General features: G+C 39.7%; 1 protein-coding gene across 1 annotated transcript; it reads left to right on the top strand.

Moving 5' to 3' along the window:
* Positions 1–17,312: 17,312 nt before the first annotated feature.
* WNT2 (Wnt family member 2) lies at positions 17,313–69,634 on the top strand. The gene is made up of 5 exons (XM_036247197.1): positions 17,313–17,395; positions 19,433–19,659; positions 25,047–25,324; positions 39,954–40,218; positions 69,405–69,634. The coding sequence occupies exons 1-5, from the start codon at positions 17,313–17,315 to the stop codon at positions 69,632–69,634; spliced, it is 1,083 nt and encodes a 360-aa protein (XP_036103090.1).
* The last annotated feature ends 616 nt before the right edge of the window (positions 69,635–70,250 follow it).

Raw genomic sequence — 70,250 nt, 5'->3', positions numbered from 1 at the left:
GCAACCTTTTCTCATCAGAGCAGCTTTAGCCTAGGGGGAAGCAACTGCCCCAACCTTTGGAATTTAACCATGCCCAGCTGGGAGAAGCTCAACCAGAGGCTCATGAACTATCAGAGACTATCAGCCAGCCAGTAGGCAGAGATGAGTCTCTGGGTGCTTTTGGCCTTGGGCCTGGCTCACGATCACTGGGTTTCATGGCTCTGGGGACTGAGCTCTGAAGGCTGAGGCCTGGTTTCCTGGGTTGAGACATTAATCCACACTAAAGAAACTGTTATTCTCAGGAAGAGCTCTCCCATCAAAGAAGCTATAGCCTGGGGTGAAGCAACCATTCCACCCATTGGAATTTAACCCCCATCATCTGGGAAGAGTCAGTGCCTAGCGCAGCACTGCAATTTAAAACTCATCAACTGTCAGAGACTATCAGCCAGCCAGTAGGCAGAGACAAGTCTCTGGGTGCTTTGAGCCTTGGACCCAGCTCCCAGTCATTGGGTTTCAAGGCTCTGCAGTGAGAGCTGTGAAGACAGCTGCATGGGCTCCTGTGCTGAGTCATTAACCCATGCTGCAGAAACCATTTTCTTCAGGCAGTTTGTCTCTCATAGCAGCTTTAGCCCAGAGTGGAGGTGGAGGATCAATTGCCTCACTCCCTGGAAATCCTCTTACCCTGACCACCTGGAAGAGCTTTAATTAAGCTGAGGGCTACAACCTGTTGCTCAATAACTGACTGAGACTAATAGTCAGCTTGTAGGCAGAGGCTCTGGGATACTTGAATTTTTGCCTGGGCTGCAACTCTACCTAGGAAAGTAAGACCAAATATTAGTGTTGAGCTTGGTCCCTTCTAAACCCAGCAAAGGAAGTCACAATCTGTGTAATATCCATACACACAGGGAGATTTTAGCAGGCTCCATACCTTTCTCAGACAGCCAAAATAGTGAAACAAAGAAGCAAATCCCAAATTAAACAAGAGAATTCTCTTGAAGAAGGGCTGAATGAAATGAAGATAAAAATTTATCAGATATAGAGTTCAGAGTAATGATTATGACACCATACAACAGCATGAAAAAAAGATGGAAACAATGAAAAACAACCAAGTGGAAATGAAGAGTGACAATGCAGAAATAAAGAATATTGTGGAAGGAATAACCAGCAGAATAGAGGAAGCTGAGGATTGGATCACAAAATTAGAAGACAGAGTAGAAAAAAATTATCTCAATCACAGAACCAAAAGGAAAAAATACAATAAAAAAACAGGAGGATAGTTTAAGAGAAGCATGGGATAACTTGAAATGTGACAATACCACATCATAGGAGTACCAGAAAAAGAAGGTGAGCAATATTTAGAGAAGCTATTTGAAGAAATAGTGGCAGAAAACTTTCCTAACTTGGTGAAGAAAAAAACAACATATAAATTCAGGAAGCATAGAGAGTCCCAAGCCAGAAGAACCTGGAGAGGCCCATACCAAGATACATCATAATTACAATGCTAAAAATTGAAGACAAAAAGGGAATCTTCAAGGCAGCAAGAAAAAAGCAACATGTTACTTACAAAGGAGCTCCCATAAGGCTGTCAGCTAATTTCACAACAGAAACACTTCAGGCCAGAAGGTAATGGCATGAAGTAATCAAGGTAATGAAAAACAAGGATCTGAATCCAGCAACTCTATTTATCAAGGCTGTCATTCAAAACAGAAGGTGAAATAAAGAGCTTCCCAGACCCCAAAAATAAGGTAAAGGAATATATCAGCACTGGACCAGCATTGCAAAAAATGTTAAAGGAACTGCTGTAAGAAGAAGAAGAAATAGAGAGAGAAACATAGAGATAATAAATAAAAATGGCAATAAATAAGTACATATTAATAATAACCTTAAATGTAAATGAATTAAATGCTCTAATCAAAAGACATAGAGTAGCTCAATGGATAAGGAAGTATGACCCATGTATATGTTGTCTACAAGAGGCACACCTCAAAACAAAAGACTTACATAGCTTGAAAGTGAAGGGATGGAAAGAATTTTTCCAAACAAATAGAAATTTTAAAAAGCTAGGCTAGCAATACTCATATCTGATAAAACAGATTTCAGAATGAAGGCCATAACAAGACACAAAGAAGGCCACTACATAATATTAAAAGGATTGACCCAACAAGAAGATATAACCACGGTAAACTATATGCACACAATATAGGAGCACCGAAATATACTTTAAAATCTTCTGGAGGACTTCAAGGGAAGAAATTGACAGCAATAGAATCATAGTAGGGAACTTCAATACCACATTGACATAACTGAACAGATCCTCTAGACAAAAAATTCACAAGGAACAGAGAACCTGAATAACACTCTAGATCAGAAGGATTTAGTAGATATTTTATTATACCCCAAAACTCCAGAATACACATCTTCTCAAGTGCACATGGATATTCTCAAAGATAGACTACATATTAGGACACAAACTAAGTCTCTACAAGTTCAAGAAGATTGAAATTATATAAGCATCTTCTCAGATCCCAATGGCATGAAACTAAAAATTAATTACAGTAAAGACACTCAAAAACATTCGAACACATGGCAGCTAAATAACATGTTATTAAACAATAAATGAGTTACCAAGGAGATCAAGGATAAAATTTAAAAACTTGCTGAAAATCAATGAAAATGAATACACAATAACACAAAATCTATGAGATGCAGCCAAAGCAGTCCAGAGAGAAAAGTCTATAGCACTGCAAGCCTACCTCAAGAAACAAGAAAAATGTCTAATAGACTATTTAACCCTATGAACTAAAGAACTAGAAAGTGAACAACGACAACAACAAAAACCCAGAGCAAGTAGAAGGAAAGAAATAATAAAGGTCATATCAGAAATAAACAACATAGAGACCAGAAAATAATTCAAAGTATCAATGGAATCAAGAGCTGGTTTTTTGAAAACATAAACAAGATTGATGAACCTTTAGTGAAACTCACTAACAAACAAAGAGGAACAAAATAAACAAAATCAGAAATGAAAGAGGAGAAGTAACAACTGACACCACAGAAATACATAGGATTGTTAGAAAATACTATAAACAATTACACACCAACAAATTGGACAATCTAGGTGAACTGGACCAATTCCTGGAATCACACAGTCTCCTAAAACTGAAGATTCAGAGAACCTGAACAGACCAATAACAACTAAGAAAATTGAAGTTGTAATCAATAAACTCCCAACAAACAAAAGCCTGAATCCAGACAGCATCACAGGGGAGTTTTACTGAACATTCAAAGAAGACCAATGCCTATTCTCCTCAAACTATTCCAAAAAATTTAAGAGGAAGAAATACTTCCAAACTCTTTTTATGAGGCCAGTATAATCCTAATTACAAAACCATGAAAAGACACTACATAGAAAGAAAACTGTAGGTCAATTTCCATGATGAACATAGATGCCAAAATCCTCAAAAAAATTAGCAAACCAAATCCAGAAATATATTTTTAAAACTGTTCATCACTACTAAGTAGGATTCATCCCAGGGATGCAAGTCTGGTATAATATTCATAAATCAATAAATGTGATACACCACATAAACAAAATGAAAGATTAAAAATTATATGAGCATATCAATAGATGCTGAAAAAGCATTTTACAAAATTTAGTACTCATTTCTGAAAAACACAGAATGTGGGCATAGAGGTATCTCAACATAATAATGAACCTATATGAAAAACTTTTAGCCAGCATAATACTCTGTGGGAAAAAACTAAAAGCATTTTCCTTAAACACAAGAACAAGACTGGGTTACCCACTTTTATACTCTTATTCATTATAGTACTGGAAGTTTAGCCACAGCAATTAGACAAGAAGAAAAAATAAAAGGCATCCACATTGGAAAGGAGGAAGGGGAACTGTCATTTGCCGATGACATGATACTGTACATAGAAAACCCTAAAAATCGTCAAAAATCTACTAGATTTAATAATGAATTCAGCAAAGTTGCAGAATACAAAGTTAACATCCAGAAATTGATGGCATTCTTATGCACCAAAATGAACATTCAGAAAGCAAAACTAAAAAGGGGTTCCTTTTAGCTAAGGAAGTAAAAGACTTGTTCTCAGAAAACTACAAGACATTGACAAAAGAAATAAAGGAAGATATTTTAAAAAGTAGAAGTATATACCATATTTATGGATTGGAAGAATCAACATCATTAAAATGTCCATATGACCCAAAGAAATCTACAGATACTATGAATCCCTATTAAAGTACCAGTGACATATTTCACACATCTAAACAAATACACCAAAAGTTTATATACCACAAAAGACCCCGAATAGCCACAGCAATCTTGAAAAAGATTGTATCTCTGAGGGATAACAATGCTGGATATCAAGTTATACCACAAAGCCATTCTATTCAAAACAACTGGGTACTGTCATAAAAACAGGCATATAGATCAACAGAACAGAACAGGGAACCAAGAAATTGACCCAAGACACTATGAGCAATTACTATTTGACAAAGGAGGCAAAAGCATACAATGGAGAAAGGGCAGACTCTTCAATAAATGGTGTTGGGAAAATTGGACAGCTATATGCAAAAAAAAAAAAAAAAATGAAACTAGACCACCAACTTACACCATACACAAGAATAAACTCAAAATGGATAAAAGATTTAAATGTGACTTGTGAAACCCTAAAAATCCTTGAAGAAATTATAGACAGAAAAAGCTCAGACATCACACATAGCAGAATTTTCACTGATATATTACCAAGGTAAGAGAAACAAAGGAAAAAATGAACACATGGGACTACCTCAAACTAAAAAGCTTCTGCACAGCAAGAGAAACCAGCATCAAAATGAAAAGAGAACCCACTCTCTGGGAGAACACATTTGTCAATGATACATATGTTAAGGGGTTAATATCCAAAATATATAGAGAGTACTCATACAACTCAACAAGAGGAAGACAAAGAATCCAATTTAAAAATGGGCAGACGACCTGAATAGACACTTTTCTAAACAGGACAAAGTACCAAGAGACATATGAAGAAATACTCAACGTCACTAGTCATCAGAGAGATGCAAATTAAAATGACTATGAGATATCACCTCACTATGCAGCTGTAAGAAAAAAAGATCTCTTACCCTTTGAGATGCCATGGAGGGACCTGGAGAGTATTATGCTAAGTGAAATAAGCCAGTCAGAGAAAGACAAATGTTACATGATCTCACTTATTTATGGAAGATAATGAACAAAATCAAAATAGATCCAGAGACATGGAAGTAGGGAACAGACTGACAAACCTTAGAGGGAAGGGGGGTGGGAGGAGCGAAGAGATAAACCAAAGAACTTATGTGCATATATGTATAACAAATGGACACAGACAATAGTTTGGGGAAAGCAGGAGGGGGCTGGGAATGGGGAGGAGGGGGGTCAATGGGGGAAGAAAGAGAGGACATCTGTAATACCTTCTACAATAAAGACAAAAAATAAAAATTAAGAAATAAGAGCATAACATGGGGGAAGGAGAAGGAAAATGTATGCTTTATGATGCTTTTGAACTTATCACCTTAAAAGAGACTGTAAAATATATAAGATGTTTTATATAAGCCTCATGGCAACCACAATGCAAAAACCTATAGTAGATACTCAAAAGGTAAAGAGAAAGGACTCTAAACATGCCATTACAGAAAATCATCAATTTACAAAGAAAGAGAGCAAGAGAAGAAGGGAGGACAAAGGGATTTAAAAACAGCCAGAAAACGATGAACAAATTGTCAGTTAGTACATACCTATCAATAATAACTTTTAATGTAAATGGACTAAATTCTCTAGCAAAAGAAACAAAGTGGCTGAATGAATTTTTTAAAAGACCCAATTTATGCTGCCTCCAAGAGTCTCACTTCAGCTTTAAGAACACACATAGACTGACAATGAAGGAATGTAAAAGAAATTCTCATCCTGGCCAGGTGGCTCTGTTGTTTGGAGCACTGTGCCATACACCAAAAAAGGTTGCAGGTTTGATTCCTGGTCAGGTCACATATCTAGGTTATGGGTTTGATCCCCAGCCCAAGTGTATACAAGAAGCAACCAATCAATGTTTTTTTCTCTCTCTCTTCCTTTCCCTAAAATCAATAAATATACTTAGGTGAGGATGAAAAAAAAAAGAAGAAATTCCATGCAAATGGGAACCAAATGAAAGCTGGGGTCACTATACATACATCAGACAAAATACTTTAAGACAAAGATTTAATAAGAGATAAAGAAGGTTATTGTATAATTGTAAATGGGTCAATCCAATAAGATATAACAGTTGTAAATATGTACTTACCCACAATATGATCATTTAAATAAAGAAAGAAAATATTCTCGAAAGGGAGAAATAGAAAATAGGCAGCAATACAAAAATAGTAGGGGACTTCAGTATCACATTTTCATCAGCTGACAGTTAATCCAGACAGAAAATTAACATGGAAACATTGGACTGAAATAACATGTTAGACAGATGGACTTAATAGATATTAAAGAACATTCCATCAAAAAGCAGGAGAATGCATATTCTTCTCCAGCACACATGGAAGATTCTCCAAGATAGATCATATATTAGGCCACAAAATTTAAGATTAAAATCATGGCAAGCATCTTTTCCAACCACAATGATAATAAATGTAAAAATCAATTACAATAAGAAAACTGGAAATCTTCAAATATGTTGATATTAAACATCATCATACTGAATAACTGATGGGCCAAAGAAGAAATATAAAAAAATATCTTGAGACAAATGAAAATGGAAATGCAACATAACAAAATATATGGAATATAGCAAATTCAGTTCTAAGAAGTTCATAATGATAAATGTCTACATTAAGAAACAAGAAATATCTCAAACTTTATATCTCAAGAAACTAGAAAAAAATTCTAACTTAGTAGAAGGAAGGAAATAAAAAAGATCGGAGTAGAAATAAGTGATACATGAAACAACAGAAAAAACCAATGAAACTAAGAGCTGGTTCTTTCAAAAAATAAACAAAATTGATAAACCTTTACCTAGACTCACCAAGAAAAAAAGAGGACTCAAAGTCAGAAATGAAAGAGATGTTGTAACTGACATCACAGAAATACAAAGGATTATAAGAGATGATAATGAATATATCCAATATCCCAACAAATATATAATATAATTGTAATTATACTATATAATTACATCCCAACAAATTGGGCAACCTATAAGGACTGGATAAAGTCATAGAAACATAACAACCTACCAAGACTGTATCATAAATAGAAAATCTGAACCAACCTATTACTAGGAAGGAGATTAAATCAGTAATCAAAACAAAGTCAGGACCAGATGGCTTCACTGGTGAATTTTACCAAACATTTAAAGAAGAGTTAATACCAATCCTTTCAAACTCTTCCAAAAAAACAGAAGAAGAGGGAATACTTCCAAACACATTTTATAAGGCCAGCATTATTCTCTTACCAAAATTAGACAAAGACAATACAAGAAAAAAATCACAGGGTAATATCTCTGATGAACGCAGATGCAAAAAACCTTCAACAAAATATTAGCTAATTGAATTCAACAATACATTAAAAGAACCTTACACCATGATCAAGTGGGATTTATTCCAAGGATGAAAAGATGGTTCAATGTGTGCAAATTACACAATGTGATACACTACATTATACAATAAAGGATAGAAATTATATAATCATTTTAATAAATGTAGAAAAAGAATTTAACAAAATTCAATACTACTACTGATAACAACTTTCAACAAAGTGGGTATAGAGGGAATGTACCTCAACACAATAAAGGCCATATATGACAAGCCCACAGCTAATATCATGCTCAGTGGCAAAAAGCTGAAAGCTTTTCCTCTAAGCTCAGGAACAAGAAGATGAATGGATAAAGAAATATCACACATAGGAATATTATTCAGCCAGAAAAAAGGAAATCCTGTGTTTGCAACAACATGGATGGACCTCGAGGGCATTATGCTAAGTGAAATAAGTGATGCAGAGAAAGACAAATACTGTATGATTATTATATGTGGGATCTTTAAAAAAAAACAAAAAACTCATAGATAAGGGGAACAAATTGGTGGTTGTCCATTGGTGGGGTTGAGGAGTGGGTGAAGGTAGTCAAAAGGTACAAACTTCCAGTTATAAAATAAGTAAGTCTTGAGGATATAATGTATAGCTTGACAACTATAGTTAACCATACCAAAGTATTGTATATTTTAAAATTATTGATATAGTAAATCTTAAACATTCTCATCACAGGAAAAAAATTATAACTATGTGTAGTGATGGATGTTAACTAAACTAATTGTGGTAATCATTTCACAATATATACATACATCAGATCATTACAGACATACTTCATTTTATTATTATTTGCTTTATTGCACTTCACAGATGTTCTGTTTTTACAAATTTAAAGTTTGTGGTAATACTGCATTGAGCAAATTAAAAACAGTTTGGAAAGGAGTCACCATTCTAGATGTTATTAAGAACATTTGTGATTCATGGGAAGAGGTCAAACTATCAACATTAGCAGGTGTTTGGAAGAAGTTAATTCCAACCTTCATGGATAATTTTAAGGGGTTTAAGAATTCAATGGAGAAAGTAACTGCAGGTATGATGTAAATAGCAGAACAAGAATTATAAGTGAGCCTGAAGATGTAACTGAATTGCTACAACTTCAGAATACAACTTGAACAGATGAGTTGTTTCTTACAGATGAGCAATCAAGGTGGTTTGTTGAGATAGAATCTACTATTGAAGATGCTGTGAAGATTGTTGAAATAACAACTACAAAATAGAATGTTACACTAACTTAATTAATAAAGCAATGGCATGGTTTGAGAGGATTGACTCCAATTTTGAAAGAAGTTCTGTGGGTAAAATGCTATCAAACAGCATTGGGTGGTACAGGGAAATCGTTCATAAAGGAAGAGTCAGTCAATGAGGCAAACTTCATTGTTGTCTTATTTTAAGAAATTGCCCAGCCACCCCAACCTTCAGCAGTCCCCACTCTGATCAGTCAGCAGCCATCAACAAAGAGGCAAGACTCTCGATCAGCAAAAGGATCATAATTCATTGATGGCTCAGATGATGGTTAGCATTTTTTAACAATAAAGTGTTTTTAATTAAGTTATGCACATTTTTTAGATGTAATGCTATTGGATACTTAATGACTACAGCAGAGTGTAACATAACTTTTGTATGCACTGGGAAACCAAAAAAATTCACAGGACTTGCTTTATTGTCATATTTGCTTTATAGCAGTGGTCTGGAACTAAACTCACAATGTCTCCAAGGTATGCCTGTATGTTGTATACCTAAAACAAATACAATGTTATGTGTCAGTTATATCTCAGTTTATAAAAAGCTGTTATTTGGGCATGGTTTGTTATGCAACAATAGATAATTGGAAAATTTATTTATTATATTATTTCTTTACTGATTAACCTAAAGATTATAATATGTATTCTTAGAGAATATATTAAATATGTTTTATAATAATGCATTTTATTCAGTTCAAAATATGTTCTCATAGCCCTTGAGACTTATTTGACACATATATTATTTAAAGGTATGTTGTATAATTCCCAAAAGTTGGGAGATTTTCTGGATTTCTCTTACTGATTTCCATTTAATTCCATTGTGATCAGGAAACATACTTTTTATTATTTCATTTCATTAATATACTAAGGTTTATTTTACTACCCAGAATATCAATCTTAGTAAATGTTTTATGTTCACTTGAAAAAAATGTATATTTACTGTTATAGAGTGACTTATTCTATAAATGTCAACTAAATCAGTTGGTGGATGTTGCTGTTGAATTCTATAGCTTGCTGTTTTTCTGTCTACTCATTCTGTCAGGTACTGAGAGTGGAGTGTTGACATGTCCAACTATAATTGTGGACTTCTCTGTTTTTCTTTCAGTTATGTCCATTTTGTCTATATATATTTTGGAAGTATATTGTTTGGTGCATACACATGTAGGACTATTTCTCTTGGGGACTTGACCCTTTTATCATTACATCTTGTCTCTAATTTCAGGTGAATGTTTATGCTCAGATACCTATTTTGTTATTGATATATCTACTTCAGCTTTTCAAAAATTGTTTGCATGATTCATCCTTCTTCTTTTTCCTATCTATATTAATATATTTGGAGTGAGTTTCTTGCAGATATCATATAGTTGGGTCTTATGTTTTTATTTATTCAGACAATCTTTGTTTTCAGTTTTTTTTGTTGGGATTATTTAACTACTGATATGTTTTTATTTATGCCTACTAGTTAATTATTTGTTTCCTGTTTATTCTGTCGTGCAGTCCTCTGGTATCCCCTTTCTTGTCTTCTTTTGGAGTATTTAAACATTTTTAAATTTTAATGTATTGTGTTTTTTCCTATATTTATTTGTATAGTTTTTTTAGTGGTTGGTATATGGATTATGTTATATACACATACATTTTTACAGTGTACTTAGAATCAACATTTTATAACTTTAAGTGGAATGTAGAAAGCTATCACCATATAAGTCCCTTTACACTTTCTATTTGATATAGTTTCTTATATATCATCTCTACATACAATGAAAACACTGTCAGACAGTGTTACTATTTTTGCTTTCAACCATCAGACATATTTTAAATAACTAGAGAGAAGTGGAAGTTTATAATATTTACCATTTATTTTATTTATTTATTGTATTTTTGTCTTTATTGATTTTAGAGAGAGAGAAGGGGAGAGGGAGAGATAGAAACATCAATGAGAGAAAACATTGATTGGTTGCCTCCTGCATGCCCCCCACTGGGGATTGGGCCCACACCCGGGCATGTGCCCTGACCTGGAATTAAAACCGGTGACCTCTTGGTCCATGGGTCAATGCTCAACCACTGAGCCATATTGGCCCAGCTAATATTTACCATTTCTTCTGCCTTTCCTTCATTCCAGATTTTCCAAGTGTCCTTCTTGTATTATTTCTCTTTTATTTTGAGAACTTCCTTTAGCCGTTTTTTTAGAACAGGTCTGCTGATGAGGAACTCTCTTTGTTTCCCTTCATCTGAGCATGTCTTTATTTCACTTTCATTAATGAAGAATATTTTCACTGGATATGGAATTCTGAGCTGAAGGTTCTTTTCTTTCGGAGCTTTAAAAAATACTGTTTCTTTTCCTTCTGCTTTCATAATTTCTGATGAGTAATCTACAGTCATTCAAATCATCATTCTCCTCTGTTCCCCATAAGTAATATAATCTGTCTCTATCAGCTTATAAGATTTTGTGTTTGCCTTTAGCTTTCAGCAGTTTTATTATGATGTATCTTGCTTGGATTTCTCCAGGTTTATTCTGTTAGGAGTTTGCTGGGCTTTTAGAGTATCTAAGTTTATACCTTTGATGAAATTTAGAAAGTTTTCAGCCATTATTTCCACAAATATTTTTTGTTGCAATGGACTGTTTGTTATATCTTTCTAGGATTCCATGAGACGATGTTATAACTTATAGAATTGTTCTAGATATCTCTAAAGCTTTGCTCATTTCCTTTTATTCTCCCCTGCCCCCTTCTCTTTATGACTGGATAATTGCTATGGATCTGTCCTCGAGTTCACTCACACTTTCCTCTTTCATCTTCATTTTGATGTTTGCCTTATCCAGTGAGATAGACATTTCACTATCTCACTGTGAAAGATAGTGAGTATGTTTTTCAGTTCCAAAACTTCTTTGTGGTTCCTTTTCCTATTTTATCTTTCTCTGCTGATATTTTCTATTATCCATTTGTTTCAAAAGTATTCACCCTTATTTCTTGGAGCATTTGCAAAATAGCTGCTTTGTCTGATCATTTCAACATCTGTGACATCTAGGAATTGGATGTCTATACATTCTATTTTCTATTTGAGTTAGACTTTTCTTGCTTCTTTGTATATCAAGTAATTTTGTTCTATCCTGGACATTTTGAACAGAATGTTAAGAAACTCTGGGTTTTGTTTAAACCCAATGGAGAATGTCGGTATTCTTATTTTAGCATATAATCAACCCAGTCAGGCCAAATAATTTGACCAGCTTTCTGTGGGTTCTTGTTCTTATGTTATTTTCATTTTCATACCCTTTGCAATGCTATTTATGCCCACCTCACATGTGTAACCCCAGTGATTTGTCTGGGACCAGGGAGGTGTTCTATCTCATAGTTCTGTTCTCAAAGTCCTTGGTATGATCTTTAGAGTCAAATCTACATGTGCACAGTGGGGGGGCGGGGCAGCGGTTCACATCTAACTTTATGGAATTACTTTCCCAAGCTTTTGATTTTTTTATCACTTCCAAGATAGCTTCTAGTTCTCAAGGACTCCCCTTTTTGGTCCTCTGACCAGACTCTGGCTTTAGTTAACTCACTCTGACACACTTTCTGTGACTACACCATGTCTGGAGCACATAGCAGCAGAGAAAAGGGGAAAGTAAGTAACAAAATTTTGTCCCACCTTTTTGGGACCTCAGTTCCTGTGTTTAGAGAGGAATTTTTCCATCTTCTGAAGTTTTAGGCACATGTGAGCTCTCACTGCTGCCACTGTCACCACTGCCAACATCCACACAGGAATTCCCAGGGGACTGAGGTATAAGAGAAATGGGTGGGGGCAGAAACAAGGGGATTTCTTTCACTCTGAGGATGTTAGGAGTCCTTTTTGTGCTCCTTGAATGAAAACTAGATGGCTTCTCTGGAGACTACTCCTGTTGGTCTCTCCGTATATGTAAGTTTCCCCCTTCAAGGATTTGGCTACATTGGGGCTAGGCTTCAGGATATCAGAGGAGACACAAAAATAAGGAATTCATCATCATTTAGTGGTACTTAAAGTTTTGGTCTTCCTCAAACCACCTGCTATGGCTTCAGTTTCCTTACCAATATTCTCCATCTATGTGTTCACTATGACCATATTTCCCTTTAAATACTTGACCATAGTTATGGTCAATACATAAGAGCTACTTTAAAATTTATTTCCTGACAGTTCCTATATCTGGGTCACCTCAGAATCAGTTTCCTTTTACTGCTTTCTCTCAAGTATGGGTCACATTTTTCAGGTTTTTCACTTGCCTATTAATTTTTTATTGTATGCTTGAGATTGTAAATGATACAAGGTTGTCTTACTTTAATGGATGTTGGTTTTATCCTTGTAAATTCTCCTTGGCCTGTCTGTTTTTATTCTTTGTTGGAGCTTGTGATATGGGGAAACAACATTTTGATTTTTTTTTTCCTATGACATTGTGTTTACACAAAGTCATGACCCTTACTTTAGAGGGATGGTCTTTCTAGAATCTCAGATGAATGTCTGAAGTACATAATGAGGTCTTTCCACCCTGCTAAGCTAGAACTCCAACACTTTATGACATGCAGCAGGCAATCTCTGCTGGGCCTTGCAGAGTTGCGTCATATCTAGATTTAGTCCAGCTCTTGGTCAAGGACCCATCGTGAATGTCTGTGTAGACTTGTGGGGCTTCCCTTTTCACAGCTACCTACTTTAGGATGTGGTACCCTGCTAACTTCAGCTGCTTCAACAGTGCAAAACTCTAATCTCTTCCTCCATAACTGAGTCTGTTGTTCTGCTTGGATTCCATTTTCTTGCACTCCAGAAAAAGTGCCCTTCACCAGAAAAACCAGAACAATTATGAGAAAGTTCTGGAACACACTTCATGTGTTTCCCTTTTCTCAAGGATTACAGCTGTGCTTTCTGCAATTCCTGAAAAATTTTACCTCATCTAGTTTTATCCAATCTTAGAGGTTATTTTAAAAGAATAAATCAGGTACCTGTTACTCAGTAGTCATGGCTGGAAGTAAGTTTTTGGTGCACATTAATTTAAATGTACATTGAGATTTAAATCACTGATATCAGAACTTTCCTAAAAGCAATTTCTGACAGAGAATAGGTAAATGTGCTTAATAAAAATGTCAGGAATTACTAAAAGGAAAAGGGAGCAATGTTTTAAGGGCATTGCTGACAAACTTCAAATTTCAAACTTAACCTATATTTTTATATATATGATACTCTTAGAAGAAAGTTAAAAAGATACATTTTTTTCTCATCCTTGATCTGTCCTGTTAATACACAAAGGCCACTGAATCTAAGTTGGAGATACTTGACCTTTGAATCATCAGTTAGTGAGTAGCTAAATTAGGAGACACTGCCTTAAGAAGAAGCTTGTTGAGACTGGGAAAGACAAATGACTATTTGGTTTTACAAATAAGTCTCCATTTTTAAAGGGTGGAGATGGTTTAGTAGTAAATTAGTTCTCTCTCTCTCTCTCTGCCCTGGGAGATTAGACAAACAATGGATCTAACTAAGAAAATAGACTGACTCATTTGGCTACAATGCTATACTGAAGTTATAAGCAAACTAACATTAAACTTCAAAAAAATAATTTGGTTCTGTATACTGTAAATGAGTCTTACAGTCCATTCTCATATTTCTCATTGAAAAAAACAAAAACAAAACAAAACAAAAATAAGACATTAAATTCATAGATCTAAAGGCACTTTAAACCCTGTCTTTTCTTACCTCATCATCGGCTATAGCAAGGCTGAAGTCATATACTATTTATTTCATTATTTATTAACTCTTCTTCAGGATGGTAGTTTTTAATGCAAGAGAAGTGAAGTTTGCAATAACCCTCTTTTCTCCTAATTTTCTTGAGCATTTCCAAAGTTCTTCTAATAGTAAACACCCTATCTTCAAAGTGAAATGTCCATCAAGAGAACAGATAAATTTGAGAGAGGAAAGTCAAACCTGTTGGGCAGGAAAAGAAGTTGTACAGAGCTAATAATGGGTCATAAGTGAATAACGGTGGAGAATTTGAGGGAAATGGAATCACAGGTCTGGAAGAGACAAGTCATCTGGTCTAGACTGCCTCTAGACAGGTCAGGAAGGGGTGTTTGGGTGGACCATTTTTCACATCTGGATTTAGTTTCTCATTAACTGAATTTTCAGCCTTTTACCTTTCACCAAGCCTGGTTTCTTCTCTACAAGTCGTGTGTCATTTCTCCTGCCCCAGGATGAAATCCTTGGGTAGATCTAATTAGTTTGGAGAAGGGTTCATTCTTTCCCCAGGAGGTCTGCTTCAGGTTTAGATCATTCCATTGGCCTCACCAACAACTGAAGGGCAAATCTCCTGGCCAATGGACACATTCCCTGGGCGTAGAGAAAGGGCCTCAAACTGATGGTCACACTCCATGTATTTCTAACTTTCCTTAGCTGTGAGGACATCATATGCTGAGGTGGGCTGAGGAGATTTTTAGGTAGTTTTACGTCTCCTTGTCTGAGAGAAACATACAACTGCCTGAGTTTTCCAACATATACATACACGACCCTACGTTATTCGCTGGGGGAAGTGGAATGCTGGGATCTTGTTCTTCTGGAGCCATCTCTCTCTCCTACATTTCCCAAGGTTCTGGATTTTACTGTGAGAGGCTGTGCAAAAAGGAGGGTGGAATTAAATTTCAGCTTATTCTTCTGCTTCACCCAGGAAAGAGGTTTGTGAGCATAAGCGAAGAGGTAAATGAGATACTCGTTGCTGTTTGGTGCCTATCACACACATCTCTCTCCACAACCCTCCACCACCAGTGTGTGCACACACTGTGAGAAGAAACGCACCCGCCCCTCCCTCGAGACCAGCACAGACCGACCAGAACTTCCCCTGGGTCGTGGCCCAGCGATATGGAGCGGCCCTGGCTCCGAGCCCTGCTCTTCCCGAGTCGTGGGTGGCGCGATGCTTGTTTCCCTCTCCTCCCTTTCCGGACACAAACGGGGATGTATCTGGGTCAGCCTGGGAAGGGCCGGACCTGCCAGGGACCGTCGGGGGGGTGGGGCGGGGGGGTGGCGATGACAGCATCATTCAGGTTTTTGGCGTTTCTGAGCTTCGCTCCTTCCAGCCCTTCACCGCTCTCTCGCCCGGCGGGGCTGCCGCTCTTCGCAGAGGACTGGGTTGGGGAAGAGCCGGTTCTTCCTATCCCGAGGGCCACCCCTCCCCGCCCTGCGAACAATGAGACGCCCACCCCCACCCCCACTACACACACATTCCGGCTTCTCCAAGGCACGCTCCTCGCGCGCGGGCGGCGGGTCCCTCTGCCCCAGGAAAAGAGCATTGGAACAGTTCACGGACGCCGCGAGTTCCTGGTCTTCCTTTCCGGTGATAAACGGCGGGGCTATGAGCCAATTGCTGCTCAAGATGCTCCACCCGCAGTCCAAGCCTCCCTCTCTTGGCTCTGCGGGGGCCCAGATCCAGGACCAAGAGGATCTCTTTACCTCTGCAAGGCTCAAAGGCTGAGCGCCAGGGCGGCGGGAGGCACGACCCCCGGCGGGTTCCTCACTGCCTGGGTTCCTCCCTTAGCGATCTTTCGCGCTCCACAACGCCCGGGAGGAGCTGGGTGTGCGTCAAAACCGCATCTTCCCAGGACTCTTTGGCCGAGGACGCCTGGGTGAGGTCCGAAGGGTCATGGACCTTCCCGGCTCCCCTCCCTGTGAGCTGTGTATATAAGCCCAGCACCAGAAATCGAGGCCACAAGTCTTCATTTCCCTGAGGCCCGACCCCTCCCTCCCCATCCTTGCCCTGCATAGATAGACTCGGCAGGTCCAAATTTACAAGTGCTCGTTCTTCCTCTCGGCGTGAGGGAAAGCAATGAGTTGAAAATCGCCTCGAGGTTCGTGCGTTCGATACATAGTTGCCTCCTTATCCCCTCTCTACCCACGTCGCACGCTCCGGGACTTCTGTCCTCCAGAGGGTAGCCTAGACTAGACTGAACGCGCGTCCCTGTGGCCGGAACCAACTGATGCTCTTTTGCTGGGAGCTTTCCAAAAGGTACCTGCCTCCGAGGGAGCTCGAGACCACACAGAGGTGTTCCTCCTTCCCCTCCTCATCTCGCCCGCAGACATCTCTTGCCATCATTTCATCCACCATTGAATAAGCCCCGCGCCCCTCCCCGCTGGCTCCCGGCGCAGCACCCCCTCCCTCGACTGCGCCCGGGCGGGTGGGGAGCAGAGCGGACCGGGGTGCGCGGGAGGCGCCCAGAGCTCTCTGGCTGCCCGCACTCGCCGCGCCTGGAGAATTGGGCTGTGGGCGAGGCGGCCCGGGCTGGCCTTTATCACTCTCCCGGCTAGTCGTTTGAAACTTTATCAGTGAGTCTCGCCACTCGCTGCAGACCCAGCCGGGGGCGGGGGCGCGGCGAGGCGCCGGCGGCGTGAGGAGGCGCTCCGGGTGCTGAGCGCCTCTGCTCCGGGCACGCATGGCGCCCGCATACGGAGTCTGACCTGATGCGGACGCAAGGGGGTTAATATGAACGCCCCTCTCGGTGGAATCTGGCTCTGGCTCCCTCTGCTCTTGACCTGGCTCAGGCCTGAGGTCAGCTCTTCATGGTGGTAAGTCCACGCGTACCGGCGCGGGGGAGGGGGGATTTTCGATATGGGAATGGGGATCGCACTGGCCACCGAAACCCTTTTCGGCGGCTCTTCCCCGTGGCCGCTGGAGTCGCAGAATTCATCCCGAACCCTGGCTGCTGTCCTTTCCTATCGCCTTATTCTGAGTCCCTTCGCTTTTCCTCTGAAGACCATTCCAACTTTGACAACCCAAAAAAACAAACAAACAAAACACCACCCCACATCCCCCCTCAAATGAGAGCTTGTTAGTTTTTTTTGGATTTAGCTGAGCGAGAGCAAAATCGGCCAATTTCTTATCCCATTAAGAGACGTGTGTGTGCGCGCGCGCGCGCGTGCGTGCGTGCGTGTGTGTGTTCACCCTTAAAACTGCAATCGTCCCGCCGCTACTCCTCCACACACCTCCAAAACTCAAGATAAACCTAGCGGCCAATTCAGGCAGTCAGGAGCTGTAGAACCCAAAGCGTGTGATTTTGCATTATTTCCCGTCCTTCCACATTCCTAAAAATTCTTCCCAGTGGGGCGGAAGAACGCTGTCCTGCCTGCCTCCAGGTAGAGACTACCTCCTGAAAGGGAAGCTCCCCGGGGTGGGGGGTGGGGGCTCAAAACTACAGTCCCCTCAAAGAGTAACTTTGCTGCCATCCTTTGTACGTTGATCAGCGATTTACTTATTTATTTTGCACAGTGAACGTAACAGGTCTTGTTACAAAGGGAGATTCTCTACCCACCCAGAAACTCTTCTCCATCTTCGGACCGAATGATCTTGAAAAGAGAGAGAGTTGAGAGCTCTTTAATATCCTTGCACCTAAAAGTTTCCCAACAGATATTAAAGTACTGATTCAGAAAGACCCTCTACCATGGGTTGTTATTGTTTTTGTTTGTTTTTTTCCCCAAGAATCTGACAAAAGTAAAGAGTCTCAAGCATATGAAAGACTAGAGCTGGGAACTTCAGAAAGACACTGGAGTTCTTCAAAAGAGTATGGCGGAGCACTGAGGGGAAGAGGGGTTCAATCCTTCTTAAGCTGCTTTAAACAAGAAGGCGTTTAGCCTTGACATTGCTGACACAGGATCAAAGATTGATTTATCAGAATGACCATTTTTCAATAAAATGACTATTTTTGTTTCCAAGGTTAAACATTATTTATTGCTCAGACTTTTTGTCACATTGTCTCTCAGCTGTCACCTAAAAATGTTTTTTGGAAATCACAGCTGTAACGATTTTATGATCGTATAAAATAATGAAAATACAAGAAAAGACATTCTCCCTGTTTGATCGCTTCAAAAGACACCTATGGCAGCTTGGATTATATAAAAGATACCTTTCTAAACATTTCACAACTAATAGAGAACATCTGGGCAGAGATGATGATGTAATTTTTTTTGTTAAAGTTTCTTTTTTAAAGTACGTTATGGAGCTATAATACTGTTTGATTCTTCCAAATATTTAGTGTCCTTAATAACAATAGAAAGAAGTTTTTCCAAAGGTTCTCTATAAAGGCCAAGAAGAGCTGGTAAATGGAAATATTTAAAGGATTCTTTAGTAAGGAAACAACAGCATGTTTGTGAGGAGAGTGTAACATCAGATACCAGCAGGTGTTGATTAGACAGATACAGTTTCTTAACACACTTAAACATTCGGGTCAAATAAAATGGGAGCGAGGAGCTGTAAAGGTTGGCTTCCCCCAAAGTCAAGTCCAGACACATTTCATCATTGAGATCAGAGCCTTTTTGGGAATAGTCTTTGAAGGCTCTTCCCAAAAAATGTTGCCCCTCCCTGCTCATTCTGTTCCCTGACTGCCTAGAGCATCATCTGCGGGCCCTCCATTCATGTCCAAGACAGCCATCACTCCGTTTTGGGGTGGCTTATACCAGATTACTCCCCATGCCTGCCTGCTGCTTCTCTACGGAACTAAAATTAAATAAACTTTGCTTTCTAATATCTTCCCAAATGATAATTCATATTTGAAACATGGCTCCGGGCCTCAATTTCAGTGTTCTCACTTCTGTGTTGTTGCTTCCCAGGTACATGAGAGCTACAGGTGGCTCTGCCCGGGTAATGTGTGACAATGTGCCAGGTCTGGTGAGCCGCCAGCGGCAGCTGTGCCACCGACACCCAGAAGTGATGCGTGCCATTGGCATGGGCGTGGCAGAGTGGACAACTGAGTGCCAGTACCAATTCCGCCAGCACCGCTGGAACTGCAACACCCTAGACAGGGACCACAGCCTCTTTGGCAGGGTTCTGCTTCGAAGTAAGTTTCCTGCCTTCAGGCAGCTCTTTGGGCTCTTTCTTCACACACTCCTCCCTTTATTTGGTCTTTAAAGTCCCTGCTCATTTTTTCTTGCATTTTATTCAGCCAGAAGCTTGTTATGTTGGGGGAATTGTCCTTGTTTTACAGATGAGGACTTAAGAAATCAAGGTACTTGTCTAAAGTTTTGTGGGAGGCCAGTCATAGATTAGAATGTAAACCCCCGGCTGATGTTTTTTACTTTTTGCTCTGTCTATACATGTCATGTTATAGCCCTTCCTGTCCCTCCAGGTTCAGATTTTTTCTCTGAGAAAGAAAGCAGCAGCCACAGGGCTTTAAAAAAATTGTTTTCTCTTCTGCAACTTGAACTTTTCAGAAGGATTTGAACAGAAGATGAGGATGGAATGCCTAAATCTTTAATTGGCCATAGATGGCCATTATTACAATAACACATAAATGATATTAAGAAGCAGAGAAAAATTTCTCCTCACCACCTTTGATCTCCCTTTTAGCTATTCAGCTTTGGATCACACTGTCTAAATTAAACTTTTGTTTTTTTTCAATACACTATAAATTCTATAAGGCAGGGCTAGCCGGCCTTTCCTGCACCTCACTTGGTGCTTTGTGTGTTGCAGGCACCATTCATTCATTGGATGGTTGAGTGAATGAATGGATGAACTTGTAGTGAACACCTATTATTTTCCAGGTACATTTTAAGCAGAAGGGTATTTTTGGAGGGTAGAAGTGCGAACCATGAATACGTAGTTGTTTTTTTTTATTTATTTGTTTTTTAACTTAGAAGGAGCACTAAACTTCATGTAAGTACATAGTAAACTTTTTTAAAGTCCTGAGAGTGCAAAAAAGCTCACTAGCTGGTATACAGAGAAAATTAACTAAAAATCACATTTTAGTTAAAAAAAAAATGTTCCTTATTCTGGTATTATAAACACTTTTCAAGAAATAGCACAACCCATTTCCTACTGGGAAATCTGACTGAAAACACAAAAATTTTGTGTGAACCCCAGAAACAGGAAACTTTATACTTGTTTTTGCCCACCCCACCCCCCATTCCTAAGAAAATCATCCAGGCTGTGCACTTGGTAATGCTTAACAGAGGGTGTTTCTATCTTGTAATCATCACAGCCCTAGGGTTTTATGAGGCCAAATGCATAACTGAATGTCTCTGAAATCCCCCAAGGGCGTAGTGCGCTCACTCTGTGTGTCCCTGAAGTAAATTTACTGCCATATTCTGCAATTTTATTCTCTAGTTTAAGACCTATATTCTCCACATTCCTTTTGGAGTTTTGATATGACATTGCAAATTTTTGAAAGGTTGATAGTAAATTACAGCAATATGGAATTTTCAGACTTCACCTAGATTAGCTCACCAGTGAATCAATTAAAGTGCCAGAACTTGTCAAAGAGTTTGCAAATAGTTAGCACAAAACACCTTTCGACACATTATACACAGGCTCTGTTTAAGATGTATCAGGATTTTATTATTATTATTATTATTATTATTATTATATTTCCTTTATTGATTTTAGAGAGAGAAAGTGAGAGGGAGAGAGAGATAGAAACATAGATGAAGGAGAACACCGATCGGCTGCCTCCTGCATGCTCGCCACTGGGGATCAGGCCCACAACCTGGACTTGTGTCCTGACTGAGAATCAAACCGGTGACCTCTTGCTGCATGGGGCAAAGCTCAACCACTGAGCCATGCCAGCCAGACTGTATCAAGGTTTTTCATTTTCAAATTGCTCACAACGATTTTCCAATGATTACAAATTAAATGTCCTTCTCACTTATAAAATGATCACCTCTACATTCTGTCTATGAAAATCTATTAAGATGTCTCTATACTGAAGAAAACCTTTAGATCACAAATCAAAGGACGTAATTTTGACCACTGATCTTCAACATCTGCCAAAGCTGGGGATTCATTCATAAATACTTTAACTTAATCTTGACAGTGTTTCTTTAAAGCTGTAGAGTGCTAAGAAGAAAGAGGTTAGAACTAGTTTGACTTAGTCTAAGGCCTCAGGTAAATAAGAGATTCTAGCTTGTACTTCCTTCACTTCTTTCAAATGAAGTTTGAATGCTTTGCCAAAGTACTCAAAACTTAAAACACTCAAGATACACAATTTCTTTCCATTCTTCACAAAAGGCCAGATTTCTTCCTGGACGTTTATGTAAACTCCTGTGACTGTCAGTGATGATTTTGCATTGATTCTGGGAGGGCTGAATTTGGCCTAAGGTAGCTTATCCTGGAAATAATCATGAAATTCCAGTAAAACTATCCAAAGATTTTTATAATTATTTGCTCGGAGGGAAATTCACATCTAAAATTGTGAAGAACTTCCTCTGGAAACCTAAATGTCCTTATAAATGACTAGGAAGGCAAAGGGCAATACTGTTTATAGGGAGAATATAAAAGTTACTAATATATCCCAGGGTCATAGAGAAATGGAGAATATTTGTGTCCATTGCTTCAGAAGGCTTAGAGTAAGACAATGATTTTTAGGAACATTTGCATTTCAATCATTCAACAGACTATCACTAGTCACAGGCTGAGAAACTTAAACCCATAAATATTCCTGCAAGAATATACCTCTAGAATTCTCAAATAAACCTTGGCAAAAAGGTGATTAGGTCTCTTCCTTGGAAATGTAAAAAAAAAAAAAAAAAAAAACTTCAATAGTAACACATCAGAAGTCTAAATATCACTATTTAGATTTGGATTTTGTTTCATATTTGATGGCTTTAAAAATAATCCATTTTTCTAAGAAGAGTCCCAAGGTCAAAATTTGTTTTGTTAGAAAGCCAACTCTTGAAATGTGCTACTATTTCACACATAACATTTTAGTGATTCATGTAAGACACTTAACTGAAAACATCTTAAGGCCACATCTAACATGATACCAAAACATCTGGACGTAAAATGAAAAGTCAGTCCATGTGCTAAATTGTTTATTTAAATAAGTAAACATTTAGCAATGTGTTTGACTAATTAGTGACAAATATTTTCAAAGGTATTTTTGCCTTGGAAATTATTTCTGTAACGTAGCAAATTTTAAGTGATTTGTTGTTGTTGTTGTTATTTTAGCCAACAGGTCAATGTAATTGTTTGCAAGTTAAGCCAGGATGAGTGCTTTGCCTAGACAATTTATTTCTCTACTACTTTCAAAATACTGTCCGGCCACTGGCATTCATATTTTTCCCCTAAAAGACCACCTCATAAAATTTCTCTTCTTTCTCATTAAAAAATAATAGTGCTAAGTACATTAAGCATTTGGGAATTTTCCCTCTATGTGATATCTCTAAATATGGTCACTGAACTCCAATCCAGGCTTTAGCAGCTCAGTGGGATAACTATTGACAAGATATTTTACTAAACTGTAAAATGGGTATAATAAAAATCTCATTTATCTGAGAGCCACCACCTGAGATTAAAACACATTAGCATCTGTTAGTCAGCATCTTTTAAAAAATATCTCAATTCCACTTAGAAAATCTGTGACTATAATTTGGGCTCTAAAACAGCTCCATGACCATCACATTTCTCTCTGGAGAGCACTACCTGCTACCTATAGCAAATATTCATATAATTGATTTTACCTAACTATAGAGCATGACTGATTTCTTTTTATGATGGTTAGAGGTTTGGGGGAGATATTTTTGGAAGGCTGAGGTAAGTGCCATTTAATATGGTGTAGATATGTTTTCCTGATTTTTAATAATGAGACTAGCAGAGCAAATATTGCAAGGGGTATATAATAAATTTCAGCACTGAGTGACAAATGGGACCAAGCAGGGCTCCGATGCAGAAAGGTGGTTTATTCTCCCAGCTGTGTGGTTCAAAAAGTCACACTCGTCTTGACATGCTGAATCACCAAATGGCTCTGTTTTCTGCCTTGCATTGGCATGAGGTTGTTCAGCTTGTATTTTGATTGTTAATATATTTGCTGCAGCAACCATTAATATAAAGGCATGCTAATAACAATGAAATACAGCTTCACTTGAAAAATGAGGTGTACACAGACCCTAAAGAGCCTTATATCTGTCACTGTACCACAACACTGTGTTATGAGTTACTACAGATTATTAAAATAATTTAATGTAGTTATTGCACTGAAATATGTACCTTTCAGCCTGTAAGTGAAAGTAGCCTGTGTGCTAATAAAGAATAATTCTAAGTAACACCCCAAAGGGTTTTTGCCCAAGTCTAATTATAGGCGATAAATTTGTTTCCTTCCAGAAAAAAACAAACAAAATAAAAGCTTTTCAGTGTCATTTACCCAATAGCAGTGATTAGTGCAGGTGTTCCAGAAGAAAGTAAATTCACCTTAATAGTTAGACATAGTATATAAGTAACTCTAGGATATTGCATATTGCCTTCAACAATCTCCCAATTACTTGTGAAAATTTATGCCAAGCCAGAGCTCTGTAGTGTTAGCATAGGAGGCTAGTTACTACCTTGAATTCTCTTCCCATCTCAGACCCTAGATATTTTTTAATCCAGTATTTCAGTCTCAATCATTTAAATGCATATGAGTGTCCTCAGTAATACCTGGGAACTTGGGCGGGTTTTTTTTTTCAAGGTTTTATTCATGTAGTATAATGCATACCAAAATATATTATGGAATGATAGAATTGTAGAATTCAAACTGTATGTTACAGATGAAAAAACAAAAATGTTACGTTCCTCTCTTCTAGAACATGAAGGATTCTAGATTAAACAAGCAGGTGTATGAGACTAGTGTGAAGTCAGGAGCTGGGCAGAGTAGACTTTTGCTGCATTTTCCTTTTTACTCTGTTTACATTAAGGATAGCTGTCTAATTTATATTAGATGCCATGATTCATATTAAAGAAAGAGCCTTGGCCCTGCCCAGTTTAGCTCAGCGGTTATAGTGTTGGCCGCAGATCAAAGGGTCTCAGGTTCAATTTTCAGTCAAGGGTACGTACCTAAGTTGTAGGTTCATCCCAGCCCTGGTGTGGGTTGTGTGGGAGGCCAACTGATGTGTCTCTCTCACATTAATGTTTTTCTCTCTCTCTCTCCCCCTCCCTCCCTTCCACTCTATCTAAAATATCAATGGAAAAATATCTTTCAGTGAGGATTAACAAAGGAAGGAAGGAAGGGAGAGAAGAAGGGAGGAAGGAAGGAAGAAGAGAGAGAGAGAGAGAGAGAGAGAGAGAGAGAGAGAGAGAGAAAGAAGTGAGGAAAGAAAGAGCCTTGGCTCTAGAAAAGAATCCTTCAAGAATACCAGTACTTTCTTGTCTAGTTTTGAAGTATGTCAGAGGCAGAGCAAGTATTAACCAGCCATCATCTGATAGTTATTTAGAACTAGCAACTCCAGACCACTTTTAAGAAAAATATTTTTGTTTCAGGTAGTCGGGAATCTGCCTTTGTTTACGCCATCTCCTCAGCTGGAGTTGTATTTGCCATCACCAGGGCCTGTAGCCAAGGAGAATTAAAATCCTGCTCCTGTGATCCAAAGAAGAAGGGAAGCGCCAAAGACAGCAAGGGAACCTTCGACTGGGGTGGCTGCAGTGATAACATTGACTATGGGATCAAATTTGCCCGAGCATTTGTGGATGCCAAGGAAAGGAAAGGAAAGGATGCCAGAGCCCTGATGAATCTGCACAACAACAGAGCCGGCAGGAAGGTATGGACTGCAACACTGCTCCTTTTGTAGACTGCTTAGCCTTATAGTCACTTAAGCTGAGTTTATCTAAAACTTTCCTAGAGTTGATAAAATGCCATATAGTCACAAATTCCCATTGTCTCCCAGCCCCAAGCCGTTTGTTCTAAAGAATACCATGGACTGGATTGAAATACCCCACCCCTGCTCCACCTTTCTTCCCACAGCTGGGCTGAAGGAGTCCACCCATTGCTTCTGGCATTGTGTGGAGTCAAGTGTTTTATGGTCCTTGTGGATGCTGTATCATCTAGACAGAAGATATAATCTGTGGGTGAGGCTAGCTAGTGCTTCATTCCACATACCAATGGGACATTGAATGTTTGTATCTGAAGGATATCAAAACCCAGGACATCTTCTCTCAAATATATCATTGAAAGCAACCCACTGGGCATGGCTTACTGGCTTCTTCTAGAGTCAGGGGTGCCCTTTTTAGAAACAAACAGGCTTTCTTTGGGGTGTCTGGTACTAGATGAGTAAGTAGACCAGGGGAAGACATAGCTCCAAAGGGGTATTCTATCCCTTATCCTCTAGTCCTTACTAACCTCCCGGGCTGTGAATTCACCGGTCAGTATTCACTCATTACCCCCCATTTATTAGATGAGGAAATAGGTCCTCAAGTGCTCAAGGTCACATGGAGAATCAGTAGAAATGTCAGAACTAGAACTCAGGTTTCAACTCCTAGCCCAAAGGTTTTGTGGTCTAGGATGAAACCATTAAAATGACAGTGTTCAGATCCATTGATAAGTCATGTCTTTCTTCATGGTGGCACAACCAGAATAACTAGAGAAACTGAATGCTGCACATTATGCCTTTGGTGGAAAGCATAAACTGGCTGGGCTAATGAAATATTTAGTCAGATCAATCAAGCATACAATATGGAAAGTGTGGGAAGTGCACTAATCTTGTATATAGCTCAAACATTTACTTTCATGTATATAATACTTATTTTCACATAGATACACACACACACACACGTGTGTGTGTGATTAGATAAGATACATATTCTGAGCATTCTAGGAAGTACCCTTTGCCTCTTCCCAGTTATCAACCACAATTTACTTTTCCATTGTCCTATTTCCATTTTTTGCCATTGTGAATAAAGCTAGTATTCTTTTTGCATGAAAAAGAAAGAAAGAAAGAAAGAAAGAAAGAAAGAAAGAAAGAAAGAAAGAAAGAAAGAAAGAAGAACCAACTGAGAATAATTTAATTGCCAGTGAGAAGAGATAACCATAATTTGTCTTTTTTCAATACAAAATTAAAATATGCTTGATATTAATATATAAAGAAAGATCAGCATAAAATTGAAAGGTCTGGGGGGCAGTCTTTAATATGAAAAAGAATAGAAAAAATGCAGATCTATTTGGATGAAAATTCTTTTACTAAGCTCACAGAGAGACCAAATTTAATTTAACAGAAGTTGAAAGGAAAGAACTCTTGCTTAGTACATGGAATGAGATGAGTGTGACCTGAACTGTTTACAAATAGTACCTTTCTTGAACTTTAAAAGTCAACATTCTTAATTTTATGAATTTATAGTGACTACTGCCAAAAATATAGACTGTGGTTATGCAACCCTTCAACTATTGGAAATTACTGTTTGTGCAATAGTTTGGATAGAGGAAAATTTACATTGACCTTTGTTTTGACATTGATACCGCATGTACAAGTTATAAAGTGTGGTGTCTTTGATAGGAGTGTGCTGCTTAGTTACTCAAGCAGGAAATATAGTTAGATCTCTCAGATGATTTGTAAAGATAAAGGCATATGGTCATACACTGTATCCAAAATAATGTTGACTCGTCAAAATAAATGTTAATTTTGCTTAGTAGATCATTAGATATTGACTGCTTCAACTCTTCAAGACAACAGATCTTAGCTATTCTCTTGTAGGCGCTGAATAAACATGACTTGTAATGTAAATCACATGATTCCTCACTGTGTAGAGGTGAACAGCTGTCAGGCCTCAGATATTCTCCTGCCTACTCTGCAAAACTGAGGAGGCTACTTTTGATTGGAATAAAAGTGCACACGCTGACTTTTTAAAATGTGGCTTTAATTAATGGTGGGTGGGCAGACTTTTTCAAGGAGATGCATGATGTCAGTGAATATGAACTTTAATGAGAGTAAATGCATGGAGATAAACATGCGTCTCTAATTCTCTTCTTGCAGTCATTAGACCTCCCTTCCCTACTTCCCCTTTGTACAAGCAGAAGGTCTGTGGAATCAAAATGAGAACAGGCTGGGCTTGTGTTTGAAGGCAGGCCTCCTGAGCTAAGTGTCCAACTGGCCTGCCTCTAGAAAACCCCAACTACCCAGGGCTACCACAGCATCAGTTCATTTTTTTTTCTTCTTTGTGCTTTTCAGCATTTCCCTAATTGTCTAGTATGAGTATCTTTTAATTTTTAAATGGTGTATGTGGGGGTGGGGAGGGGGGAGACCAATACATTTCATTTAAAAGAAAAATCGTCTATTCCAAGACTATTCTGTTTAACCAATGCTATAAATCAGAGTTCAACACTGCTATTCACAAAAGACTTTAATTTTTCCCTAATATTTGAGTAGTTTAATTCATTTACTATAACAGCTGGTTAGAGCACCCTCGTGTGTCTCTGTATGGTACTACCACTTTAGATCTTCAGTGCTGTTATATAATTTTATTTCAATCATAGCTTCAGCAGAATTTATGATGATGTTTCTTTCCTTCATATTTACTTGAAACTCATCCTTGACTGAGTCTTGTTTTCTACCACCAGAGAGTCCTAAAAAGATAAATTTGCCCTGTTCAACACAAACATTCTGTCAAGAAAGACATTCCACAGCTTCTCTCAGCAGTTCTATTTAGGTCTAAAGAAGCCATGCTATGAAAACTTCTAAATTATATTTTAGGATAGGGTTAGGTTAATTACAAGGAAAAGTTACTCAGTCAATAGCCACCATTTGTTCTTTTCAGAAGTTGAAAATGGCTTTTAAATTAGTCCACAACTACTTTTACCTTTCCTAAGAGAATATATATCAAAATAATCCATGTATCCAACTAAATCCTTCAATCACTGGACATTTCCATAATAAGAATAAGAAGAATTCCATTAAAATACTTTCCCTGAAAGGTGTCATACTATAATAAAGATAGAACATGGGATTTGAAATGAGATCCACATTAGTCTTAATAGTGCAATATCGATGGCTTTGCTCACTGAATTTCAGGTCCTGTCATGTGTAAAAGTGCATTATATGGTGCTGTGGGAAGCCAAGCGAAAGGCAGATAGCAGAGAACCTGGCAGGTAGTAGGTATACAGTAAAAGTTAGTTCCTTTCTCCCTTTAGTGAACTGACGGTTATCTGTAATTTAGGCAATAGAGATAGGCACAATTCAACTTGAACTATTCAGTCTGATTGCTACAGGTATCCATAGACTTATCTTTGGTACAGTTTAACATACTAATAAAAACCAGGCATAGAGGCTCTAGCTGGGTAGTTTAGTTGATTAGAGCGTTGTCCCGATACACCAAGGTTGGGGTTCGATCCCAGCATGACAGGAGACATATAAGAATCAACCAATGAATGCATAAATAAGTGAAACAAAAGATCAATATTTCTCTCTGTCTGCCCCCTCCCTCTCTTTCTAAAATCAATTAATAAATAAATAAGCAAATAAATAAATAAATAAATAAACCAGGCATATAGTATTTGCTAATGTGCAAAATACTGCCAAATGTTTTATAATTTGATCTTTCAAAAACCCATATAGGGCCCTGGCCAGTTTGGCTCAAAAGTAGAGCACCGGCCCACAGACCTATAAGTCACGGGTTCTATTCCAACCAAGGGCACATACCTCAGTTGCGGTTTGTCCCCGGCCCTGGTTAGGGTCGTGCAGGAGGCAACCAGTCGATGTGTCCCTCTCATATGGATGTTTCTCTCTCCCTTTCTCTCCCTCCCACTCCATCTGAAGATAAAGAGAAAAATATCCTCGGGTGAGGATTAAAAAAAATATATATATATAATATATATATGGGAATTAAAAAACAGTATTGGTGTTCCTATTTTTCAAATGAGAAACTGGGTCTCAGAAGGATGAAATGACTAACCCAGGGTCACACAGTCATGAAGTGCTGGGCTTGGGACGGGGAGCATTCAAATTCAGCTTTGTTCACCTTTGTGTCCTTATGTACTTTTTTATGTTGTCTCTGTTGAGAATTTCTGAGACACACACAGACACAGTATTTCTACATTTTTAAAAAATATGTTTTTATTGATGTTTTTTAGAGGGAGAGGAAGAGAGAGAGACAGACAGAGAAACATTCATTGGCTGCCTCCTGCATGCCCCCTACTGGGGATGAAGCTCACAACCCAACCCTGCATGTACCCTGACCAGGAATCAAACCAGGGACGTCTAGGTCTATGGAATGATGCTCAGCCCACTGAGCCACACAGGCCAGGGCAAGTATTTCTATATTTTAAACAAAGGAACAGCAGCGGCCATCACCTTTAGAAGGTAGTCCACTAATTTTTTTCCCTTTGTGTGTGTCTTTTTATTACACATTTTCTAAAATAAATATGTATCGTTTTTTTTAAAACAACTGAAAAAATATTTGAAATGTCAAAAACATAACTGCTAATCGTTATGAACAGCTCAATGCATCTTAGCCTTTTTCTGTGGATTCACAACATTTCAACTGAATAACACTGTAAGTTGGAGAACACCATTCCTATGTGCTATTGGACTAAATTTATTTCAACAGATAATTTATTATTGAATTATTTTGGGAAAAGCTGTTTTGGGTACTAAGTTAGGTGTAGAAAAGAATAAGACAAAGAGGCCCTGACCACAAGAAACTAAATTTTAGTCAGGGAGACAAGTGAAATACAACTGTGAGGCAACCTCTATGCTAAGTGGTAGAATAGGAAAATCAGCCAAAGGGCCAGTTAGCTGAGGAGAAAAAGGTTGCATCATAAAATAACTGGGTGTTTGAGCTGAAGATAAAGATTTCCCGTGGGTGAAATGGAGGGACTATAAGACCAAGAAACATACTGGGACAGAAAGAACATCAGAGCTGAGGAATAATAAGGGCTCTAGGTTAGAGCCCATGACTGAGAATTAATAGGAGCTGCAGCTGCAAACCCGAGTTTCAGCCAGATCTGGAGAGCCTCGGATGCTGTGCTAAGATGCTTGGATGTCTCTGTGACAGGCAGGTATTGAATAATGTGGGAGAAATTAAATACTTAAGTTTCATTTTTATGCATTGCTAATTTTTCTAGAGTCCACTTTAAAACAGTGACAGATTTCAGAGTTCAAATCTTCTGTGATATGTTTGAATTAATAACTTAAAGAATAGACTTACTAGAAAAATTATGAGAAATGTCTGCCTCCTTAAATTTTATTTGTAGCCTTAAATAAATATAGAAGAACCGATGTAGATGGTAAGCTTCCCAGTGTTTAATTTTAAAAAATGGCATATGGCAACTGTGTTGATATTTATATTTTTATTTTTATTTTATTTTATTTTTTTTATTTTTTAATCCCCACCCAAGGACATTTTTCCATTTTTTGTTCAGATAGAGTGGGAGGGAGAGAGAAGAGAGAGAGAAAAACATCGACGTGAAAGGGACACATCGAGTGGCTGCCACCCACACGACCAACCAGGGCCGGGGACAAACTGCAACCCAGGTACGTGCCCTTAGCGGGAACCGAACCCAGGTCTCTCTGGACCACAGGCCGACGCTCTAACCGCTGAGCCAAACCGGCCAGGGCGATATTTATATTTTAATATAATGTTTACATTATTGTTAGCTACTTTTCTCATAGGGGCTGTTAGCTACTGATGTCATCTGAACTGAGGTAGTATGGAGGCTGGGGTTCTGGAATCAGAACACTGGCTCTGATTCTTGAGTATGATCTTGGACAGGTTACCTAACAAGAGTTACTGTCTAAAATAAAATATATACACATATGCACCAGGTTTTGAGCAAGCCTAAGAGGTAGGTAGCATTATTATCCACATTTTGCCTATGAAGAGACTAAGGTCTATAATGGGGTGGCCAGATTAACACACAAATTGAATTTATTTGCTGCCTGAAATTTAAGCTTTACTTGACATTCTGTATTTTATATGGGAGAAGTTCAGAGGATGAAGAGGTCCAGAGTTTCTAGTTTCATGCCCCACCCAACCCAGCACCACTCAAGATCAGTGCTGTGGAGTAGGGGCGCCCAGACAAAGCAGGTTCTTCTAAGTTCTGTCTATAGAAGTCAACAAGAATGGATATTGTCCAAGATGTAAACACAGCCTTATAGGCAAGAAACCCTAGGGCCTAATAAAGATTTCCAAGAATAGATCCTGTGCTGCCATTTAAGGTACATAATAAATAATGTGTCTGAACCAAGAGAACTGGGCAGAATTCAAAAGAAATCATTCTCAAAAAGAAATTTTCAAAATGAAGAAAATGAGAATAGTGATTTGAACTCCAGAACCAGACGGCTTTAACCTCCTGTTCATCCTAACCTTCCCTTAAGTAGCTTTCAGCATCTTTATGAGGCACAACCTTAACTTAGTAGATATGTGTTTTCTAATTGGTCTCCTTAGTTCGTAAAATTAAGTGCATTTTGAAAAATGAGATCAGCTCTACCAGCCTCACCTCTGTCTTGTTGGACCCAAAAATAGTATGTACTTGATACTGTAGATCTTTATATAGTATATGAATTAAAAACTGACCAGAATTGAAGTCCCAAAGCAGAGGATAACTTAACAAAATTGTTAAAGTTTCATGTAAAGTTATATATCTCATAGAAAAATGTTTTTTAGACTAGCTTCATTAGTCAATAAGAATTATTTTATATATATGATTAGTCAATGGTAATGTTCTTGAATTCCTTAAATAAAAATTCCACACCTTATATTTCCTAGCTAAGCCCACCCATAGTCACTGTTGTTAAAGAATGACTGCTCAAGCCTGTGGTCCAGAGAGACCTGGGTTCGGTTCCTGTTAAGGGCATGTACTGCGGTTGCAGTTTGTCCCCGGCCCTGGTTGGGTCCTGTGGGTGGCAGCCACTCGATGTGTCCCTTTCACATCAATGTTTCTCTCTCTCTTCCTCTCTCTCCCTCTCGCTCTATCTGAACAAAAATGTCCTCGGGTGAGGATAAAAAAAAAAAAAAAAACAGTTGAAGAATGACTGCTCAAGAAATCACAATATCTTATTTAAGTTAATAAATGATTGATTATGCAAATCAACTGCACAGTTCAGTAATAAATATTCCTTGTTTTTCTAGTTTCAGAGCCTATATATTTGAAAGATATAATTTGGTCTGATTTTCTGTAACTCATAAAGACATCAACCCGTCAAAGGAATTTAATTGTTTATATGTGTACTTGGCTTTAAGCCAGAATCTGAAAATTAAATAATGTTTTTAATGTGTGTTTTCTTCAGGAAAATGGATATAAGTCCAAAAGTATGTTGGTTGCTTTATGGCATACACCCAACTAAAAAGTGAAGTACTAACACTCCTTTGAATGCTCAAATTAACTAAATAAGTTAGTTAAAACATAGCATCTAAGGATCTAAAATAAATTCTAGGTAGGATTTCTAAGGCAAGGTCAATTGTTAAGTTGGCATACCTTTCAAACAGGTGGATTGCCCTTTTTCTGACAGGAAGAGAATCCATATGGCACAGTACAGGGATTGTAAACTTAGCAAAATGCAGTAACTTAAAAGAAAAAAATCCTCCTGTAAGTAGTCTTACAGACACCCTGGCATTGCTAGGATTTAGTCTTCTGAAAATCTCACTGAAGAAACCAAATTTCATTCTCCTTGGGAGAAGTTTATCTTTATAACTGGCAAAACAATTCTTTGTAGACTAATTAGATATGCAAACACTAAGTGTAAAGACTTTTATAGATTCCACTGAACCCAGAGAACACAGACCCAGGGGTTAGCCATCCCGAGTTTTAGAAATGCTGGTAGAGTGATTTAAGGTGTCAACTTGGTGTCAGACAGGTATAGATAGGATTGTTCTAGCCTGAACAATGTATATATTTCCTTCTTCTGTAGCTTTTGTTTTTAAATTCAAACTACTTTATAGTATAGAATGCTAATATTTATAAGCGTCTTAAATTCTAAGAGTAGAGAATAGCCTCTGCAGACCAATAGGCTTAAAATGCTAAAAATCAAAGATTTAAGAAACATAAAAAATCTGCTGAGATTTTAGCACTGAAGCAATTATGAGTTTATCAAAGTTTTTATTGAGAAAAGTTATATGTTAAGCTAAAAATGATTTATGTGAAGATAAACACCAAGGGTTCTTAGCAATCAAATTTATTTATTTTTTATAAAGTAGTCATGTTAAATGTGCAAGTATTTATTAATAGGATGCCACATAGTAAACATTAGATGGGATTAAGCAAATGTTGTAGGGAGAGAGGCTGATGAATTGTGCTGGCCAAGAGGGTGATATAAAAAGCCATGAGTGCTGTGAGAATGTGAAGAGAGAAGCAAAAGAAAAGGCTGAAAATGGAATCTTGACAGCAGCCTGCTTTAAGAATGAAAGAAAAAGAAAGCAGAATACGCAACCCTTTAGAAAAGATTTGAGACAAAATAGAAAATAGGACCTGTGTCATGCATGGGCTGTGGCCTAAATTTCTGGAAAATGCTCTCAATGTCATTCATTGGAGAGAAACAGTAAGTCACTGAACTGAATTCTTTCTTGTGTTCTTTATCTTTTGTAAAAACAATGCTTGCACAAACAAAAGTAACAAATTGAGCGGTACAGAAGTGTGTCATAAAATGAACCATTTCCTCCGCTCACAATCTTTGTCTTCTGCCAGAACTTTTCACAGTGCAAGCGGTCTCAAGGTCGTGGACAGGACATATACTACTACACCTCTTCTCCCCAAAACCTCATTAAAGATATAGTAATAGAATAAAAATGGTTTAAATTAACAATAAAGAGAATGGTCAAAGCAATGAGGAAGCTCAACAGATTTCAGGAGAGTGGAAAGCAAATGAAGAAATTGTAACTGATAAAGGAAGATTGAGAAGCCACAGCAGATGGGGAAAAAGAAAAAGCAGATGGAGCAATAGCCAAAGTGGGGAACTAAGATATCCTGAGAAATGTTATATACAAATGCACACAGGAGAGAAACATAGGCCTGAAAATTAGGATTAACTGAAAAATCCATAGATGGAATACTGAACCACATCCTTTCTCCTCCACCTGTGAACAGAACTCTTAGAAGTGTGGCATAACCTCACAAGCATTTTGGAGTTCATCTCAGCATAACAGCCAGTGTCCTACCTACTCACCAGAAAGTAAACCTCTGTCCTACAAGCCCCATCCATATAACCAGAGTTTCTGGTTATGATTTCATTCTTAGATAAGAAGAGATTATCCAAAGATTACCATACATTTGAGTAAATTCAGCAGTATAAAAGAAAAAGGCCAAAAAGTGCAAAAAAAATGCCCTCACTAGGAGGCAAAAACAAACAAACAAACAAACAAACAATAAATCAGGAATGAGAAGAGAATTTTTAAAAAGCCTAATTAGTCTCTTTACAGAGATTCAAGAAGATAGTAGTAACAATCATTAACAATAAGGATGGATGCTTTGAAAAATTGACAACTGTAGAATAGAAAAGAACTTGGAAGAGAAAGCTCAAGAAATCTCCCACAAAGTAAGAAAGTAAAACAAGCAGCCCAGAAGACAAATGGAGTTTAAGGAGATCCATAAACAACACCCATGTTTCCCACTTGAACTTGAAGCCAACTGAAAAATGGACGAGGGAAGCAGATAGATGGAGTAAACACATCTGTGCACTACTGGGAAGAAAAAAAACTGCTCTGGAGGATGTAGCTTCAAAGCTTCAAAGTGCATCCTGGCACTCTGCCCTTGAACTGGGCAGACTTATTCACCCTGTCACTGCAACCTCTGCAGAGAACCCCTTGCTGGAGAGTAGGAACTAATTATAACTCATCTCCACAAGCTGGCAGATGCCCAAAGAGAAGGAACCTAGGCACACAAGTCTTGTTCCTTCCTCTAAACTGCCAGTTGGACGAGTCACTTCTCCTCCCGTGGGGGAGAAATGAGTAAGGGGGTGGAGAGGCAAGAGTGTTATTCTAATGGAATTTCTTCCTCAAGAACTCAAGAAGAAACTATTTAAAATATTAAAGAGAAAATATAAGAGACATGGAGGATGGATTCAGAAGGTTCAGCAACTGAATTATTAGAATGCTATAAAGAGAGACTAAAAAAAGTGGAGGGAAAGAGAATGTCTCAGTGCTGAAGGACATAAATTTCCAGATTAAAGGGGCCACTGAAGGCTGAGCAGGATTAATTTTATTAATCCTAAAATATTATGATATTCCAAAGGAAATGGAGAGTTTCTAGAACCTTTCATGAAGGGAAAAAAAAAAATCAGTTTTGAAAGAATCAGTAAGCCATCAGACTTCCCATCCACAGTACTAGAGGCCAAAGCTTGTAGAGCAATACCTCCATAGTTTTCAGGGAAAATTATTTTCATCCCAGAATTCTATACCCAGCCAAACTATTAATCAAGTGTTAAGGCTAAAAAAGACATCTTAGATATGAGAGAATTCAGAAACTGTATCCCCTGTGCACCTTGACGAAATTCCTCAAGAAGGGGCTGCAGCAACAGAATCAAGGAGAAAAGAAAGAGAAAACGTGGCACCTGGCAGAGTGTGTCCAACCTGGGAGCACATGACGGTAGGTCTCAGCTGTGTAGCCAGTCCAGGTTAGAATGGAGCCCCCAGGAAACAAGAAGAAGTGATGGAGGAGGTAGAATGATTAAGAGAGTGGAAAACATTAAGTTGTAGTAAATGCAATTGGTTGCAAGTAAAATGAAAAAACACCAAACTTCACTCCAGGAATGTTCTTCTTTGGCACAAAGATTGTGATATTGGACCATAGATTATAAAATTCAGTCCTGGCACTGTCCATGGTTGTGCAGTTAACAGTATTACATAGATATTTATTGTTCTGAGATTTTATTTTATTTTTTAATTTTATTTTTGTTACAGATGTTTCTCCTTTTTTACCCCATTGGCACCTCCTCCCCTTCCCCCCCACCCCGTCCCTGGCTTTGTTGTCCATGTCCATTGGTTATGCATACATGCATATAAGTTCTGTGGTTTATCTCTTCCCACCCCCTACCACCCCCTCTTCTGAGGGTTGTCAGTCTGTACCCTACTTCTGTGTTTCTGGGTCTAGCCTATTCCTCAGACTGTTATATTTATTATATTCCATATATCATGTGGTATTTGTCTTTTTCTGCTTGGCTTGTTTCACTTAGGATAATACTTTCCAGGTCCCTCCATGTCGTCTCAAAGGATAAGAGATCTTTCTTTCTTACAGCTGCATACTACTCCATTGTGTATATGTACCACTACTTTTTTATCCATTTGTCTACTGATGGACACTTGGGCTGTTTCCAGATCTTAGCTATTGTAAACAGTGCTGCTATGAACATGGGGGTACATATATTCTTTCTGATTGGTGTTTCAGACTTCTTAGGGTATATTCCTAGAAGCGGGATCACTGAGTCAAATGGAAGTACAATTTATAATTTTTTGAGGTAACACCATATTGTTTTCCATAGTGGCTGTACCAGTCTGCATTCCCACCAGCAGTGCACTAGAGTCCCCTTTTCTCCACACCCTCGCCAACACTTGTTGTTTGATGATTTGTTGATGGCGGCCTGTTCTGAGATTTTAGAAACATAGTTTAGGCACATTTAGTGGGCAATTAAACTATAGTTAAAGAACAGAACTTTTTAAAGAATCCTCATCCAAGGATATGTTTTTATTGATTTTAGAGAGAGAGAGGGAGAGAGAGAAAAAAAACCACTGATGTGGGAGAGGAACACTGATTGGTTGCCTCCAGTACGTGTTCTGACTAGGGATTGAACGCACAACCTGGGTTTGTACCCTAGTGGGCAATCGGACCTGCAGCCTTCTCGTATAGAGACAATGTTCCAATCAACTGAGCCACCTGGCCAGAGCCAGAACAGAACTTTAATGCTATCATCTTTGTCCCTATGAAAGGACAGGCACTGCTGACTGAGACTGGGGAAGAAAGGGAGGAGGGACTGCAATATTCTCATAAGAGATAGCACCTGTGACTTCCGGAACACGAAAGGAGATGTAAGTGTGCTCCTTGAAGTTACAGAGACACCAGAATCATGATACAACATGTTGGGAGTTTGGGTGAGGGAAGTGAGGGCAGAGTGAAATTCTTACAGGATTACTCCTGACATTATATTGGTCCAAATTGAATCATCATATGCCCTCTGCTAGAAAAAAAAGTCAGTGGCAGGACAATGAAATTACTGATATTGATTTGGTCTGCACTGGGGTCAGAGAGAGGCCTGGCTACCTCTGAAGCATGTGGCTGCCCAATACCTGAACAGAAGTGTGGAAGGAAGAGGGAATGGCTGTCTCCACTCACAGTGGGCGACGACCAGCAGTGTGCACCACTGCCACGGGTATGTGTAAGGATTCATAAGATGTATCTTTAAGATTCAGTCTTAAATTAATATGCAAATTCTCTAATTAATCATATAAAAGTATCAAATTTGAAGTTTGCAACCTGGAACTTAGCATTACCAATGGAGAGCAGTAATATATCCTGTCATTTTTTTAAAATGTTTTTATTGATTTTAGAGAGAGAGGAAGGGAGAGGAAGAGAGACAGAAACATTGACCAGTTGCCTACCATGGACACCCCAACCAGGCATTGAACCCACAACCTGGGCATGTGTCCTGATTAGGAATTGAACTGGTGACCTTTTGGTACATGGGACAACACTCAACCAACTGAGCCACACCAGCCAGGGATATCCTGTCATTTTAAAAGCTAGGAGTATTAACTTATGAGTAAATAACTCAGCTTTAAAAGGAATAAGCTGTGAAAAAATGAGCATTTATTATCAATTCCCAAGCTCAAGAGAGATCACAACTGACAACTGGGGACTGTCCCCATCAAATACTCAAAGCATTGTGACAAAAAGAATGGCTATGGAAGTGACCAGGCTTCGCGATTTCACAGGACCATGGCTTTGGTCCTTGGCTCAGTCACAGAGCAGAGGCGGAGAAACCACTCTGCTGAGAGTTACCCTCAATCTGTATCCCTAAGACAGAAGGTACCTGGGGTAAGGAGCATAGAAAAAGGGGGCAGGGAACTCACTTGATGACACTTTCCAAGGTGATACGCTGAACAAAAATCTTAGGTAACACATTGAAAGAATTATATCTAAGAACTTAGAGGTGGTAGTTGTAAGCCTGCTTTGCCCAATCCCTGAGATTCTGGTATAATATAATTAGTGTGGGTGTGGGATGTGAGTGGGAGGACCCAGCAGCAGCCCAGGTTGAGCTCCCTGAAGCACTCATGCTCACTCCACCCCCACTACACCCACAGATACCAATATTCCAGGTTACCCCTACCCAGGCCCTCACTCAGGTTTGCTTCAACCGGTTTGCCTGTTCCACAGACTTAGTTTCTGACCAAGGCTCTAGTAGAAACAAGTGTGCAGAAATGTTCTTTATTCCTGAAAGTCAGTCCCAATTTACTCACATGCTTGGAAATGTGTCAAAATCATTCTGGAGCTGAAGGAGCCAAGGCATAACGGTGGACATATGGCTGTTAATTCACTCACATGCTTCCCTGGTTGGGCCTCGTCATCCAGGTGCTTCCCTCTTAGCTCATCATAGCGGACAGACTGAGCCCTGTCACATTTGAAATCTGTCCATCAGGAACCAGCTTTGGAGGGCAAGGGCAGAGAAGTGAGCAGGAGGAATGTCATTAGTTTGGTATGCCAGGTCACAAGGATCTGAGCATTTTTAAAGGATGTCATAATGAACTATCATGGGATTACAACCCCCCATGTACTCTCACCTCCATATCTTTACAGTTGGGTGTTTGGCATGAGGCTCACTGGGTGGCCTGGATGGCAGGCCTCTTGCCACAGACACTACCCTCGGAGGGCCATCTTGGCTCCCCCACTCTGGCCCATTTGAGTCCCATCTGTCCAGGAGTTTTCCCTCCTAAGGTGTGAAAAAACAGTGCAGTACAGTAGCATGGAATTGTTGTGAAGATTAAGGTCACTGAGATGGAGTGTAGAAAGCATTAGCACAATGCCTGGAACATGGAGAGTACCCTATAAATAATAACAATCACTATTATCGGTTTGTTAAATGGTGAGGGCTTAGCAATTACTTTGTTCACCCAATTTGCATAATAGCATACATTATTAACATAATAAAGCTATATTTATTTAGAAAATATTCTAATTCTTTGTCTTACTCTTCAAACTGGCCCTGTACGCTATGAAATTCAAATTAGTGAGGTTTTCGTTATACTGATAGCCTAATGAGGCTCACAGTCAGGCACTGCCTCCCACTTTCTGCCCACCTCCCCACACGCTGTATGGTCAGTGCAGTGAGCCTGAAGTGACTAGCAAGTGACCTCACACATCTCCCAGTCCTAAGCCCCAGGGTCCTGTGTCTTCAATCATTTCTTGGTTGTTCAGAAATTTATAGCACATGTCACGAGCTTGAGTCCACCTCTGCTGAACTTGCCCGTCTTTTCCCGAAGGCTGTGAAGCGGTTCTTGAAACAAGAATGCAAGTGTCACGGAGTGAGTGGCTCGTGTACGCTGAGGACATGCTGGCTGGCCATGGCTGACTTCAGAAAAACAGGCGATTATCTGTGGAGGAAGTACAATGGGGCCATCCAGGTCGTCATGAACCAAGATGGCACTGGTTTCACTGTGGCTAACAAGAGGTTTAAGAAGCCAACGAAAAATGACCTCGTATACTTTGAGAATTCTCCAGACTACTGTATCAGGGACCGAGATGCAGGTACGTTCAAAATACTTTGCTCACTGCACCTAACTCTTCCCGTGATCAGCACTGCCTGACGTAAATGCAGTTCTGTATTTTCAGACTGCCAGTTCTGTAAGTGCAGCCTCCTGCATTTGGATTCAAAGCTCATGTTCTTAGCATTCATATTTAAAGTCCTAAGATTCTGGAGAAATGAGAACCCAACAAGAATGTTTGTGGCAAAAAGTGAAAATAGGCAGATTACCAAAATTCTTCAGCCTGGACAAATCTCAAACTGGTGAATTAACCTACACTATGTATAGCAGCCAGCACTGTTTCTGTGATCCTGAAGCTGAGAGGAGGGTAGCTTTGCAGTGTGTATTCCCCTTTACACCTCTGTGACTACGGAAGAGGGTCCCAGGGCTTTAAAGTTTGCCCATTTTGAAATCTGCCATACTTCACACTCCTTTGCTCTTTCCAATATGCTCAGAACTCGCCAAATACGAGAAAAAGAATTCATCCCTACAGGCTTGGCTGCGCCGGTGGGCAGCGAGTGAGGGCTGTGTGAGAGGCACTTCATGAATTAAGGCCACACCTTCCCTTGCACACAGCACCTTTTCTGTCTTGAACTCACTCAGGAGCAGCTCCATCAACCTCCACACAGCTGTTCCCTTGTGTGTTTTACACTTGTGCTCTTCTCCACTTCTCACCCCTCCTCGACAGCATTGAACCCCAGGCTTTGCACAGTCTTTGCAAAGAATATGGTACAAGCCCTGGCCAGTTTGGCTCAGTGGTTAAAGCAGTGGCCCAAGGACCAGAGAGTCACGGGTTCGATTCCAGTAAAGGGCACATACCTCGATTGCAGTTCGGTCATGCAGGAGGAAACCAGTCAGTGTGTCTCTCTCACATCGATGTTTCTCTCTCTTCCTCCCTCCTTCCTTCCCTCTCTCCTCCTCAATCTGAAGATGAATGGAAAAATATCCTTGGGTGAGGATTAAAAAAAAAAAGAATATGGTACAAAATAATTATAAGTACAAGTGAATAGGAGGTGATAGGGAGCCCACAACCACCTTTGGCTCAAGCCAACTTCTCAGACTTAGTGGAAAGCAAGGGAATTTATTATCAGGAAAAACATCCTCAAATTTAAATTCTGAGTTTGTTTTTCATTTCAAAGTACAGTAATTGCAAAGAAACCAGTAAAACAGTACAGACGGTCTCCAGCTCCTAACATTAGACTAACCAAGAAGCACAATTACCAGGGAATATCACAAGAAGTCCAAAGCCACTTCTTTGTCCTGAGTGGTTGAATTTCCTTCATGGTTGATAGGCTAGCTCCTTGTAGCACTTGGGCAGGTTTATGCATGCAGACTATTAATTAATAACTACTAGGCAAAAGCTCCAGATGCTGTGCCCTGCAGCATTCCTGAAATGCTTCGGGACTTCTAAATCATCCTTCCTGTTGAGCCACAGTTTTAGCTGAATCCCCATGAAACCTGTGCTTTGAGACAGACTGTCCCAGAGGCTTGGGTCCCTCTCTGCTGCTAAGTAGCTGCTTAACCTCAGGCTCCTCAGACATGGGATAATGATATCAGCGTCATTTTAGGAACTATGTTTTGACTCCTGTGTGCCAGGTACTGGGCTGAGATCATTGCACACATGGTTTTATTTAATCTTTTGAGCCGCCCTATGACATCAATGAATTGGAACTGGTTACTGAAAAAAAAAGGAGGAGAAGGAAGAAGAGAGTGGCTTCTGGTTGATCAATGCCAACCAAGAACCTAGTTTACATCTTATGTTTTAAAGTCAGATAAGCAGCACTAGATGTCACCCTCTCAATTGTACGGGTCAGAAAAGTAAATGACTCAAGATCTCATTGATCCTGGAAGGGAAAGATGTCTGGCTCTCTGACTCCAGGGCCTGTGCTCTAGACCCTGACACTACAACTTGTCCCCACCTGTGTCCCAGGGCATGTTTATGAACAGGACTTGTGAAGCAAAAACCTCATTTCAGATGTAAAAGGACCTGCTTCCCTAGGAATTCTTTCCTTTCCCTCCCCTCCCCTCCCCTCCCCTCCCCTCCCCACCCTTCTCCTCCCCACCCCTCCCCTCCCCTCCCCTCCCCTCCATCAAGTTATGCTTGATGATCATTTAACTACCTCCTGGATAGTCAATGAAATAAAGACCTTACTTTTTCTTCCTCACAAAGGAGATTCTGAATCTAACCCCTGATGCATCTTCAGGAAACTGTTATTCTTACACACTTTACTTTTTCTGCTTCCTATATTAGAACACAATTCTGTTTCTTTCTTTCTTTTTTTTTTGATTTTGCACAGCTTATTTTTTTTCTTACTAATGAATTTTTGTTACAGATGTTTCTCCTTTTTCCCCCCTCCCCCTCCCTACCCGCCCTGTCCCCAGTTTGTTGTCCATGTCCACTGTTCATGCATACATGCATATAAGTTCTGTGGTTTATCTCTCCCTCACCACCCACTCTTCCGGGGACTGTCAGTCTGTACCCCGCTTCCGCGTCTCTGGGACTACCCCATTCCTCAAACTGTTATGTTCATTATATTCCACAAATAAGTGAGATCATATGAAACTTGTCTTTCTCTCTTTGGCTTGTATCACTTAGGATAATACTTTCAGTGTCCCTCCATGTAGTCTCAAAGGATAAGAGATCTTTCTTTCTTACAGCTGCGTAGTACTCCATTGTGTATATGTACCACGGCTTTTTTATCCATTCGTCTAATGATGGACACTAGGGCTGTTTCCAGATCTTAGCGATTGTAAATAGTGCTGCTACAAACATGGGGGTACATATATTCTTTCGAACTGGTGTTTTAGGCTTCTTAGGGTATATTCCTAGAAGTGGGATCACTGGGTCAAATGAAAGTTCAATTTTTACTTTTTTGAGGTAACACCATATTGTTTTCCATAGTGGCTGCACCAGTCTGCATTCCCACCAGCAGTGCACTAGAGTCCCCTTTTCTCCACACCCTCGCCAACACTTGTTGTTTGATGATTTGTTGATGGTGGCCATTCTGACAGGTGTGAGGTGATACCGCATTGTTGTTTTAATTTGCATCTCTCTGATGATTAGTGATGATGAGCATTTCTTCATATGTTTCTTAGCCATTTGTGTGTCCTGTTTCGAGAGGTGTCTATTTAGTTCCTGTGCCCATTTTTTAATTGGGTTCTTTGTCTTCCTTTTGTGGAGTTGTATGAGCACTCTATATGTATTGGAAATTAACCCCTTATCTGATATATCATTGGCAATTATGCTCTCCCATACAGTGGGTAGCCTTTCCGTTTTGATGATCGTATCTTTTGCTGAGCAGAAGCTTTTGAATTTGATGTAGTCCCATGTGTTCATTTTCTCCTTTGTTTCTATTGCCTTAGGTGAGGTGTCAGTAAAAATTCTGCTGCGTATGATGTCTGAAATTTTGTTGTCTACAGTCTCTTCTAGGATTTTTATGGATTCATGAGTTACATTTAAGTCTTTTATCCATTTTGAGTTTATTCTCGTGTAGGGTGTAAGTTGATGGTCTAGTTTCATTTTTCTGCAAGTAGCTGTCCAATTTTCCCAGCACCATTTATTAAAGAGGTTGTCCTTACTCCACTGTATGCTCTTGCCACCTTTGTCAAATATTAATTGAGCATATTGCCTTGGGTCCATTTCTGGGTTCTCTGTTCTGTTCCACTGGTCTATATGCCTGTTCTTGTGCCAGTACCAGGCTGTTTTGATTACAGTGGCTTTGTAGTATAACCTGAAATCTGGCATTGTGATCCCTCCAACTTTGTTCTTCCTTTTCAAGATTGCTGTGGCTATTAAAGGCCTTTTTTGGGTCCGTATGAATTTTTGAAATAATTGTTCTAATTCTGTGAAGTATGCCGTTGGTATTTTGATGGGGATTGCGTTTAATCTATAGATTGCTTTGGGTAATATGGACATTTTAATGATGTTAATTCTTCCAATCCATGAACAGGGTATGTGCTTCCACTTTTTTATATCTTCCTCTATTTCTTTTTTCAATGACCTGTAGTTTTCTGCAAATGAGTCCTTTATTTCTTTAGTTAAGTTTGTTCCTAGGTATCTTAATTTTTTTGCCGCAATGGTAAATGGGATTGTTTTCTTAGTTTATCTTTCTGTGAGTTCATCATTGGTGTATAAGAATGCCATCAATTTCTTGACATTAATTTTGTATCCTGCTACTTTGCCAAATTCATTTATTAAGTCTAGTAAACTTTTGATGGAGTCTTTGGGGTTTTCTATGTATAGTATCGGGTCATCAGCAAATAATGACAATTTCAATTCCTCCTTTCCAATTTGGATCCCTTTCATTTTTTCTTCTTGTCTGATTGCTGTGGCTAAGACTTCCAGTACTATATTGAATAGGAGTGGCGAAAGTGGGCATCCTTGCCTTGTTCCTGTTCTTAAGGGAAATGCTTTTAGTTTTTGCCCATTGAGTATGATGTTGGATGTAGGTCTTTCATATATGGCCTTTATTATGTCTAGATATGATCCCTCTATTCCCACACTGCTGAGGGTTTTTATCATAAATGGATGCTGGATTTTGTCGAAGGCTTTTTCAGCATCTACTGATATTATCATGTGGTTTTTATTCTTCATTTTATTTATGTGGTGTATCACATTTATGGATTTGCGAATATTGTACCAGCCTTGCATCCCTGGGATGAATCTCACTTGCTCATGGTGAATAATATTTTTGATGTATTGCTATATTCGATTTGCTAGTATTTTGTTCAAGATTCTGGCATGTATGTTCATCAGGGATATTGGCCTGTAGTTTTCTTTCTTTGTAGTGTCTTTCTCTGGTTTTGGAATTAGAATTATGCTGGCTTCATAAAACGAGTTTGGAAGTCTTCCTTCTTCTTGAATTTTTTGAAATAGTTTGAGGAGAATGGGTATTAGTTCTTCTTTGAATGTTCGGTAAAACTCCCCTGTGAAGCCATCCGGGCCTGGGCTTTTGTTTGCTGGGAGAGTCTTGATTACATCTTCAATTTCTTCTGTTGTTATTGGTATGTTCAAGTTTTCTATCTCTTTTTGGTCCAGTTTTGGGAGACTGTGTGTTTCTAGAAATTTGTCCATTTCGCATAGATTGTCGAATTTGTTGACATATAATTGTTTATAGTAGTTGTTAACGATCTTTTGTAGTTCTGTGGTGTCAGTTATCTCTCCTCTTTCATTTCTGATTTTGTGTATTTGGGTTCTCTCTCTTTGTTTCTTGGTGAGTCTAGCTAAGGGTCCATCAATCTTGTTTGTCTTTTCGAAAAACCAGCTCTTTGTTTTATCGATCCTTTGAATTGTTTTTTTGGTCTCTATGTCATTTATTTCTGCTCTGATCTTTACTATTTCCTTCCTTCTTCTTGCTCTGGGGTTTTCTTTTTCTTTGCTCTCTAGTTCTTTAAGTTGTGAGGTTAGATAGTCTATTAGAGATTTTTCTTCTTTTTCGAGGTAGGCCTGTAGTGCTATGAACTTCCCTCTCAGAACTGCATTCACTGCATCCCATAGATTTTGTGTTGTTGTGTCTTCATTTTCATTGGTTTCCAGGAATTTTTTGATTTCTTCCTTGATCTCCTCGGTGACCCATTCATTGTTTAATAACATGCTATTTAGCTTCCATGTGTTCAAATGTCTTTGTATGTTCTTCTTGCAATTGATTTCTAGTTTCATGCCATTGTGATCTGAGAAGATGCTTGATATGATTTCAATCGTCTTAAACTTGTAGAGACTTAGTTTGTGCCCTAACATGTGGTCTATCTTTGAAAATGTCCCATGTGCGCTTGAGAAGAATGTGAATTCTGAAGTTTTGGGGTGTAGTTCTCTGTAGATATCTATTAAATCCATTTGGTCTAATGCTTCATTTAGAGTCTCTGTTTTCTTGCTAATTTTTTGTCTAGAGGATCTATGCAGTGATGTCAGCGGGCTGTTGAAGTCCCCTGCTATGATTGTATTGCTATCGCTTTCTCCTTTGAAGTTCTCCAGAACATTTTTAATTTATGTTGGTGCTCCTATATTGGGTGCATATATGTTTATCAAGGTTATATCTTCCTGTTGGATAGATCCTTTCAATATTATGTAGTGGCCTTCTTTGTCTCTAATTATGGCCTTCATTCTGAAATCTATTTTATCAGATATGAGTATTGCTACCCCAGCTTTTTTTCTTTTCCATTTGCTTGGAAGATTTTTTTCTATCCCTTCACCTTCAATCTATGTGAGTCTTTTGTTTTGAGGTGGGTCTCTTGTAAACAACATATAGATGGGTAATGCATTCTTATTCAATCAGCTACTCTGTGTCTTTTTATGGGAGCATTCAGTCCATTTACATTTAAGGTGATTATTGATATATACTTATTTATTGCCATTTTTGTTTAGTGTGGTTCTATTTTTCTTCCCATTTCTCCTGGTAATTACAGCAGTCCTTTTAACATTTCTTGCAGTGCTGGTTTGGTGCTAATGTTTTCCCTTAGCCTTTTTTTTTTTTTTTTTTGTCTGGGAAGCTCTTTATTTGACCTTCTATTTTGAATGATAGCCTTGCTGGGTAGAGTAGTCTTGGATTCAGATCCTTGTTTTTCATGACCTTGATTACTTCATCCCATTCCCGTCGGGCCTGTAGTGTTTCTTGTGAGAAGTCAACTGAGAGCCTTATGGGGTTTCCTTTGTAGGTAACCTGTTGCTTGTCTCTTGCTGCTTTTAGGATTCTCTCTTTGTCTTTAATTTTTGGCAGTTTGGTTACTATGTGTCTTGGTGTGGGCCTATTTGGGTTCTTCTTACTTGGGGCTCTCTGTGCTTCTTGAACTTGAATGCCTTCTTCCTTCACCAAATTAGGGAAGTTTTCTGTCACTATTTCTTTGAATATATTCTCTAACACTTGCTTATTTTCTTCTTCTTCAGGGACTCCTATGATGCGAATATTAGTCCGTTTCCAGTTGTCCCACAGTTCTCTTAAGCTGTCTTTATGTTTTTTAATAGTTTTTTCTTTTGGTTTTCTGATTGGTTGATTTTTTTTAGCCGGTCTTCTAATTCACTGATCTAGTCCTCAGCTTCCACTACTCTACTTTTTTAGACCTTCCAATGTGTTTTTTCATTTCTGATATGTCATTCTTCATTTCTTCCTGTTGGTTTTTATTTTCCAACTGGTTGATTTTCAACATTTCTATGTCTTTACTCATGGTGCTCATATCCTTATACATGCTGTTGAGCTTCCTCAACATCATGGCTCTAGATTCTAGTTCTGTTAACTTGCTTAACTGCACCTCATTTATCTCATCTTCCGTAGTGGTCTCTTGTTCTTTCATTTGGCTTTTGTTTCTGTTTTTCACCATTTTGGCTGTCACAGTGGGCTTTAGAGTCTGCCAAATTTCCCTGTGGGTGTTGGTGTTCTGCTGTTTGTGGCTCCCTCTCCTGGGTTTGGATGAGCCAGGGTGGACCCACTTTAAACACTACCGTGAAGTCTTAGCTTTTCTGGTTAGTGTTGCTAGCCCAGGGAGTGGTAGTTATCCTCTAGCTTTTTTTGCCTGGAGGCTATTAATAGAGATCACCTGAATACCCTTGGTTTCTGAGTTGCCTGAAAAACTCCCTCAGGTGCTCAGTTTAAGAGGTTTTCCCTAGGGTGGGGCAGGTGCTGGTTGTTAATGGGTCTCGATTAGCATTTCAATGGCCACCAGGTGTGGTTGAATCTCTGAGGGATGGGTTGCCGCCTCTCCCCAGGGCCCTGGGAAGGAGTAAAATGACTACAGTCCTGCGTGGCTGCACTCAGCGAAAACTCTTAGCACCCTCCTAAACCTGCGTGTCCCCACACAGTTCCAGTCCAGTCTGCCTTCCCTCTGCTGGAGCCCAAGGTCAGTGGCTGCTGCCAATTTAGCCTCAGTCTAGACTCTGCGTCGTGGAGCCACCTGGGACTTTTAACCCGAGGGCACTGCTTCCAGCCAAGGGCAGCCACGGCTGTGGCACCAGCCGAGGGCGTTGCATTTAGCAGAAACCCCAGGACTGAGCTGCGGTAGCGGGACTCTGCCGAGGTGGCCGCAGCTTCCAGCAGAGTCCCCTGATCCCCGCGAGTCCGTGCTGCACCAGCTGAGGGCTTAGCACGCAGAGTTCGCGGGACTCAGCCTTGGTGGCAGTGTCCCGCCGAGTCCCTTGGTCCCAGCCAGTTCGTGTGGCACCAGCCGAGGGCTTAGCAGGCAGTAGAGTTCACAGGACTCAGGTGGGGTCACAGCTGAGGCGGCAGCAGCAACTTCCCACCAAGCCCCCTGGTCCCCACCCAGGCCGCTGCGGACTGTGGGCTCCCGGCCCCCTCTTGCGACCTCGCAAGCCTACCAGGATTGAGCCTACCTGGTTTTGTGGTCCTCCAAGGTGAATTTTGGTTGCCTCTCCTGAAGATTTGCCTTTATTTTCGTTGTAAATCCAGTTTGGTCCTGGGAGATGGTCTGTGTAGCTCCATTCACTCCACCGCCATTTCTCCTATCTGCCACAATTCTGTTTCTTGATCCTAAAATAACAAAACATTTTTGCAGTACCTGCCACATGTTAGGGCTTGATCTCCATTCTCTCCTTGATTCTCCTGGGAAATCTAACAGATGGGTATGTTGTTATACCCCTCCCCCTTTTCTTGTTAATCCTCACTGGAAGACATTTTCCATTGATTTTTAGGTAGAGTGGAAGGGGGGGAGAGAGAGAGCGGAACATCAATGTGAGAGAGACATATTGATTGGTTGCCTTACACCCGACCCCCACCATGGACTAGGAATCGAGCCCATGACCCTTTGGTCTGCAGGCCAAAACTCTAACCACTGAGACAAACTGACCAGGGCTGTTATTAGCCCATGTTATGGGAGAGGAGAATGAGGCTCTGACAGACAGGTTATAGATTTTGCCCAAGGACTCTCAGTTGGTAAGAGGCAGAGCAGGGACCTGAACCTGAGTTCATCCATTCTTTTAAGCACTGTGCTCTGCCTCCACATGTGCCAGTAACAAAGCACACTGCTGCAAGTATGGACTTTCTGAGAGAAGGTATGTGATTCATTCATCTATTTTCTTCTCTTCTCCCTTGGACTCCTTTTAGCTAGATGACTTGAAAATATATGAATGGTTGGTATTGGTTAATCAGGAGCCACCCTGTTACTCTTTTTTTTTTTTAAAGTAGTAAGTCCCCATGTATTACATCAGATTTCCACTAACATTCCTAGATTATTCATACATTACCTGAACTATAGTTAATGCCCTTTTGAACTAAACCTAAGAAAATGCCAAAATCATCCATACAAACCTTGCAATATTTCTTTGTAATTCTCTTTATTGCAATTCTCAATGACCACTTACTTTCATGAAATGATTCGGGGTGTTTGATGACAAAAGTTCAGGTCATTTACAGAGTACATTTTTCATTGTCCATATTTGGAGTCATGTACAAAACGTATGAGATGCAAATTTTCTCTGAGAAAGTTTGCTTCAACCCACACATCGACTTAGGGACTTGAGCCTATTTATGTAATCTATAGCCTTCTAAGATGAGGTTTTATCCTGGCATGTTGTGCATTTGAAGAAGTCAGTCGAAACAGTCATAGAAGGGTGTGATTCAGAATCATCCTGGAATAGCTCCTAATTTCTCTTTGTGGAGGCAGGGAGATGTGACAGGATCTGAGACCTGTGAGAAGAGGAGATTCCTGCATCTAACTAACATGGGCATTCCTTCTCTGAGCTCTGCTCTCATCGTGAAACGAAGGTGTTGGGTCACGGCTAACATCCTCCCAGCATGCACACGTCACTGAGTGAGCACATCACTCGGACTCTTCTCCTCACCAGACTCCTACTACGTTAAAAGGAGCCTGTTTTTTGGTAAATGGAACTCCCACATGTTCAAAATGGGTTACCACCAGAGGTGCTCAGGCTCTAAAATAAGTCAAAAGTTTGCAATAAAGTTTAAAGCAACTCATGTATATATAGATTTCTAAAAATTTTCTCTATTAAAATTGATATACCCTTTCCCTAGAGTACATCTTATATGACCCAGTCTGCTTTGTTTTGGTCATATTGTTTTATTTATTTTTATTTTTTTAAATATCATGCACATTTACTATTCAACTTATTGGGCACATTTTACTCACCAGCACTGGAAAAACAATAATGATGAGCAGGTTGAACATTGTCAAGTAACAGATACTTGGAACTGACTGTCTTTACTCTTGCTAGTCAGAGCCTATTTTCTGTTCAAATTAACTCATAATTTGAATGGAGTGAGCTGGATTCTTTTGTCAATTTGGTTTGTGGAGTAGATAACATCTACAGTCTAGTCCACTATTTTCCAAAGTGAAGGCCTCTTCAGAGATGTATTGAATCAAAATTTCAGGGCATCGTTCCTGAAATTATGTATGCATTCAAACTTGAACACATCAAGGTTTGAAAAACATCAGTAGTTAGGTAATCTATGATTCCTGATTTTTCCATAATTATAAGTTAAGAAGAAATCCAGGAAGACATTATTTCGCGGGGTAGGGGTGGAGGATACCTGATCTCTTTTTTTTTATCCTTTTTTTAAAATCTTCACCTGAGGGAGGGAGAGAGAAGAAGAGAGAGAGAAACATTGATGTGAAAAGGACACATCGAGTGGCTGCCACCCGCATGACCCAAGCAGGGCCGGGGACAAACTGCAACCGAGGTACATGCCCTTAGTGGGAACCAAACCCGGGTCTCTTGGGACTGCAGGCTGATGCTCTAACTGCTGAGCCAAACCAGCCAGGGCGATACCTAATCTCTTACAAAGAAAAAGGTTTTTTATTTGAGGATCTCTAAATAAATGTCATCCCACAAATATACTCCACCCTGGCTTGCCCAGTATAAGAAGGTGTTCTTTCACATTTAGGCTCTGCATTTTTAGAAACCCTCTTTCATTGTGAGTAAGCACATTAAAAAAATTTTAGCCTCCAAAGTTATCCCTGGAATAATTTGAGGTTATCAAGTCAGCCTTGTTGTGAAGTCCTAACATAATGATACTAGGACAAATTTCTATGAGAATTACAGAAGGGCCCTGGTCGGTTTTGCACAGTGGTTAGAGCATCAGCCCGTAGACCAGAGAGACCCGGTTCCCACTAAGGGCACGTACCATGGTTGCTGTTTTTTCCCTGCCTTGGTCGGGGTCCTGTGGGTGGCAATCACTTGATGTGTCTCTCTCACATCAATGTTTCTTTCTCTTTCTTCCTCTTGCTCCATCTGAAGATAAATGCAAAAATGTCCTCGGTGAGGTTAAAAAAAAAAAAGAATTGCAGAAGGGTAAGTCAAGATCTTGAGGTATTCCTGAGTAAGGACAGATCCAGACCCCAGGTGGGGAAGGATTAGGGGGACATTGGGTGAATTCCTACTAAGTGTCAGGTCTTGTGCTACTACCTTACATGCATTTTCTCTGAGTTGTCATGGCAGTTCTCTCTATAGAGAAGGAAACTGAGGCTCTGAAAATCTACTTAACTTGCCCAAGATTTTGTAATGTGTAAGTGATAAACAAAACAAATTGAATAAAAATTAACGCAGAGCCATGGTTAGTTTGGCTCAGCAGTTGGAGTGTCGGCCCATGGACCAAAGAGTCGTGGGTTCAATTCTGGTAAAGGGCACATACCTTGGTCATGGTTCAGTCATGCAGGAGGCAACCAGTCAATGTGTCTCTCTCACATCGATGTTTCTCTCTCCCTCTCTCTATCTCCTCCCACTATATGAAAATAAATCTGAGGATTATCTCAGGTGAGGATTAAAAAAAAAATTGAAACAGAAATTCATCCTTCTCCCACTATAATACTTTACTTCCTGAAGTTTAAGGGAGGGGAGATCTGTCTAACAAATAGATAGCACGAGGATTCCAAAATGGCGGCGGAGTGAATGGAAGCTACACAGATCGTCTCCCAGGACCAAACTGGAATTGCAATTATAACACAGACAAATCGACAGGAAAAAGAAACAGAAAAGCAGCTTGTGAGGACCATAAAACCAGGGACACTGATTCAATCCTAGTAGGATTGTGAAGGTGCGAGGGGGGGCTGGGAGCCCATGGTCGGCAGCTGGTCAGCGGCCTTAGCTGTGAGCAGCGGCCTTGCTGTAAGCAGTGCCCTCAGGTAAAAATCCCAAGAGGCTCCACAGCGCAGAGCCGAGAAAGAAGCTAAAATAGCCACAGCCACTCACCATGGGCTCTGGCAGCGCTGGGGCAGACTGGACTGGAACTGTGTGGAGACACTCAGGATTTGGAGGGTGCTCAGAACTTTTGCTGAGTTGCAGCCATGCAGGACAGTGGCCATATTGATCCTTCCAGGGCTCTGGGAAGAGTCAGCAGCCCCTCCCTTGGAGATTCAACCCCACCCTGTGGGCCTTTGAAATGCAAATTGAGGCTCACTAACAACCAGCATCTGCCCCAGCCTCAGGAAATCCCCTTAGCTGAGCACCTGAAGGAGTTTTTCAATCAACTAACAAACTCTTCAAGTAACCTGGACAGCTAGCCTCCAGGCAAAAAGCTAGAGGATAACAGTACCATTCCTGTATTGGCAGCTCTAACAAGGAAAGTAAGACTTGACAGTGGTGTTTAATGTGGGTCCTCCCTCACTCATCTAAACCAAGGAGAGGGAGCCACAAACAGCAGAACACCAACACTCACAGGGAAAAATTGGCAGGCTCCAAAGCCCACAGTGATAGCCAAAATGGTGAAACACAGAAACAAAAGCCAAATGAAATAACAAGAGACTTCCACTGAAGATGAGATCAATGTGGTGCAGTTAGGAAAGATAATAGAGCTAGAATTCAGAACCATGATCTTGAGGAAGCTCAACAGCATGAGTAAGGACATAGAGATGCTGTAAATAAACCAATTGGAAATTAAAAACCACCAAGAAGAGATCAAGAGTGATATATCAGAAATAAAGAACACATTGGAAAGTCTAAACAGGAGAGTAGAGGAAGCTGAGGACCAGATCAGTGAATTAGAAGACAGGGTAGAAAAAATCAACCTATCAGAAAACCAAAAGGCAAAAACGTTTAAAAAACAGGAAGACATCTTAAGAGAATTGTGGGACAACTGTAAATGTAATAATATTCGCATCATAGGAGTCCCTGAAGAAGAAGAAAATGAGCAAGTGTTAGAGAATATATTCAAAGAAATAGTGACAGAAAACTTCCCTAATTTGGTGAAGGAAAAAGGCATTGAAGTTCAAAAAGCACAGAGAGCCCCAAGTAAGAAGAACCCAAACCGGACCACACCAGGACACATAGTAATTAAAATGCCAAAAATTAAAGACAAAGAGAGAATCCTAAAAGCAGCAAGAAATAAGCAACAGGTTACCTACAAAGGAACCCCCATAAGGCTCTAGGCTGACTTCCCACAAGCCCGAAGGGAATGGCATGAAGTAATCAAGGTCATAAAAAACAAGAATCTGAATCCAAGACTACTCTACCCAGCAAAGCTATATTTCAAAATAGAAGGTCAAATAAAGAGCTTCCCAGACAAAAAAGAAAAAAAAAAAAAAAAAAAAGGCTAAGGGAATACATTAGCACCAAACCAGCACTGCAAGATATGTTAAAAGGACTGCTGTAATTAGTAGAAGAAATAGGAAAAAAATTATAACCAAACTAAACAAAAATGGCAATAAGTAAGTACATATCAATAATCACCTTAAATGTAAATGGACTGAATGCTCTGATAAAAAGACACAGAGTAGCTGATGGGATAAGAAAGCATGACTCATCTATATATTGTTTACAAGAGACCCACCTCACAACAAAAGACTCACATAAGTTGAAAGTGAAGGGATGGGAAAAAAATTTCCAAGCAAACAGAAAGCAAACAAAAAACAAAAAACTGGGTAGCAATGCTCCTATCAGATAAAATAGATTTCAAAATTAAGGCCATAACTAGAGACAAAGAAGACCACTACATAATATTGAAATGATCTATCCAACAGGAAGTTATAACCATGGTTAACATATATGCACCCAATATAGAAGGACCAAAGTATGTTAAAAATCTTCTGGAGGACTTCAAAGGAGAAATCGATAGCAATACAATCATAACAGGGGACTTCAACACCCCGTTGACACCACTGGATAGATCCTCTAGGGAAAAAATTAGCAAGGAAACAGAGACTCTAAATGAAGCACTAGACCAAATGGATTTAATAGATATCTATAGAGAATTACACCCCAAAACTACAGAATTCACATTCTTCTCAAACACACATGGGACATTCTCAAAGACCACATGATAGGACACAAACTAAATCTCTACAAGTTCAAGAAGACTGAAATCACATCAAGCATCTTCTCAGATCACAATGGCATGAAACTAGAAATCAATTGCAACAAAAGCATGCAAAGACAACTGGACTCATGGAGGCTAAGTAGTATGTTATTAAACAATGAATGGGTTACCAAGGAGATCCAGGAAGAAATTAAAAACTTCCTGGAAACCAATGAAAATGAACACACAACAACACAAAATCTATGGGATGCAGTGAATGCAGTTCTGAGAGGGAAGTTCATAGCACTACAGGCCTACCTCAAAAAACAAGAAAAATTTCTAATTAACTGTCTAACCTCACAACTTAAAGAATTAGAGCAAACAAAAAGAAAACCCCAGAGCAAGTAGAAGGAAGGAAACAGTAAAGATCAGAGCAGAAATAAATGACATAGAGACCAAAAAAAACAATTCAAAGGATCATGAAACAAAGAGCTGGTTTTTCGAAAAGACAAACAAGATTGATGGACCCTTAGCTAGATTCACCAAGAAACAAAGAGAGAGAACCCAAATGCACAAAATCAGGAATGAAAGAGAAGTAACAACTGACACCACAGAACTACAAAAGATCGTTAACAGCTACTATGAACAATTATATGGCAACAAATTTGACAATCTAAGTGAAATGGACAAATTTCTAGAATCACACAGTCTCCCAAACTGGACCAAGGAGAGATAGAAAACTTGAACAGACCAATAACAACAGAAGAAATTGAAGATGTAATCAAGACTCTCCCAGCAAACAAAAGCCCAGGCCCGGATGGCTTCACAGGGGAGTTTTACCGAACATTCAAAGAAGAACTAACACCCATTCTCTTCAAACTATTTCAAAAAATTCAAGAAGAAGGAAGACTTCCAAACTCGTTTTATGAAGCCAGCATAATTCTAATTCCAAAACCAGAGAAAGACACTACAAAGAATGAAAACTACAGGCCAATATCCCTGATGAACATACATGCCAAAATCTTGAACAAAATACTAGGAAATCGGATCCAGCAATACATCAAAAAAATTATTCACCATGACCAAGTGCAACTCATCCCAGGGATGCAAGTCTGGTACAATATTCGCAAATCAATAAATGTGATACACCACATAAACAAAATGAAGAATAAAAACCACATGATCATATCAATAGATGTTGAAAAGGCATTCGACAAAATCCAGCATTTATTTCTGATAAAAATGTTCAGCAATGTGGGAATAGAGAGATCATATCTCAAAATAATAAAGGCCATATATGAAAGACCCACAGCCAACATCATACTCAATGGGCAGAAACTAAAAGCATTTCCCTTAAGAACTGGAACAAAACAGGGATGTCCACTTTCACCACTCTTAGCCACAGCAATCAGATATGAAGAAAAAATAAAAGGGATCCAAATTGTACAGGAGGAAGTGAAACTGTCATTATTTGCTGATGACATGATATTATACATAGAAAACCCTAAAGACTTTATGAAAAATCTACTAGACTTAATAAATGAATTTGGCAAAGTAGCGGGATACAAAATTAACATCAAGAAATTGGCACTATTCTTATACACCAATGATGAACTCACAGAAAGAGAAACTGAAAAAACAATCCCATTTACCACTGCGGCAAAAAAATTAAGATACCTAGGAATAAACGTAACCAAAGAAGTAAAGGACCTATTTGAAAAAAACTACAGGATATTGGGGAAAAAAAAATAGAGGAAGATATAATAAAGTGGATGCACATACCTTGTTCATGGATTCGAAGAATTAACATCATTAAAATGTCCATATTACCCAGAGCAATATATAGATTCAATGCAATCCCCATCAAAATACCAATGACATATTTCACAGAGTTAGAACAAGTACTTCAAAAGTTCATATGGAACCAAAAAAGACCCCAAACACCCACAGCAATTTTGAAGAAGAAGGACAAAGTAGGTGGGATCACAATACCAGATATCAGATTATACTACAAAGCGACTGTAAAAAAACAGCCTGGTACTGGCACAAGAACAGGCATATAGACCAGTGGAACAGAACAGAAAACCCAGAAATGGACCCAAGGTAATATGCTCAATTAATATTTGACAAAGGTGGAAAGATCATATAGTGGGGTAAAGACAGCCTCGTTAATAAGTAGTTTTGGGAAAATTGGACAGCTAAATGCAAAAAAAAAAAAAAAAAAAATGAAACTAGAACATCAGTTTACACCATACACAAAAATAAACTCAAAATGCATAAAAGACTTAAATGTGACCCATGAATCCATAAAAATTCTACAAGATAATGTAGACAACAAAATTTCAGACATCATATGCTGCAGAATTTTTACTGATATATCACCTAAGGCAAAAGAAACAAAGGAAAAAATGAACACATGGGACTACATCAAACTAAAATGCTTCTGCACAGCAAAAGAAACAACCATCAAAGTGGAAATGCAACCCACTGTATTGGAGAACATCATTGCCAATAATACATCAGATAAGGGGTTAATTTCCAAAATATATAGAGTACTCATACAACTCAACAAAAGGAAGACAAAGAACCCAATTAAAAAATGGGCAGAGGAACTAAATAAACACCTCTCGAAACAGGACATACAAGTGGTCAAGAGACATATGAAGAAATGTTCAACATCACTAACCAACAAAGAATCGCAAATTAAAACAACAATGAGGTATCACCTCACACCTGTCAGAATGGCCGCCATCAACAAATCATCAAACAACAAGTGTTGGTGAGGGTGTGGAGAAAAAGGGACTCTAGTGCACTGCTGGTGGGAATGCAGACTGGTGCAGCCACTATGGAAAACAATATGGTGTTACCTCAAAAAATTAAAAATTGAACTTCCATTTGACCCAGTGAACCCATTTCTAGGAATATACCCTAAGAAGCCTGAAACACCCATCAGAAAAAATATATGTACCCCCATGTTCATAGCAGCACTATTTACAATAGCTAACTTCTAGAAACAGCCCAAGTGTCCATCAGTAGACAAATGGATAAAAAAGCCATGGTACATATACACAATGGAGTACTATGCAGCTGTAAGAAAGAAAGATCTCTTATCCTTTGAGACGACATGGAGGGACCTGGAAAGTATTATCCTAAGTGAAACAAGCCAAGCAGAAAAAGGCAAATACCACATGATATATGGAATATAATAAATATAACAGTCTGAGGAATAGGCTAGACCCAGAAACACAGAAGTAGGGTACAGACTGACAACCCTCAGAAGAGGGGGTGTTAGGGGGTGGGAAGAGATAAACCACAGAACTTACATGCATGTATGCATGAGCAATGGACATGGACAACAAAGCCAGGGACAGGGTGGGGGGGATGGGTAGGAGGTGTCAATGGGGTAAAAAAGGAGAAACATCTGTAACAAAAATAAAATTAAAAAGAAAAAAAAGAAAAAAAAACAAACAAACAAAAAAGCAAATAGACAGCACAAGGACCTGAGGACATAATGGAATGAGGTGCCCACAAAGTGGGGAGGTGGAGATCGGTCAGATTCACCTTTCACACATGTTTGGCTCAGGTTGCCTGACTCTTTCAGTTACAAGACTTGAAGTTTTGAAGAGTATTAATGCTGTTAGTAAGAAATGATCAACTCAAAAACTGATTAAGGAAGATATTCTTATGGCAACAATAACAACAAAAGACATTTTCCCCTGGTCTTCAATTGAAAAAAAGTAAGCGCTCTGATGTTCAACTATAAATACTCCCATCGACATGAAGAGTACATACAACTGTGCTGTGCATGTGACATTTTGCAGTCCATATTGGAAGCTGGATCTGGAAGCTGGGCTCCTGGGATGGGTATTCTGGCAGTTCTGTGTTATCTACTCTGGTTATTGCCCCAGGCATCCATAAATCAAAGAAGCCCTTACGTTAGAGATAGGTTCATCTGTAAGGAATGCTGCTATCCTCTTAGAATAGGGTCTGCACCTAATCACAGCCACTTTCACTGGTTGTGATGTAAGAGCCCTGACCTGGGCCAGAGATCACTCTGAGGTCTACTCCTCAGCTAGAGGAAATAAGCAGCCCTCCACCCTTCTCAAGTCAAGTTCGAAAACAAATGAACTTGTCAGCCTGCTGAAAGCCCAATACCTGGTTGACAGCTGTAGGCTGTGAATGGTGTAAGCGTTCGGGTATCACGGGTTTTTCCTACATAAATTATATTTGGCAAACAGCTCAGAACTCATGGGAACACAATGCCAAGCATGGTTTACAGAGATTGGTGTTCTAGACATACCCTTTGTTGTGGCCAGATTTGCAGAACCTCTGAACCCGTGACTGACCTGATTAAAAACAAGGGAGCAACATGTGAACAAATAGCAATGGGTGGACCTTATTTTGATACTAAATGTACAATTCCCACCAGTACATATTAAGTCCCTCAGTTCTTCACAGAACAAGTATTTATTGAGCCCCTTCTATATACCACACACTGTATGATAAGCCCCAGGGATGCAAAGAGGAGGAAGACCAACTCAGTCCACCCCTCCTGCCCTCACCGGCTGCAGAGAGCCGGGTTGGCAGGCAGTGGGACACAGTCCTCAAGCCTGGACAGGAAAGTAGTGTTGCTTAGATTTCTGTCCTCACTCCATTGCTCTATTACAAGGTCTTGCCTTACATTTGTCATTTGAAAAAATTGTTTCTCTCTTTCTGCTTTGAGACTTATTATAGACATTCATGAACTGATATCTAAAAATTGCTAAGACAGCTAGACCAGAAGAGAATATGCATATTTGTAAGGCTTATAAGTTGCCATTTCATAGGCAATTAATTGATTATGTTGTACGATTAATATTAATTATTAACCAGAAGACCATCTTTTCAAACTCTTAGTAGCATATAATGTAATTAGCTTCTCTCTTTTTCGTAAAACACAATTTTCTTGTCCTCTCTAATACCACATTCTCCTGATTTTCCTCCTGCCCCAAAAACTGGCCTTTGTTAATTTCAGCAGCTAGTTTTTTCTCTCTATTTCTAAATTCCGAAGATCTGGGGTGGTGCTGAATACACTATACAATATACACATTATGTATTGTAGAACTGTATACCTGAAACCTGTATAATTTTATTAATTAATGTCATCCCCATAAATTAAATAAATAAATAAATTCTGAAGTCTTCAGGACTCAGACCCATCCTCTTATCTCTATATTTTCTCCATGATTGGTCTCCTCCATTTAACTGCTATTTCAATCTTTATCACTGTCCCCTCTCCTCTTGTATCCAATTCCATCCTTAATAGTTCTACCTAGATTGCTCACATTTCTATTAACCTGCTTCTGTTCACAGCTGACCTTTTGGTTTGTCCCACTCCCAAAACCTGTTTTCCTCAGGCTTCTTCTTCTCAGAAAATGGCACAACCATCCACTCCTTTGGTCAAGCTGTAACCCTGCAAGTTAGTTGTTAGATTACTTTCTCATTTCCACATCTGGTCTGTCATCATGTCATTTTAGAGTGTATCAAGGATCTACCTGTTTCTCCATTTCAGAAAGCCTTGTTCTTTCATTCATAGCATGTGCCACAGTTTTAATTCATTTTTAATGGATTTATTTGTTGTTGTTGTTGTTGTTACCTGCCTGTCCCACTGGACTTTGATTCCATGATGACAGGAACTATATCTGTCTATTCACTACTGGATCCCCAGCACCTACCATATAAACGTGTGCTGAATTATATTGAATGACAAGATATAAATAACAGAAAATACATTCATCAAAATGGCAGCTGGATTCTTAGTTATGTTGGTGCAGTGTCATAGCTTGATGATAACTTGATTTCTTCCAAAGGCACACCTTGATTTCTGAGAGTAAGCTCATCTTCACTCATCACTCACAACTACTTTATAATACACAGCTCATGAAAATTCCTATTTAAGCTTAAGTGTTAAATGGAATTTTTCTTCATATTCAAGTGCATTAGTGGAGCATTTACAGAGCTGAAGCTGTTGCTGGCTGCTCATTTCCCTGGATGAAAGAAAAAGTCTCAAATGCAGCAGCAGTCTATATCTGTTGCTTTTAGCTGCCACCAAATATTCAATTCTTTTACTCTTTGGGGGGCCTTTTTCATTTACTGCTTTCAGTGGAATTACTGGGGAGATCATTTGATTTTATTGTTAACATAAACAAAAATATTTTCCATCCAATTCTATTTTGTTACAGACATGATCTGTAAACCTGTGTTACTTTTCCAAATATAGGCTTGCTAGAATTTCTGTATTTTTAGGGTACACTAGAAGTTCTCTAATTTGAATTAATTGACAGTGGCAATCAGATTCAATTTGTGAAAATTTAAAAACAAAAACACTTCTTTCAAAACAAAAGAAAATTTTAGAAACAAATTTTTATTTTCTTCTTTTGAAGTCTTTGACATAAAATAGACATCCCTTTTTCAGAAACAGAAAAATTCATTTCTGCTTACCACAGTTATGTGTTGCAGACAAAAGAATGATGTTAAAGTACTTTAATGTATTTGCTTAATTTTCCTATGCGTCTCTTAAGATGTGTTTCATCTAGAAATTCCTGTTTCCTACAATTAAATAAATGGGTAAATTTTTAATTAATTTTACTCTGTTTGCAATAACAGAACCTAAACTTGATGACACAAATTCTAAGTTGTTATTTTAAAATCTATCATTTCCAAATGTACCACACTTACTGTATATGTTGCCTATATTTCATAGTGAGATAACTAGAATAGAAATAAGCCTTTAGCCAGTCTACTTTTGCCATTGTGCCTGAAGACTAGGTGATCACTCTCTGGAGAATTATGCCCTCATTTGACAAGAGAAGGCTGATTTTATTTTATTTTTAATTGCTTTAAATTTAATATTTAATAAATCAGGATATATGCTGGCCACCTGAGCACTGTGTAATATATAGAAGAAATACAAGACCTAACCTCTGCCCTTGGGGAGAAAAGATACATGAGAAATCATCAAACATTTCAAAACAGCATATGAGCCCTATTGCATGACATGCATTATAGGACTGAGAAGGTCAGTTGAGCATGGAGTCAGGGAGAGCTCTATGAAAGGTGCAGAGTTAAGCCTGAACCTTGAAGGATGGGAAGATTTTCGATCTAAAGGAGACAGAGGAAAGTTTGGAGCAGCAGATGAGAGTAACTCTTATGAACAATCTTCAGGTCTGTGATATCAGACAGTCACTTCAGTGGGATGGTGAAGAGACAGCCTGATTGAAGGATACAGGTTGGGGGCAGTGGGAAATAAACTTGGGTGGGCTAGTTAGTGCCTGATATGGAAAGCCTTGAAGAGTCTGACCTCAACAATTTTAATTCCATGATGGCATTTGCTAATTTAATGGGATATGCTTTCCTCTGCCACTCAAACTTTTCCTAGTTATTATGAAAATATTAAATAAAATAATCTGAGGTCAGTGAAGGTATAGTCCTTCCTAGCTTTACTTTGCAATTCTTAATGCAAAGAAAGGATAAGCCTTGTGAGTAGATTAATGTGCGGTCTCTAACATTTGCTCTTTAACATTCTTTTCTTCCCTCAATAAATCTGTGTCATTAGTGACAACATGTAAGTCAACCAGAGGAGAAACAGCCTATTGGATGACGGGCTTAAGTGAATGTTGCTTTACCCCCTAATGGTCAACATATGGGCTTCTGTCAGGGTGGAGTGGCAGGAATTTCCAAAGACACAGGCCCATCCACAGAGAGAGAGAGCACGAGAGAGCGCCCTTCCTCCAGGTCCCGGAGGTGTGGGTCTGGGAACTATTAGCAAAAACCCTCCATCGTCCTTAGCTGTCAGGAAGATGCATGTCGGTGGAAACAGAAATGTTTTTTCACTGGGAACCCTGACTCCATTATTAATTTTATAGGTCTGGGGATGGGATGCTTGATTCTATAAACTTCCCTCAGCATTGCCCCATCAAAATTACATGATGTGGGCACAAACTTACGTGGTTTAGAAACTCTGATTCTTCATCCTCCTTTTCCCCATGTATATGTGAGCTCTTGTGCAAGTCATGGTGAGGACAGCACCTAAGGACAGGAAAAGGGTAGGTCTGGTTGGAACCCACACCTTTCCACGGCATAGCCATTACATATTACCTGGGTCTCACCACCACTAAGTTTAGGCAGATGATCTCATGACAGTGTGATGTGAAGATGACAGAAGATGGTTGGGCTCGCTGCAGCCATTTATCTGGGGACAAAGTCCTGTACCCAGGCAGGCCACACATCTGGGTACACATCCTAAACATAAAGCAAAGGGAAGTCAGGGAAAAGAGCTTCCAATTTGTTACTTTCTCTTAAGTGAACTGAGTAAATTAAAATGCCATAGAAGGTAGCATTTTTAAGCAGTATAAATGATTTTTAAATAAACATTAAATGTGAAGTATCTAAATATGTGTTCATCCCTTTAACATATCAATTTGGGAGAGTAATGATAGGGCCATTACTTAAAAATATTTTTAAAAATTTTTCCTTTGAAATATTTTTAGAGCCAGCAACACATGCTTTTGTAGATATGGTATGATGCAAATATTTGACCTATAAAGATCAATTTGGTTTTAGGAAATGGCTTCGAGATTCTTAGAATGAAGTCTGGAGTTGAGTTAGGTAAGTGATAAGGCTGTCATCGCATTTTTGGTGGGAGCAATTGATGTTATGGGTTTTCTTGAAACAGAAAGTTCTGCTTAGAAAGGGCTCTTCCCAAAGTCTTCAGCTGGGGCCACATCAGTGACCTACATTAAAACCACCTTGAGGGCACACATGCTTTGGAGATGTCATCTTGGTATTGCAAAATAATTAGTCTCATACCTCAAAAAGGTAACAAGAATTTTAGTACAAGGAAAATGCAGTGTAAGCTATTAACACCATGTTAACTAGTCTTGTTCACTCTTTCATGTAACTTGAGGTGTCTTAATTGTCTATAGCATATCATGAGCTGGAGAAAAAAGGTCCCCTCCAAAAACATTATATATCAGAACCGTTGAAGTTCTTTATTTGATAAAATAATGATGGGAAAGAGCGGGAAACCTGTTAAAGCACTGATCATGTACTGCTGTTACAAGCCAGCCTGCTTTCTGGGGCTGGGCAGGCCATCAGGACACAGTTCTCTGTGAGAGGCTGACTGTCACATGGTCAAGAGCTCCAGCTCTGGAGTCTGACAAACCTTCCTTCACATCCTGACCCTGCCACCTGCTTGCAGTGTGATGGCTCCCTGACTCACCATGTCCTCATTTCCACAGTGGTGACAATAGCAATACCTACTTTAAAAGCTTATGACAACTAAATGAAATAATGTGAACAAATGCTCTTCACAGGGCTTAGCCCATGTCAGTGCTCCATAAGTTTTGACCCCAAGTATGAACAGAAAGAAGGAAAAGAGGATGAAAAAGAAGATAGAGGAGAAGGAAGAAAGAAGAAGGATGAGGAGGAAAAAGATGAAAAGAAAGATGGATGAACCTCAGGTTTTCTTGGTTTTAAAAGTGTGAAAACAGCTCCTTCTGGGTCCAAGGCTGATAGGTGTTCCTAGCTTTGTGTCCCCAGGAGTTCCTGTTTTGGCTCAGGCAGGGGTGAGTGACTCACTAATAAGTTGGTATGATATTTAGAAAAGAGATGTAAAAATATATGTTCCAAATATTCAGAACTAAATAAGCGGACAGACCATAAAACTCAGTGGTTCCTTTTTGTAAAGAACAGTGAGCACACATGCATATGCGCAGTCTTGATTCTTCTCTTTTAAGGATAATGATGATGTGTTTGGTTTAGGAAAGACTGGTGAGAGGTTGCTGAGACAGTATAGCCCTACTGTTATCAATTACAAGTCCTTATTATAATCCTAATAAAGGAAAGCAAGACCAACAAAGTGTACATAGCTCTGCACTCTGGAAATGCTTTTTTTCAGCCATTTTTATGAAATGGCTATATATTCTGCCCAAATGACAGTGTCAAAACTGCCTTTCTGCCTTATAGTCTATCATTAGATTGAATGAGATAGAAATCCCAAAGCAGGGCCTATTTGTAGTCCATTGCTCTGCAACCTCATCCTCTCCCTGGACTTCAGAGCTGGCCCTTCCCCTCTGTGGTGGCCCATTCCTGACACCTCACAGTGGCCTGTTACCACTGCAGCCTGCACCCACCACTGTCCTCACATCAGTGGCTCTCAACCTTCAAAAAACCCTCTCATCTTCCTCCTGCTTCTGGGCCCTCATCATGCCCCGTTAGGACACCAGTGGAGAGTGGTGTGTTGAGGTTAATTGTATTTTCCAGCATTCTGTAACTGAACTGCTGAAATATCCCATTGCCAGAGTCCTTGTCTCCTTGACTGAAACCACTTCTGCGTTAAGCTCTGTCAGTCGCCATCCCATTGTAGGCTCCTCTCAGAGGTTTGATGGGTTGATGTCACTTCACTGAGCAATCATCTTCAGGGTTCAGTTCAGTTTTCTGCATGTGGGAGACAAAAACCACAAGGACCATTACTCAAGGCCAAGTTAGATCACCAGCTCACACATCCTCAAGGCTTTAAGCCACTAGGGAAAGACCTATGATTTCTATGTTAGGAAAAGGCCTTTAGCCTGATTCAGGAATGAGATCTCCCTATCCTGTTCTTACCCACAACCCCAAGGGGGAGAAAAAATTCTAATTGCATGGCATAGATTTATATTTTGATAAGTGAATTTCAGTAGAAGTGAAGACTGTGCATTGGTGTGGAGGGCTTTTGAACAAACATGAAAAAGAAAAATTTAGAGTCACCTCTGGGATCATGGATGTCAATGTTCTTCACACCCACCAGGGGTCTCATTCACACCCCTGGTTTCAGTAGGCACCTCTCAGCAAAAGATTCCTAGTCTGCATCTCCACCCTGACCTCTCTCCTAAGTCCCAAAGAGCATTTTCAGTGAGCATTTCTACCTGGATGATATACTCACAACAAACTCAAAATGTTGAAAACTAAACTCATTATCTTTTCTCAAAGCCTGCCCCTCTCCAGGTGGTCCCTACCTTAGGGAATGTTGCCAGCATAAAAACAGTCACTCCAGCCAGAATACTGGGAGGACTTCTTAACCATTATCCTCTCAGCCATTCATTCAGCCACATCCTGAAGGTGCTGTTGTCGTATCTTCTCTTGAGTCTGTTCACCTCTCCCATTGCCATCAACACTGTCCATCAATTTGTGTGCTGCCTAGAGTCCTTGATTGGTCTCTAACTTATCTTCTTGCCTTCACTCTGGCCCCCTTCAATCCATTAGACCCCATCACCCATAGTGATTCTTCTGAAACAGAAATAAAATCATGTTGCTCTTTTTTGTAAAAACTCTCAATAGCATTCCGTTGGCCTTGGGTTAAAGCTTAAACCCTGTAAGCTATTACACAGGACTTTCACAGTGCAACTTCTACCTACCTCTTTATATCATCTCTTGCCACTCTCCCCTTTGAATGCTACATTCCTGCCATGTTTAACACCTCTTCTCCTCACATATTTCCAGGTCTTAACAAATGTGGCTACTTTCTCCCCCTTCTCCATCTTCTTCCTGTTATTGAAATATAAAATGCATGCAGCAAAGTGCACATATATATGTACAACTCTGAACTGTCTCAAATGAGCACACCTATGTAACATGAAGAACCCAAAGAGGACCAGTCTTCCAGAAGCTCCTTCATGCCCCTTTTCACTACCTGATGGAGAAATCACTATCCTGATTTCTAATAGCACAGACTAGTTCTTTCCACTTTTGCAATTTATAGAAACGAAAACCTACAGAATTGTATCAGACATCTCCTGCTATTTAACAAGATGCCAATAAGCTTAATGGCCTAAAATAACTTTAAAGTCCTATCTTCAGCTTCATCACTCCTTGCAGCTATGCTTTTTTCATCTGCTTCTTTAAAATTGCTTCCATTTAGTGTCTACCTGTGCTTTCTGCCCATTCGCTCCTTAATCCACCACATTCATCCATAGCATCCCTCATCAGAGGACATCAGTCGCCTCCTTATTGTTGAGCCAAATGAACATTTTCAGTCTTTTCCTACATGATACCCACTGCCACCCACTCCCTAAATCAGTGAGTGAGAGGTTCTTTATCACCTGGAATGCCTTTTACCCCCATTTTCCCTTGCAAATCTGCTCATTGTTTATGTCACATCTCTAATGCCACCTCCTCTATAAAACTGTGCCATTAACAGCTCCTCTTCTGATCCTGTTTGCTACTTTTAATATTAATGCCAGTAAATATTATTATAATGTACTTGGCTCACTTCCCCTAGAACATGAGCTTCTAAGGGCAAGATCCCAGAACTGTGCCTAGCACATAGTAGGCAGTCAATAAACACTTGTTAATTGAATGAATAGTTAACATTTATTGAGCACTTAATATGCAGGACACTTTAATGCATTATCTCATTCCTTCCTCATTTCTATGAGGAAGGAACTGTATCCTAATTTTGCATGAGAGGAAACTGAAGCTTAATGAGATTAAGTAGCTTGCCCAAGGTCGCACAATTGATACATGACAAAGCTAGGATTTGAGGCTCGATTTGTTCAAGCCCTAAATAGCCTCATCCTACCACCTTTGAGCTTTGTCTACAGTGGTGGTTTGCGTAAAACTTGACTGCAGGTTAACAGCAGATTTTCAGCAAATGGACTACCAAAATCTCCAAGCAGCCAGCATATTACCTCACATATGTTTGTGTTCACTAAATGTTTATTGAATTAAAAAATGGGTGTGCTGCTTTGGCTGGTGTGGATCAGTTGCTTGGAGCATTGTCCCTACACCAAAAGGTTGAGAGTTTGATTCCCCTTTAGGGCACATATCCAGGTTGTAGGTCCAGTCCCTGGTCAGCCAGCAGTGTTGGGAGGCAACCAGTCAATGTTCCTTTCCCACATTAGTGCGTCTCTCTTCCTCTCTGTCTCTCCCCCTCCCTTTCTCTTTCTAAAATCAATAAAAACATATCCTCAAGTGAGGATTAAAAAAAAGAAAGAACTTTCTAAAAAAATTGAGTGTGTTGTTTAAGAGGCAGCATTTGGCAGTGAGTCCTTTTTGCACAATCAGTAATTCTGAGCACTGTCCTGATGGTTGCTGCAAATCCAGGCCCAGCTGCTGCCTCTTCTAACCCTTTGTTTCTTCAGTGTGATATAGGATCAGGGCCGTCCCTGGCTGACCCACCCGCCACCCTGACCCCACCCTTTGCCATCCTTCCTCTCCTCATGAAATTTCCCTGCCTGTCTTCCTGCTGTCAATGGCCTGATCTCGAAGGGCAAGTTATGCCTCTCCCTCTCCTCTTCTTGACCCCACACTCTGCTTGAATCTGGCTGTTTCCTTGGTCATTTGTGACTGTCACGGCAACAAGACATTTTCAGATTGTGATAAACACAGAGAGTCACGAGGCACTGTAGGAGTTATAAAGAGGGAGAGATTGCTATTTACATGATGGAGGAAGGGAAAATGAATTGTCACTGTCTTTTTAATCCAAATAAAAATTATTTTTAAATAAAGAGTATATCTAGGTTTGTCAATTATTTAGGATTGTTGATCACAAGTAATAGAAATTAGAGTGGTTTAAGCTAAAAAGGGGAATTTATTGTAGGATACAGAATCTCTAGGAGCCCAGAGGTTGGAAGCAGCCAGACCTCAGGTAGAGATAGAAGTGGAACAAAAAATAAGTCCAGAATCTGAGCAGCATTCTCTTTCTATGTCTTACCCTTGCTGTTTTTCTATATCTGCCTCATTCTTGTCTCTCTGTGGACTTCCTCTAGTCCAAAGAACCCACTGTGGTATGTGGCTACCAATGGCTGTTGAGTTTATACTTGGCAAGACTAACTATCTCCATCAAAATCACACAGTATATGATTGTCTAACCACTATGCTGTACACCTGAAACTAATACAAAATAATGTTGAATGCAAACTGTAATTGAAAAAAAATATTTAAAAAAAGAAAATCATAAATCCCCAGGGAAATATACTCAATTGGCCCACTGCAAGTCAGGTGCCCACCCCTGGTCCAATCACCTGCCACCCAATGGAGCAGGGTAATGTTGGTCAGTTATGGCTGCCAGGCACCCATCTCTGTTCAGGAAGAATAAGTAAAAAAGATAATTGTAAGCTGAGCAGACACTCAGAAAATGTCCACTGTACTTGGTTCTCTTGTCTGATAATGCCCTTGTGAAAGAATTCTGGGGTTTCCCACAAAATAGAACAAATTAAGAGGCTTCCTATCGTGGAGGTTCTTTTTCAGGAACAAATTCATAAATATGAATTACCATTTAGCAAACATCACCCTAATTAACTAAGATGATGTTCCAATGGTCTTTCTTAATGGGCTTTTTTAATGCTAAATATGTTCATCAAAGGCCTAGATTCCTGGCTTCAATCAGATGCTCACATACATCTAGATGGCCTGTGAGACCACAGCATGAAGGATGAAGCAGGTTGGGTGTTACCTCCACAAGGTCTTACATAGATGATACCCACACCTTCCCTTCATCCACCAGAGTCCTCGCCTCATTCGAATGAGCTAGTGTAACCAGGTCTGGGGAGACAGAATCCCCTCCCTTTGAGGGCTCCACAACCCAACAAATTCTGAGAGAGCTTGCTTTGGCCACTGCTTCCTTAATGTAGTTTGAGGTCAGGAGAGAGGGGACTAGGATAGAGCCTTGCCCACTCAGTGATCTATCAATCCAAGGCTAGTAAGGATAATCTAAAAAGTTCATTTAAATTAGAAGTGGGCAAGCTGGAGTCAGGTTGCCCAAGGCAGATTCAAAGCTGCGCTCACATCCATCCTTCCTGATGTTGGCCCTCTAGGCAGCACCATGTCCCCTGGGGCTGGGCCCCAGAATTGGCGGTACAGCCCCAGGCTGTGGTGAGTAGGAGTCAGGGCCCGGTTCTGAAGGATGACTTTGTAACTCTTCTCCTCCAAGTATGTTGCTTTCCGCCCACACTCTTTCAGTGATACCGCTCTGCTTGTCTTCCAGGCTCCCTGGGTACAGCTGGCCGAGTGTGCAACCTGACCTCTCGAGGCATGGACAGCTGTGAAGTCATGTGTTGTGGAAGAGGCTATGACACCTCCCGCATCACGCGGATGACCAAGTGTGAGTGTAAGTTCCACTGGTGCTGTGCAGTGCGTTGTCAGGATTGCCTGGAGGCCCTGGATGTGCACACGTGCAAGGCCCCTAAGAGCGTCGACTGGGCGGCTCCCACATGATGCCAAGGAGGTTGCCATCCACCTTTCCCTCCAAGGACTCTGTTGGATCTACAAGGACACTGGGCCTTTGGGTTCTCTTGGGAGGCATATGGCCTTTGTCCCAACATAAGCCTTTCCTCCCTCACTGGGGGCCCCAGGACTCGGGCCACATGCTGCATGTAAAGCTTGACCTAACCTCTTCACCTGCAGCTTTCTAGGGCACATCTCCTCCTGGTCATGATAGGCTGTTAGAGGGGGAGGGGTGTGGGCCCAGATCACTGTCTCCACCTACCTAGACAGTTCCTCTTTCCAGAGAAGTTGGCCGGGAGAGAAAGAGTGTCTCAAAGGAGCTTTCTCTATGTTTTCCACAAATGCTCAAGTTGAATTCCTATTCTGGATGGTAATGTAAAGAAGGCAGGACCAACTGCCACTGAATGAACTTCAATTTTTAAAAAGAGTAAGCAATCCCTGGCCAGTATGGCTCAGCAGTTAGAGTGTTGGCCCACAGTCCAAAGGGTTTGGGGATCAATTTCCAGTCAAGAGTAGGCACCTGGGTTGCAGGTGATCCAGGTCTGGTTGGGGTGATGTGGGAGGCAACCAATCAATGTGTCTCTCTCACATCGATGTTTCTCTCTTT

Source organism: Molossus molossus, unplaced genomic scaffold (assembly GCF_014108415.1).
Source record: "Molossus molossus isolate mMolMol1 unplaced genomic scaffold, mMolMol1.p scaffold_m16_p_7, whole genome shotgun sequence".
NCBI lineage: Eukaryota > Metazoa > Chordata > Mammalia > Chiroptera > Molossidae > Molossus > Molossus molossus.
Note: the sequence above shows the minus strand (reverse complement) of the source record. Positions and strands in the feature narration are given on the sequence as shown.

What these genes read in the sequence shown, in the direction of transcription:
- WNT2 (XM_036247197.1), top strand. Translation starts at nt 17,313, where the DNA reads ATGAACGCCCCTCTCGGTGGAATCTGGCTCTGGCTCCCTCTGCTCTTG. An exon ending in GAGGTCAGCTCTTCATGGTG is followed by an intron (nt 17,396 to 19,432) that starts GTAAGTCCACGC and finishes GTTGCTTCCCAG; the next exon opens with GTACATGAGAGCTACAGGTG. An exon ending in TATCAGGGACCGAGATGCAG is followed by an intron (nt 40,219 to 69,404) that starts GTACGTTCAAAA and finishes CTTGTCTTCCAG; the next exon opens with GCTCCCTGGGTACAGCTGGC.